This window comes from Pelecanus crispus, chromosome 3 (assembly GCF_030463565.1).
Source record: "Pelecanus crispus isolate bPelCri1 chromosome 3, bPelCri1.pri, whole genome shotgun sequence".
In the NCBI taxonomy this organism is placed as follows: Eukaryota; Metazoa; Chordata; class Aves; order Pelecaniformes; family Pelecanidae; genus Pelecanus; species Pelecanus crispus.
The window spans coordinates 10,086,705-10,158,793 of record NC_134645.1 but is presented as its reverse complement, the minus strand read 5'-3'; the positions used below and the strand labels follow the sequence as shown (position 1 = coordinate 10,158,793).

The window sequence follows — 72,089 nt, the reverse complement described above, 5'->3', positions numbered from 1 at the left end:
AGCTCTACAGAGCATCAGAGCTCAGGATGTGCTGAAAAATCAAACATGCTGATGCTCTGACCAGAGCCCCAAAAGATACACAGTTAAGATCAGTACTCATTTTTTAACTTCTGGGCCATAATCTTGGATTCCCTGGGCACTCCAAGCTCTCAGTCGACTTTGTTGTGGTAACAAGGGAATGCCAGATCCCTGTGTAAGACTGAATAAACAAGAAATATTTCTACCAGAATAGTGCTGAGCAAAGCAAAACTGCAGCTTGATGAGTAATTCTCAGAGGGAAGCCTATCCCAGAAAACAAAAACAAAAATATGTTTTATGTTCCTATAGAGCTTTTCTTATGAAGTTGATCATGCCTGTAAGGAGACCTTTCACAAAAAAAAAAAAAAAAAAAAGAAGCAGGTGTAGAGTTAAGGGCCTTGACTAAAAGCAGGTAAATTGTGAGCAAAAATCAGTAAAAATGTCAGATTCCCAAATGCTAAACAGGGCTAGAAACAACATGCAGGTCCTGGCAATCATTCAGGAGCACTCTGGTCCAGTGGTCTGACCACAAGCTGGGGAACCACACTTGGGACACATTTGCTCTGCAGTCCTCAGATTTCAGCCTGTCAGTTCAGGGCCTGCCCAAACGCATATACTGAGTGTCCTTGTTTTCTAGTGAAATTAGGAGTTCAGGACTTCTACTACTTGGACCATGGCTCGATTTGCCTCATTTTAGGCACCCATATTTTCAAATGTCACTGTTTAACCCCTCTGTGCCTCAGTTTCCACATCTGTAATACTCGATAGCTATGCTTACCTTGCATGGGTGTCAGGAAGATTATTTCAAGTCTCTAAAGAACTTTGAAAAGGAGAAGCAAAACGAACTGAATTTACGTATTATTTGTCATTTTTTTATCCCATAACATGGAAGTCAGATGCAGCCCAGACTGTGAACTATAACAAAATGTTCACCTAAGCCATCCCTATGGCTCTGATGCCAAAACAGCCAGTGAATGCAGCATGGCTTTGCAGGAAGGCGGCAGCTTCCCCACATGCTGACCTGGCAACACCCAGGGTAAGTGGTAGGTTAACGTCTTAAATAACCACAACCTTTACTAACTGATTATTCTATACATTTCCATTATATTCTTCAACTGAACTATCAATGCAGTTTCCTGTGTATTTCTGATGATTAAAAAATCCCTCTTTAACAGAAGAATCCCTGAAAGGGAGCTTACTCTATTGGGAAGAAGAAAAGTTCCCAATAAAAATTTCTCTTTGGGGTTTTCCTTGGTGCAGAATGAACCTCATTAGATTTCAGGCAGACACAATCTTGCCTTGACAGGTTTCAGATCTTCTAGAATTGCCGAGACGAGCCCATTAGAAAAGTCTACACCAGCTTCTCCCTAACTTGTATTTGAAGAGTAATGGGAGACTTTACCTATTATATCCCTTTTTAACGAAGCAGCCACTTGCCTGCCATGCTGGGTACCTTCACAAACTCCTAATGTATCTCCAAGTTTCTTGTCTGAAGCTTTCTTTCCCCTGCTCTAAGTGTGCCATTTTTCTCTGGTCTTTGCAGTCTCACTTTCCTGAACGCTATAGTTCAGTGAAACCCTCTGGTAATGACAGCACTGGAGTGATAATGTACTTTCCCGATTTCCCGTTAATAGTAGCACTTGATCCAGCAATGGGTGCCAGCTCAGTGGCAGAAAGATGCTTTAATATTTTCTAGAGGTAAAAGGACCAGTTCAATTTACAGCCTTGGCTAACTCAGCAGTTTCGCTCTGTCTTGGCACAGAAATGAATGTTTTAGTTAAAACAAAGCCAAAAAAAAAAAAAAAAATCCCCCTTAGTCTGCTCAGTTTCATGCCAAAGAAGCAAAGTACAATTGCTTTTTTCTCCCTGAGGAAATGTGTGAAAACTGCATAATGCAATGAAGGAGTTAAAATAACCAAGGGGAAGGAGGGAAAAGAGAAAGGGGTGAACAGCAGCATTAAAAAGGAAAACAGTTTGTTTTTCCATTTTAATAAGAGACACATCATCACAGACCATCCAGCAATACGTGTATCCTTGCTGAAGAGCTGCTGATATTCTACATTAACCTTTGATAGTGAGAAGTGTATTACCCCTACTGTTTTCCACAATAAATTATGTTATATCTGGCATCCAAAGCGCTAGGAAGTGTTCAGCCAGCTGGAAGCACCAGATTGGCCCAACATCCCTAACGTTCAGATTATAAATAAAGGCTACCTCATACTGCTAGTATAACAAAAACAAGCAACGCGGAGGAAGGGCAACTTCCCCCCTGCCCACAGAAGCAAAGGGCGTCAGTTGGGGAATGGCAGAAGAGGAATTCAAGAGGGCAGGGTTTCTGCAGCGAGATGCAGTCCCCAGCATGCCAAACCTCAGGCAAATGCAGGACTTCAGGCAGAGAAATGAGACTTCTCCAGTTACATCTTTACCGAGGATCTGTGCTTAGAAAATGCGAAGGGGAAGTGTATCTGGCTCTGCTCTTCCCAGATGGTATAACCACACAAACACACACTTACACATACACATACCTTCCCACTCTTTAGGCAGCATCGCCTGTTCTTTTCCAGCCATGAAAATAATTAGCTCAGCCACAACCTCAGTTTCAGAGGATGTGGTCAACTGTGCCATGGTGCACGCTTCTCCCAAGCTCTCTAATCAAAGGACATTATAGCCGTAAGTACATAACGGCGTTGTGATAAAGGTTGAGGAAAACCCTGCCTGTTACGATCTGGAAGGTGAAGATACCAAATAGGAAGAGAACAAAAGATAGTCCCAAGACTCAAAACCCAATGACTGAAAATGGCTATAAATGGGCTTTTCGAAGAGTTTGCAGCAGGTCCAACCGTTCTCAGGGAAACCACTTAATTAGCTTGAGTGGGAGCACAACTGAACCAGTGCTGAGAGCTGCTAAACCAAGTCTACTGCTGGAAAAATTAATCTCATCTATTTATTTTAAGGGCTAGACTATGGTGGTCCCCAGTGAGGATGTAATGGGAAGTCGGATACAAGGAGCTGTTCTCCTCACCACTCCTTTTCGGTAGGGGCTGGCCACAGCTGCAGTCCCTGTGCTCTCCTGAGGGCAAGAATTAGCCCCAAATTGGTATATTCCATCTTCATTACTCCAGCTATTATATAAACATGGCTATATGCTTGCTTACTTAAGCTGAAAAATGGAAAAGAGGAACTAAAATTAAGGTTAATAGAGCCGGACAGAGTATTCCCCATTTACCTTGCCTTCACCATAGCTGCTTCCCCCTTCTGCCTTGAGTAGATGCTTTCCCTGACAACAGCACTGTTTTTCTCTTCTCCTCTCTTCTCCCTTCCCTCCTATTTTTCTTCCCCTGGTGACCTCTTCCCTCCCGTTGTTACGGCTGTTGTGGCTGTTTAACTTTGTCTATTCAACATGCAGCTTGAGATTTCTGAAGAAGACACGAAGACAGGAGCTCGCCCTCTCTGGTCTGTAACACCGTGGGTAAGAGCCCTGAGGAACTGTACTAACCTAAAAAATTTATGAAATTTTCAGCATCTTGTGATGGATCTCATGACTGAAAGGAGCTTGAAACTGGGCAAAGAAATAATGCATGGCCAGCAAGATGTCTTTCAATGTCTGCCCATCTATCTCTCTACAGTTGGTCTGTGCCACATTCTGAAAATTTTCATTTAATTCCCCTTTAGGCAACTGAGGTGCTGCCTGGAAAGCTTCTAATCTGTTGAGTTTTGTGGGCCTGAAAGGGTTGCTGAGGTGAAACATATGCCACGAATAAATCAGATGCCCTGATTTATTTCAGGAGCATGTAAGTATTTGTGCTCCTCAGGGGGGCAGAGGGGAGGCTAGTCTGAATGCAAGAATCACATGTTTGCTACTACCTGTATATCCCACGTTTAGACCTCTCTTTCTTGTTGTAGGAGCTGACGCTTCCACTCAAAAGGTGGTTTGTTCAGATGCAGTTGTTGGCCCCCAAAAGATTGAGGTTTTTTTAAAGAAATGGTGCTCCATCCCAAAGAAATAGCGTAGATTTACTGTTTTTTCTTTAAGACTCATTACACCAGTATGAGATTTTTGGAAGTAAAGAAAAACCCAGAGAGAAAGGTTTGAAGAAAAAGAGGGAGATCTGCAGCACTGCTTCCACGCTTTCTTTTCACTGTCAGGGACAACATACTGCACAGCTTGTTTAAGGATTCTGGATAGTGTAGTCCCAGCAGACATTTCCTGTACAAAGATGTATTCTCATTAGAGTTACCAAAAGGGAGTATTCAAAACATTACTTATCTGCACATAATCACTACATCACGCCATGTATCCTTTATTTTAATTCCTACTTGCTTGCTAATTACCCACCACACTGAAGGTCTCACAACTGCTCTCCTTTCAGCAGCTTTGTTTGCAAAGTGTCTGGCAATAATCTCCCAGCAGTGTATTATCATGCCCTTTTCATCACACTATTTAATCAATAGGGTAATGACCTCATATAAGCTAGTTCCAGGACCTAGCCATGCCATGCTAAATAAATGAAACAAACAAAACTGTGGGCTACACGCCTTCTGTTTTACAAACCTGGATGTGAACCACTTCTGCATTAAAATCTATTAAAATATACAGAAATTGCAAATTCTTCACATCTCTTGCCAGAAAAAAAAGATTCTACAGTACTGTGGGGAAATGGCTGGTTTCTTTAAACAGACATAATTGCAAAACATGTGTGTTCTTGGTCAAGTGTTCATAGGAAGATTTATCCCGATAACACTGGAAACAACCCTTTCCCCCAGTACGTCACGTCATCACTTAGAGGACTGAATGGTGACCATCACAGCTAATGGGATGAAATCACATGCAGCACACTTCCAAAACAGAGGTTGGAATGAACCTTCTTTTCAAAAGGATTTCTGTTCTAGTGAGCAGAAGGAAAGCAGCTTCTCTCCATTTCCTGAGCTGTAAACTTACAAAGTGTGGTTCGCTTTGATTTTGCATCCCATGGCTGGATTATACTCTGCCTAATAAAGTGCATGTGAGATGTGTTTAGTAATGTGTGAACTCTGGAGCATATGTAGCATCACTCTAGTGCGGCGATTCTCTTGTCCAGTGGAATGGGGGTGATAAATTGGGTCTGTCTGCTCTTCTTAACCACCACTTTTCATAATACTACCAGGAATTTAATTTCAGACAGACTTTTTTTTCATCAAATTTTGTTGTAACTGGACAACAGAAAGAGAGGAACACAACTGACTAGCTGGCACACAGAGTGACTGCATAGCCCTTTGTATTCTTGGGGAAACCAGGGCAAAATATCCACAACAGCACAGAAGTTTCACCCCACGCAACCTCTGACAGAATGGTCAGGACAGAAAGAATGCTGTCTTCATGACACCAGCACAGCTGGGGAAGGGAGGTCCAGGGACATCTGAAAAGAGGATGAGTACGCATTAGAAGGAGCGTAAACCATGCAATTTTGTGTTACCATGGCAGTATCACCATGCACTGCTTTCACATGAACAGAGATCCCCCCCAGAAACAGCGTGAAAGAAAAATAATAGGTTTTAATCCTGTCTTATCACAGATATTAACTGATGCCAACCTATTTCTACCAATGTACCTTGAGACAAATTTTTACTGGAAATTTTTCGCTGCACCAATGCTACTTACGTTCTTTTGGCACCTTCCTTTTAGGTGTGTTATGAAAATGACAATGTGCCAGTCATCCAAGCTGTCGGCACCAGCTAAAATCTGTTCTGAGGCAGAGTAATTTACACTTGGATGAACACCTCCCAAGAAGTAATCACATAAATACCTTCACGTTGAGATGCAACTCATTGCTGGTTAGGTAACTCCTATAATGAGTGTAAGTGTGATCTGTCCCAAAGATCTGAAATGGCTTCAGTGCAAATATTCTGTTAAGCTGATGTAGAAGATGCTGGAGTGCTAACTATGCAGTGTGCCTGTGAAGCACTTGCTGTGTTACAAGATATTAGTTCTGGACTATAAAACTGCATTTTGGAAAATATTCTCTCAAAATGTCCCATATGACACTAGTCTAGCAAAATAAGAACTTAAAAAAAATTACATTCCCAGTCCCTTAATGAACTGAAATTCTCCAATTGGCCCATCTGGTGGCCTGGCCACTGCAAAACTATTACCTTTACTTCTGATGCAGAGGCAGAAATAGCAGAGAATAGCAAAACATGAAGGAAGTGATAAGACTAAGAAAAGAGAAGAAAGAAAATGCCACACATTTCCAACTGAGGCAACCTAACCTCCAACAGTGGGTGGTCACACTAGACATTAACAGCTTCCCTGATATTTATTAGGACACTCGGAATTAGTCAGTGTAAAATATCATTGTCAGGTAACACTATCTTGCCTGCCCAGCAAAATCTGTCCTTGGATTACCTGGGAAGAAGGACATGTCATTGAATTATTTCTCTAATCTGTCTTTACAGAAAATAAATTATTCCTATAATCGGTGATATTGCAGTACACCATTGGTTAGGTACAAGAAATCCTTGTGCATCTTGTGAAGGGATCCACTTCTACAATGGCAACACATCCCTCCAACAGATGAACAGGGGTGGCTGGCATGAAATATGAGGCCTTCTGTCCTTTGGGGTGCTACTCAAAATCTAGCAGAAGGATTGCGCTGGACAGGATGGCAATGACTTGCCTTTACAGTTCATCATTTTGGTACCAGTTAGCTTAGCATATTGATACTTAAAATGCCAGCAGTACTTTTCAAGTTAAATGTTGACTTGAATGAACTCTTTTGCAAGAATCTCTTGTCTGTCAGGTGGAGTTTCAAGGTTTTGGGGAGCCTCCTTGTTCAGGAAAACACCATTGTGTACATTTTCCCCTGTCTCTTTTGTTCTGCAAGCATCCTTTTAAGTTGGAGGCAGAAATCCTTATTCCAGAGTATTCTCCTCACGCAAAAATGTTACATGAAAAAAAAAGTTGGTTTTTCATCTCTTACCACATAGGCAGACAAAGTCATAGCTTTCCCAAAAGTCCCATAAGCCTCTCTGCAATCACAGGTCAATGGGACACTATGGTCTCTCTGGTTACTTCTGGACATCTCGCTTTTACAGAGAAAAAGGAATGAGGAAGAAGAACCAAAAAGGTGGTAACTTTTCCTCAGACATTAAAAAAATCTTTTAAAACATGTGAGTTTGGAAAGAGAAACACACAATCTAATATATTTATGAAACTTTTCACTTTAAGTCCTAAAAAAACACCCAAACAAAAAAAAGCCCACTAGCTCACCCTTCACTGTGAAGATTGCAGGACTTAACCATATGGGCAGTCTGCATGGTGAAGACTTCTGAAGACCTTCTTACAAGAGATGGCTCTAAGTCATCCTTAGACCTACCGCTGACTGATCAAGGACTGCAGGAGCACCTCAGAGAAAAGTCTACCTGATATAGATGGGGTGGAAACAAACAAAAAAATCTAAGACATCAGAGCCTCAGATTTTTCACAATTTGGATGTGTGTCAATATTAAAGTGGAAAAAGTAGGAATTTGATAAAAAGATCTGATAGAAAAGCAAAAGAGGCATGTAAGTGATAACTAACTTGATAAAGAACTAAAAGGGATAATCTAATTAAAGCTGATCCACATGGGTTTCTGGAAAACAGATCTTGTCAAGCTAACTTGATATCATTTTCTGATGTGATTACAATGGGACTGCTAAAGGCAACCATCTTGATGGACGCCTGTAAGAGAACTGGCTTTGTACCACACCACAGTTTGACCGAAAAGCTAAAAAGCGTAAGAGATGGGATTCATCCACAGTAATTATAGCTGTCTAAAAGTTTGGCATCTTGTCTTAACTTCTCTGTGTTCCCATTAGAGTCAATGAAAAGAAAAAGGTTCTGTCAAAAAGTGATTTATGACTTTTCAGATAAGTCCACTACATCTTTCTGTGAAGGTCTCCATCTCTCTCCATTGTCTATTAAAAGCTTAGAAAACTACCAACCATGAGAAGCTAATTTTTGGATGGCTAGAATCAGATGTGATGAATCAGAATAGCATCTTAAACTACTTAAAAACTATGTAGTGAATACATCTAAGCCATCGTTACGTGACTGGGGAACAAGCACTGGTATTGGAATTAGTTATTGCCTCCTAGACTATCTTTCATTTTTGTTAAAAAAAAAAAAATCATTTTCACAATATTGGAAGATGACTAGAAAATGGAAAATAATGAAGATGACAGTTGGGTTAGGTGACTATAACCAGACATTATGTACTTCAGTACAGTCAACAGGAAGGCCGTGGGTCAAGGAACGAATATAATGAAACAGCCTTAATGAGGGAGGACTCTACTCTAGGAAAAAGAGATCCTAAAGAGGAGGCAAGGATTTGGGAACAGAGGCCATGACGAATAACCAAATTACTATGAATTTCTAGAGTAGCGCAGTAACAAAAAGCTACTATGCTTGCCAGATGCACAAACAATAACAAAACAGGAGTAGGGAGGTTATGTTGCCTTATTTGGCATCAGTGAAACTACTAGTAGTTCACTGGGTTCATGGTGTTGTTTTAAGAAAGACTATGAAAAATTCCATGGATTATGAGGAAGCCAGGGGAACAATTACAGTATTAGGAAACATGTCTTACTGCAAGAGACTCAAGGCGCTCAATCAATTAACTTATCAAAGAGAAAGTTAAAGAATGGTTTGATCAGTCTACAAGTGCTTACCATAGGGAACAAAAATTTGATAATAGAGGGCTCTTCAATCTAGCAGGCAAAGGCAGAACAAAATCCAAGGGCTAGAAGTTACAGCAAGACTAATTCAGTCTAAAAATAAGGTGCAAATTTTAAACACTCAGGGAATAACTTGAAATAACTTGCCAAGAACTGTGATTTATTTTCCACCACCAGAAAATAAGTTTTAATCAACACCTGGCCTTGTTAGAACTTTATACTTCTATTTCTAAGCTTATTAATACATTCATTCTAAGAATCTCAGAACGTTATTGTGGAGAAGAAGAATAAATGTTGTAAGTTGGGAAGCGTTCACAGCAGTGTTCATACACAGCCAAGAGATTTCATTTCCATTCGATCACAAAGTCACAGACCCTCTATTGTGAAGCTTGCCTAACTGAAACACCTTACTACTCCACACTATGCAAACCTTTTTGATTAATGAGCACTAACTCAAAGTAGATTGCACTAAAATTAGGAAGCAGGAAGAAATCATAATTTGCAATTATCCCTCACAGAAATACCTCAATACAATACTTTAGAGTAATTTTAGGCGTACCATTGTTTTCCAAATGTAAAGGTAAAACACAAATCACAATATGGTAAAGATCTCTCAGTAGGCAATTAAAAATTAATCAGCTAATTAGATCAAATGAATGAGAAAATAAGGCTCAGGAAGACATCCATTCTAATTAACATAATATTAACTTACAAAAGACTTGTTCAGACAAAAAAGAGATCATCTTTATTTCAAATATCAAACCAATCAATAAAAGGAAACAAACAGTTATTTCTTACCTTGTTATCCCCATGACCAAAGCCAAAAGGAAATGACAGTAATAGTGAGTCAACCGCCTGTGCAACTGTATTCATTTCTTATTATTTCTAATCTTGTTAACTATTTGAATCCACAATTTAAACTAACTTGTATCAAATTTATGGGGATTCTACCTATATTGTGCCTACTCTATACTTGCTGTGTCTCTTAAGAATCTTCTAGGTACTTAAAAATAAAACTAATGAGATCCAAAGTCTCACCTAGGTTTCTCCTCAGCTAGGTGATTCCTAACTAAAGCACAGGGCTTTACTGTGGAGGCAGAGGATGTTAAAATAAGAAAAAAGTGGAGGGATTCTTAAGTCTGTGTCAGGGATGATAACATATACTCTCAAGGAAGGAAATAACATTATAGGACACCTTATTGAATAAACCTGACTGGTTAAGCGGAAAGGCTCAGGCAATCAGACAAGGAATTGGGCATGGTTGAACCTAATTAGATAGATTGCATAGATTAGAAATATCTGTAATTATAGGACAGTTCCTAAAATATTTTTTCAAATGTCAGATTACTCCAGCGATGACCAACCACCCCAACCTTCCGGTTGGAGTCACAGGACATATGCCACAGACTTTTGAGTGCTCCAAGGGATTCGGCAGCTATGAGACGACCATGACTCCCAGCACTCCAGTGCGGCAACTGTGTGGACAGTTCCCAGCACAACCCACAAGTACCGCGTTTTGCAGCCCCTCATGGACCTCCTATGTGTTATCCAGACTCATACTATCCAGTGACCCCTTTGCCAGGCCAACACAGCCTCCCTGTCCATCTCGTGGCACAGGACTGGTTTGGGAGCAATCCTTAAACTTCCTGAGAGCTGCACAGGACTCAGTGCTACAGGCCAGGCTGGACACGACTGCATTACTTACTTTTGCAGAGGGAAAAAAGAAATCTAGAAAGAGTATGTAATGGTTTAGAAGCAGACTTTGCAAACCAATTCCACAATGAATGTATTTCACTTTGATCACCCCTTCTAGCCCATAACAGAATTGAGGCAGTATTTTGTTTTGCAGAAATTAGTACCTTCAAGACCTGCAGTGGATTTATTATTTCTGCTAGGGCTTGCACTTCCTTTCTGATCCACTGCTGTAAAATCCAGAGGGACAGAACAGCGCAGAAAATTACTGCAAAGATGTAGTGTGACATAGGAAGAGTCAGACGCATTATGTGTGAACAATACAACAAAAGGAAAAGCCATCTGAAAATAAATGAAAAAATTAATAATCAAAAGGGTGTCTAATTCTTATCTGGGCACTTGTTTGCTCACTCTGTGAATTAGGACCATCAGACCACGGCGTATAAAGCTGGAAGGGACCCTGGGCCCAGAACTCAGTCCTGTTTGAGGAAGCTGCCAGAACCAACCGTTCTGGGGAAAGAAATGGTACCACCAGAAAACAAGTGAGGCATCGGAAACATAATTTTTCTCTTGCTTCATTCCCAAAGCTAGGGCTCAACGACTTGGGGCCAAACCTCCATATCCACTCCAAGCTCGGTCTTGTCACTGAAACAACCAATAATAGCAGTTAAGTCACACAGGGCAACAGTCCTGTAATACGGGCGTCAGGTACTGGTCAGAGACTGTGCAATGATGACAAAACTGCTGTTAGGAGAGAATAACTTCCAATTACCCCAACATTAAAACCAGCAGCAGTATATGCTGCATAATGGGAGTCACACACGCACACGGAACAGACAGACTTCATTGTTATGCATTTCCATGTAAACTGTGGCTTATAGTTAATGGGATACAGGCTCAAAGGATAATGTATAGAATTTATAAAACGAAAGCCTCAAAAAAAGCGCTTTGGTAACAGAAATTGTTTTTTCAACTGCAAGCTATGAACACTTGACATAAAAATAGTCCATCCAGAAATTGCTGAGTATGTTGGAGGAAAACAGAGAATGACTGCACTTGGAGAATTTCATACTAGTTTGATCACTGATTCTTCAGTAAGCTATTTAGGACCGCAGGCTAAACATTCTCCTGGAACAGATGTATCAATCAAAAGCTAAGCCTACTTTAAATAAATAAGCAGTGCCTATTTTCTTCTCCAGAATGCTTGATCAAAAAGCTGACTTCTCTGGCCATCCACTGCTTTGTGTTTGGTAGCTGACAAAATACTTCACTGATTTACACTGCAGCATGTGAGAGTTTTAGCAAGTCTAGATCTCAAATACAGGTCAGCTTTTGTCACTGATGAAATAAATCATCTACAGGATATATAGTAGATTAATATTTGTCAGGCTTTCCAAACAAGCCGGAAACCTATTCTTTCCTGTTCTTTAAAGAACCTTCTAACTTGTTTTCTTATAAGGGATTAAAAAAATTCCAGAAACTAAGAGAGCAGAACAGAAAACCTATTTCTCACTCCTTGATAGCCTGAAGCTGTAATACAGCAGGATCAACAGATTAAAAAAAAAAAAAAAGGAAAAAAAAGGAAAAAAAAGGAAAAGAAAAAAAAGGAAAAGAAAAGAAAAAAAAGGAAAAGAAAAGAAAGGAAAAGAAAGGAAAAGAAAGGAAAAGAAAGGAAAGGAAAAGAAAGGAAAGGAAAAGAAAGGAAAGGAAAGGAAAGGAAAGGAAAGGAAAGGAAAGGAAAGGAAAGGAAAGGAAAGGAAAGGAAAGGAAAGGAAAAGAAAAGAAAAGAAAAGAAAAGAAAAGAAAAGAAAAGAAAAGAAAAGAAAAGAAAAGAAAAGAAAAGAAAAGAAAAGAAAAGAAAAGAAAAGAAAAGAAAAGAAAAGAAAAGAAAGGAAAAGAAAGGAAAAGAAAGGAAAAGAAGAAAAGAAAAGAAAAGAAAAGAAAAGAAAAGAAAAGAAAAGAAAAGAAAAGAAAAGAAAAGAAAAGAAAAGAAAAGAAAAGAAAAGAAAAGAAAAGAAAAGAAAAGAAAAGAAAAGAAAACCTTGCTACTGTAATTTCTGTGAAGAGTTTCTGATCCTGCCTTTATTTGTATCTCCTCTTCATGTATATACAATAAGGTAGCAGAGGGTGCATCTCAGCTGGATCACCCAAGATGCGCGTCCTCCTTGGTACAGCAAACAATGATAGCACAGACATGAGTGAAAAATAGTGAAAAGCTCTGAAAGCTCCTTGGCAGCAGGGCCAGATGCCGCAAAGAAGTGAGTGGATGGGGATGGCTGCCTCAAGACTCCTCCTGGTCATTCCGCAGCGCCACCCTACCCAGTGTGAGCCAGCGCAACACAGAGATGCCCAGATCATTGTACCTGTTGAGAAGAGAAGCTGTTGAGCTGCCTCCAGGCAGCAGTACACTGAAGCTAACCGGCCCAGCTAAGATTTAAGGGAGAAGTTCTGCTAACAGCGGTCTGCGCAGTCTTGCACAACCATGATTCATCTCCTCAATGCAGTTCACCCTGAGCACTGGAGAACAGCTGTGGAATTAAGCCTACATTATAACATATACCCGTGCCGGTGGCTATCTCCAGCTTTCTGCAAGGGGCCGGAACCTCCAGGGCTCCCTACAGGCCTCTGTGACTTGTAGCCTGTTCATTGCCTGACCTAATTCTTCTAAATGGCTCACCCATTTTGGCTGACAATTTCCTCTAAATGCCCAGACACCAAGCAATGGAAATTTTCCTTTAAATGCCAGTTAATGAGCAATGGAAAATGTCATCACGATGAAGTTATGCAGGTACTTAAGTGCTCTGCTGGATCAGGCCTTTGTGAGCTACATTACAGCCTCACATTTGATGAGATTTTCTGAGTGTGATAAATAAAATAAGATGAACCTCTATGATAAGGAAAAAAAAAAAGAGATATATGTAAAATATTTTTAAAGCTTCTATGGTTCTCGGATGGCATGGTGGAGAGAAAGAGGGAAAGAGAATGCAAAAGCATAAACTAGGCTATGCTTGTGTAAATTACTCTGACATTTAATAACTCTCTACTAAAAATTCTCAAGCAAGGCTACTTCAGATATTTTTAAGGTCATGTATCATTTACTGTCTAGGTCAATTTATGCATCAGCAAAAATTGCTGCAAACCCTTCTGGACAGCACTTTAAAAATAAAGGTATATGTAACTGTTTTGGCCGTATTTTCCTCACCAGTTTCTGCTCTGCGAACATTTCACCTTGGAAAATTAAAGTAACATTCTGTAGTAAGTGAAGTCAGTATGATATTTCAAGGCAAGCCAAGGACAAGCTTTATAACTGTGCTATCAAAATGCTATTAATAAAAGCAAAAATACGCACACGATGCCTGTGTTCCCCTATGGATGGAAAAAATTATTGTCCATTAAGTTAACATTTCAGATACCCTCTCAGTTTTGCCTAGGGTCCCAAAGAAGGCAACAAAACACATATCTCTTGCAGTTAACTTGCATAAACTATCTGCTATCATGTAGTGCTCTATTTTAGTAAACACTCCAAGGCTTCTTAAGAGAATATATGGATGAGTAGGACTTCTGGGCGGGGGGGAAAGGCGGAAAACTGTGGCTAGAATATTCTACTTTCATAGTTAAGTTTTATACCGGTGTCTTAGTTTATTTTTGTTTGGGTCCACAGGGTTGTATTTATAAATGTATCTTACATTAAGCATCTAAATTCACTCCTCTGTTTATACAGTTCCCCTCACTGCCATATCCAACGGCTCCGTGGTTATCCCCAAGACAACCCATGCTGCAGCAAGTGCTATTATCTCCTTTTGACAGACGTGAAGCCAGACATAGCAGGGCATGCCTATGCGGCACGAGGCAGCGCTGCTCGCAAACATCCAAGCCAACTCTGAATGGGCAAAGCTGCCTAGAAGATACCAGGCACATTAAGTTACCTCACTTGGTGCCCCTTTGCACATCCCTGAGCATCGCTGAGCCACACTCTGCAGAAATACACGACGAGGCCGAGGGCAGTCTGCACCATGCAAGGAAGCATGGCCAGAGACTTGTTCTCTGGACCACTCCAGGTCCCGAAATTTCCCGAGGACTTCTGCAGAACTGTAGACTTAACGCAGTACTGCTATAAACTGAGATATATTTTGCTTTTGTTAACAGTTGCTTTTGTGTTTTGCTTTGGTACACAACCAAAGAAACAGGCAGGTTCTCACAGGTTTAGAAAGCCTATGGCTTTTCTTGATACCTGTCTTGCCAGAAGCCTAACTGCAGAAGAAGAGAGACTGTGATCTGTTTATCATATTTCCTTAGGTACATAGGACAGGTGGCTACCCAGCTACATACACTCTTTATTTAACTTTTCCTTCCCTAGGAGAAAACATGTTTATGTTTAAAGTACCATACAATTGTACTGACTTGTAGAGTTTGTACCCACACCGTTTTTTAAAACAAATGATCCAAGGAACATATGGCTTGGAGAATTTGTCTTTTCACCTGGTGAATCTCAGGTGATCAAAATGTACGCACACACATTTCCATTGGAGACAAATTATGAGCGCGTGTGTGTGTTTTGTTTATTTCTTTTTCAGTGCCTAAAAATAAATCAATTTTGAAATGAAAATGTAGTTTGGGAACAAAAAAATACAAGATAGCTCACTTTGAAAATGTCACAGAGCATTTTAAAACATTCTGGAAAAAGGCAGTATTTGTCAAATTAATTTCATTATTTATAATAACTTCTGTCCTCTCACAAATCTTGATATTTTCATTGAAATCACCATTATTGATTTTCCCTTTTTTCCAGCCCTAACAAGAATGAAAGATGAACTATAACATAAAGTCACTTCTCTTTTTTAGTTACATTGATGCAATGTTAGATATTTTCAAAAACCTCACTAATGATACATACTCTTTCCAAGATAAAAACGCTCACTTTAAACCTCTGTGCTCAAAGGACTAAAAAGGAGCCTTTTCTCACTCTTATTTTCAATGCTTTCATTACACCGACGGGAAATTCTTAGGCAACTTCTCAGATCTTCCACATTTATTTCATTTCATTTTAGATCCTTGTCTCATAAAATACAGTGAAAAGTTCTCAGGCAGTTTATAGTACTATTAAAAACTAAACTAACTTTATTATTCATTCAATCTCCTCCATTATTTATCCCTCTTGATTTGAAAGTAGGACTCACAACTGCAGCACTAGGAGTTTGCTGCAAGTCCCTGGAACACAGCCTCCCCACAATTAGCCATTGATCCAGCTGCTCATACCATGACAAGGGAACGCAAACTCCCTCCTCCTTGAGGCTACAGCTCCACAGAGAAACCCTTCAACATCACAGACTTCTACCACTGCATTTCTTAACTTAATAAACAGCATCGGCTCAGAGCTAAGTTGTTAAGCTGCAATAAGATACACACACTTTAATTCATTAGGGAAGTAGAGGGTTTTTTCCCATCATGAACCTGTTCAGCTTTTCTGTACGTGCAGATTTTTTTTGTTGGGGCCAACTTTTGGTAACACAACTTTGCATACGCTTAAATTGATGTAACAAGATCTCTCATGCAGAACTAGATACATGTTAAATATGCTTTTTTTTTTTTTCCAAAATGCTTTTACTGTATGAGTAAAACCTCAGTAATGTGTGAAAGACCTGTGGCAAATATTCACATTTTATGAATGAGGCTAGTAAACAATGAGCTCGGAGAAAGGAATAAATCAAAGAAGGCACTGCAAAATTCATAGCACTCAGTGAATATGACAGATGTCACTTAATTTTAATTATTGATGACAGTACTTCAGACTATGCTTGTTAACATGCAGGAGTATGAAAGCAGACCACTTTACAGTACTCAGCTGCTAAGAGGTCGCTAGGAAGTGGTAGGAAACATCAAGATTTTAGTAGCACTTTCTAGTAAGTGTGTTGATTTCAGTATTTTGTTATCCCTCAACTTTTATCTACCACTACTGCAAAAAGACAGTTTCTTCTCAGTATCCATTTTAACTGGAAACAATGAGCAAGTAATCTACATTGCCCCTATGGCACAGTGTCCAGGTAAGCCATTTCTGTACCTGCGTGATGCATTACAGCTTTTAATTACTGTATTGCAAACCAGTGGTCAAAAATATCACGCATATCTTCACCACACTTTGTACTAATGCAAAAATCTACCCATGTTAGTATGATTACAACGCAGTAGCCATGTTCAGATATCTATGATGGATTTTGGAGCCTAACTCTTGACCCATTTTTTCAGTCTTGTCTCCGATTTGTATTTGATAGGTATGACATAAACAAGTTGATTATTCAAATGTGAATACTTCCTGCGATTAACTGTGATGCTTTGACCATGTATCTAACATGGTTTCTCTGTTTAATACATAGTACTTATTTTTTTCCTTGTTAAAAAACACTCCTATTGGCTTTAATTACACTCACGAGCATGGAGAAGTGAAAAAACATATTGTCTGCCTGAGGCCTCGGGTGGAAAGAGAAGGTTTCATGACTCAGGGAATCACTCTTCGGTGACTTTAAAACTTCTCATACTCCCAATCCTAGACTGAAATCCACTGCTCATGTCTTACAAATGAAGTGTGATACCAAAGTACTCCAAATTGATTAAACAAAAACCAGGCAGGCAACCAATATACAAGTAGTTCACTCCTTGACCCTATATGCTTGGTAGATATGTTTCTACATTTACATTTGGTGGCTCAGGGAGGAAATATCCACCTTATGATGTAATACATACATGTGTTTGCATTTATATTGTTTTAAATAATGATGTAGTACCGCAGTCCCTCAGGAACCGCATGTTAATTTCTTACCTACCAAATCTGGCTTCTGTAAGTCTCTCTTTGCCAGCCCCAATTCCCATGCTGGGCTGAAACAGTTTATGCCTGTCTGGGTTTGTCTCCTCTCTAAGGACACTCACCGCACACCCTCTTCTGGGCCCTGAGGACCTCAGCAGAGACCCGGACCGCCACGGGGCTGGCAGGACGGCGGCAGCCAGGGCGGGGCAGGAGCCACCGGCGAATCGAGAGCGTGAGGCCGCCTCGGAGGCGAAGCCGCCTCAAAGACGGGGCGCCTCGGAGGAACACGAGGCGCCTCAGGGACTCGAGGCCACCTCAAGCCCCGCCGACGGCCGGGGCCCGCCGGAGCGTTCATCCAGCCCCTCCGGCGGCGGCGGACTTGGGTTTTCGTTCACTGGGCTACCGGACTGAAGGTTTTGAACGCGTAACTGCGAGGGCAGCCCGCGGAGGGAGGGCGGGCAGCTGCAGACCCAAAGCGGGCGGGGGGGGAGGGGGGGCGAGGGAGGGAGAGGGAGGGAAGGCGCCTCACGGCAAAAGGGGGCGGGGCCAGGGGCGCGCGGCGCGAGCGGCGCGAGCTCCCTGCCCGCTGCAGTTCCCTGCCGCGTCCGGCGCCCCGCCCCCGCCGCGCGGGGGCCAATGGCCGCTCGAGGCGGCGCGGCGGCGGCCAATCGGCGGCGGCGCGGCGGGCTCCCCGGCAAAATGGCGGTGCCGGCGGCGGGGTGGATGCGGCGCCGCCGCAGCGCGCGCTATGCCCGGTAGCCGGCGGAAGGGGCCCTGCCTCAGGCCCGCCGCCCTGAGAAGGCGGGGCGGCAGCGGCGGCGGCGGCGAGGAGCAGCTCACCTGGCGGCGGCCGGCGGAGCCCCCCGCGGAGGAGGCGGTGGTGGCGGCGGCGGCCGGCGGCGCGGACCGAGGCCTGCCCGCGGGGGAGGCGCCGCGCGGGCCCCGGCCGTCGCCGTCGCGGGAGGCGGCGGTGCGCGGCGCTGCAGGTACGGCGGGAGCGGCCCCTGGGGGCCCCGCGCCGGCGGGGGCCCGGCCCGGCCCGGCCCTGCCCGCCACCCCTGGAGACGCGGGGGAGGCGCGGCCTGCCCGTGAGGAGCGGGCCGGTGCGGTGAATGCCCCGCTCTCCCCTGTCCGTGTGCGTTGGGAAGGGGCTGTTCTCGTCAAGGAGCGATGAAGAGCATCTTCCTGCGGCACATCCCTAGAACTGACTGAGGACGCTAATCCCCTCGAGGAGAGGCTAAAGCCTGGCCGTGCCAAGCACTTAAGTGCAAAGTGTCTCCTAAGATGCTCCTCACGTAGTAATTGCATCTTTTAAAATAATTTCTGTAGGCGTCCACATCTGCGATGTCATTTCTAAAGGGCAGGGGTGACTAGTTGAGCTTCACATGGTGTGTTGAGTTCACTTACCAATCCGGGACAGCTGCAAGCTGGTTTTGAATAGCTATATTCCTGCCTTTAATAGTCCTAGCTGAAAAGGCCCAGTGGAGGAAGTACAGACAAAGGTAGGTTGTGACCCAGAACAGTTTGGGGGCCCATTAAAGCTGTGACCCAAATCAGCGTCTGGGTGAAAGACAGAATACAAAATATTCTCCCTTATAGGTATACATATTTTTTTCTCTCAACATAAGCTGAAGTCAATGTTCCCTCAAGTAGAAGGATTGACAGTTCTCATCGTTACCATCAGATGCTGAGCGTATAGCTGTCAGTGTCATGTAATGCACTGTTATCTCTGTGGTGATGTAACTGACAAAGATAAGAGACATACTCTGCATTAAATGTATAGTTGTGAACAATATTCCTGTTGTAAGTAAAGGAATGTTGATGAGTGTGAACTTGATTTTTATTCTTAAAAGTTCCTAAAGCATCTTTGTGCCTTGTCCTGTTGTATGTTCTAAGTTATTTTGGCCTTTTAGTTGTTGTTTTTTAATAAGGATCATCTTTCTGTTTACACAGAGACATGTTTACATAAAACACCAAAGAGATCGTTGAGTAGGAAATCCCGAATACCTACTTTCAGCTCTCCTGTTAATGACACCGATATACAGCAAGAAATCTTTTGGGATCCTCATTCACCAATTGCACACAGACTAGGTAATATTAACAAAATCCAGACATCAGGGCACCTATTTGAGGCATGCAGTGGGAGTGTACTAAAAGTTATCAAATTTCTTGAAAAAAGGTCCCTTTCTGTTACCATGCTTAGGTTGTTTGGGTTTATTTTTATTAAAAACACATAAATTCTTCAATATAGTGCTGAATCAAGCTCTGATTTTACCACATGTATTTGAATTATTTGAGATATACTGCACTTTATAAATTGAATTGTTTTGTGGTTTTTTTAAGAAGGTTTTTTTTGTTTGTTTTTGTAGGCAGTGGAAAAACCAAACAGTCTACCAGTACATGCGCAGTAGAAATTGCAGAAATTGTTAATCGTATTGCTCCTCAGGTAATTGTTACTTTCTAAAACAATGCTCTGCATATGCAGTAATCGAACAGGATAGTGCTACAGCCTTACTGAAGGCTCGATTTTAGTTACAGTAGCCTCATGGTAAGAATTGGGTGTGTAGAAAACTAGTAACATTTCGTAAAACTGGACTGAATTAAAATCGTAAGCATAGCATTTGACTGGTTGTTCTTACGAGTCACAGATGCTGTAAAAAAGGGCATATTAAGAAAGTGGACTTGCAGCAGCTCCATTTTAGAAAGTTTTACTTTCAGAATACAAGTTACTGCCCCTGGTCTTAGGAATACTGTTGTGTTTATTTATCCTGAGTCACTCATCTGTTAAAAGGTAAGAGTTTCTTCACATACTGGATTTACTTGGCAGTTGTTTCTTAAGCACTTTGAACAGTCTTGAATGACTGCTGAAGTACAAGAACAAGACTCAGATGAGAGAGAGACTCCACAACAGTATAAACATAATAATGTTGCTTCATTATTTGCCTTTTTATTATTTGCCTTTTTACCCTAAGGTCTATGCTTTTGGTGTCTCCCTCTTGCTGTGAACCTCGTGTCCACAGCCTGGAAAGTGAAAATGTGTGAAAACACAGAGAGTGTTGGTTTATTGTTTGCTTTTTAGTAAGTACAAGAAGAGAACATGTCATTCCTAAAACAGTTCTGTAGTATTTAGCTTGCAAAATATGCCTGCTTATTTGACAGGGCTATTTAAAATGTATTCACTATTTGGCGTATTTGTGAGAAATTATACTTAAGCATTGGAAAATCATCATTGATATGGGATGCCACTTCCCTCCTTTTAAATGATTACAGCCCTATCATAAACGTAAATAATATCAGGATTTGCAACTATCTGTTGCTTGTGTTCTTTTTGCTTAAAATAGTAATAATTTTTAAAAAATTAAATTTACAAAGAAAAAGAAAACCTACCCAAAACTACCCTGGTAGTTACTAAAGTTCAAATTATTGGCTTACATGCAGTAATTTCTCACATCCCATGGCTCTGGCCCTCTAGACATTTACCACTGCAGTGGTAAAGAAAGAAAGAAAAAAGAAAGAAAAAAGGTAAAGAAAGTAAGAAATCTCTTAGATTTCAGAATTCGTATCTAAGCCTCAACTTTGAAGCTCTGAAACAGCTTAATTTAGTTGCTAAACTTCACTTATTTCTGTTTAAAGGCTGCTTGTATAAATGAGTTGTAATGGAAGAAGTCAGAATTTTTTCCTGGAAGTGTACAGAATATGATTTCTTTCGAATTCTCTGATCTGTTAATGCTGTTTTAAGTGGATAAAGACAGTGCATCTCAACTAGCTCCTTAGTAGTATACTAAAGTAAACTAGATCACAGCTTGTAACGTGAATATTGCAGATTATATGTAAACCTGGAGTAAACAGAGTATTACATTTCAGCATCAACGTAAATTTCAGTTATTTTAATTGAAGTTCCTGTTTTAAATGGATATAATTAAAGTGATACAACTGTCAGTAGACAATCTTGCAGTAATCTCGCTTAGCTTGTATTGGTTTAGCTCCTACCTGTGGCTTTCAACAGATTTGATCCAGTTTAATTGGTTTAGCAACTTTAACTAATGCAGGGTGTGTGTCTAGTCCAATCTTTATCTGAAATCAAATTGCTAAGCATTATAAATCTAATCACTCAGGATGAAAAAGCAGCCTGTAATGAAGGCTCCCTTTTAGGGACATGGATTGGTGAGGATGCTATTCCCTGTACACCTGGAGTAGTAAAAGTGCGAGCTAGGACAAAGTTAAGTTGTACAAGGTAAGTTACAGTTTTGTCCTGCCCATCACAGCTGGGCTTTCATGAAAAAGGGTATATGGTGTTCCTTTATGTATAGTGAACCTTGTAACTGTACATGAGCATACAGAATGCTTTCAACTTTGGGCTTGTTATTTCTTCTTAATGGGGTATTTCTTGGGAATTATCAGAAAGATTGCATGCTGGCTGTGCATTGAAAGCAGTGGGATTCAGTCATATTCTCTGTAGTTAAACTAGAGAATGAACAGCTCATATAGTAGTGTTATTGAGCTTGACTAAACTTTCTTGGTAGGTCTGACTTTCTTTTCTGTATTTTTTTTTTTTTCAATCTAGAGACCTTAAAATAAAAAATCCTGAAGAGGAACTCATGAAATTGGCTAGGGAATTTGATAAAAATCTAGTAGAGCTAGATACTGTTCAGGAGCAAGAGAAGCTTGGTCATGACTTGATCCAGACTGCCTCAGAGTCTTTAAATAATTCTAAAGATGAAGTAAATATGAAGAACCTGAAATCACTCCTTGGTGAAGTTTCTGAAACGGATACTGCTCTGTCCCTGAAACCAGTTGGACAGAGCACTGGCATCCCTGCTGCAGAGCCCTGTCAATCTAGCAGTCAAAAGTCTATAGACCTTGAGGCTGAAATAGCCCTTCATGCTCTTTTTGACTGCTCTACGCAGAAGTGTAGTGGACAGTTGAGCCAAGGACTATTAGGTATTTCTTTAAATAATAGTTTCCATGAAAATAAAAGTACCTTGGAAGAGGAACACCTTCCTGAGCAAATTAAAGACATGCAACATGGTAATTCAGAGGCATATCAAAAAGATACTCCGTGCGCACCAGGAAGCATGAACCAGACTGTTCCAAAACCTGATATTCACACGGTGACAAAAAAAAATCCGTGTTCTTTGAAGACACAATTGGTCGTCTCCAGTAAGGTTGCTGGAGTAATTAATGACGATTTTGATGACTGGGATACAGATTTTTTGGCAGATGACTCTTTCGTGATGCAAATAACCCAAAATCCTGAATTGATAAGTACTGAAGAAGCAGCACCTATTCCTACAAATCCATCTGTACATGGCTTCAGCGATGGTAGCAGAACAAAGGAAAGAAGTAGTTGCAATTCAGTAACTTGTTTGGGGAGCGTACACAAATCTAACAGTTTGCAGTTTTCACCTTTGAAACATTCTGTTAAAAATACACAAAATGTTGCCAAATCTCTTTCTTTACAAAAGCCATATAATAAGACAGAAAACTCAAAGACAGAGACCATAGCCTTTCATGGCAAAGGTGACATTAAGCCAGATAAAATAAATTCTATTTGGAAAAGTGCCCAAAACAGGGATTTGAACTATATTCCTGTGTCAAAGCAATCTGAAGTGAAGAATGGACATGAAACTGTTCAGCCTAAAAGTGACCCTCCTCCTTTTTTTCCTTCAAGATCTAATCCTCATAGACAACGGACTGAAAAACCTGGGAATAACACACGCAATATTTACCGTCAATCATCCAGTGTTTCTACCAATACAAAACCTAATGATCTAACTAAAGTGGTTAACCAAGCTAATACAGGTCACTTACATCAAGTTGAAATACCAAAGAAATGTCCTCTGTCGTTTGATGACTGGAATGAACCGAAATTCTCTGATGAGATATTAGATATGTTTTGTGAATCTGATAGTCTTTGGGATGCAAACTGTGAGGATGATGAATTGTTGTATCAGGTGTGTGATAATATAGAAAAGCAGACTCAGAGCCAAGATGTTAAACAAGGAAATGAAAGAGCTAAAACTGTACAAGGAACCGGTATGAATTCCAGATCAAATGCTGATAACAGCTTCCCAGCATCTAAACAAGGACTACCTGATCTCTTCTTGGCACAAAAACCAAATGTAAAACAGGATGCTTTCTCACTAAACAATTCTTGTAGAAATTCATCAAAGGTTACACATGGGCTGGCCATAACAGGTCACATAGTGAACTGTAAAAACTTCTCAAGTCCTCTAACTGTGATCTCGGGTACTTCTACAGAGTGTAAATACACACTGTCTAAAAACTGTCATCAAGCTGCTTCTGAAGATACTACAAAGACTGTTTTGGGAAAATGTTACAGGTCAAATTCTGTGCCAGCAGGAGGGACTGGTTCTGAAGTAAGTCCTGTTAATGCAGTAAACACTTTTAGTAGCAAAACATTAGACAGCCCAGACCATTTGAGTAATACGGGAAAGATACCAAGTAACAGTTCTGGTAACAAAACATCACTTATGCCTTCAAAGTTTAAGTTCCGAAAGACTAACAATTCTCAGGGTGTTCTTCATGTAGGGCCTGAAAATCCAGGGAGTCATTCTGGCGTTGGAATTACTCTGCAGGGTTTGGAAGGAAGCAAGAATCAGGTGAATATGACTTTGCACAGCAAGCTTGACAATAAGAAACCACCTTTCAAGAGGCACCTCTCAGAGTCTTTTGCACTGGGTACATCAGGTATTTGTCTTTATTGTATCACTTTTAGACCGGTTTTGTTTGTTTTCTTACTGTAATCAGGATGCCAAAGGATAAATTTATACTGTATTGCAACTCACAATATTCAATATTCATCCATTCAGTTTACGCGTTAAATGTTCTAACAAGAATCTGGAGGTTATTTTCTCCAAAATAAAATTGTCCTGATGCATCTCTGGAACTCCTGTAGTTAAGGACTTCTGTTTCCCTTTTTCATTCCACTTCTCTGAATACTTCACTCTCTCTCTCCACAGACATTCAGAGTCAGTGGGATTGAGTATAGGCTGATGGCAGCACTCAGCATACCATATTCTTAAATTGTTACTTAATACTACTACTTTGATACATAGTAAATATCGTAGTGTGAATCTGTGCTTTAATTTACAATTCCATTTTGGAAAACATTAAAAATTACTTATCTCAGCCATAACTCATAAAATCTCAGTTAATGGTGGGGCAGGGAAAGAAGGTAGCAGGTGATACAGAGTGCCAATTTCTTTTTATTATTGTACACCTGGAAATTGGAACCTCGAATCATTTGATGCTTCTGAAACCTTGGCCTGTATTGTTGTTTGCTCTGTGGCTAAAATTGCCAGTGAAATATTCTTGTGTTATCGGTCTAAACATTAATATTTCATCTAGAGGGGAGGTCAGTCACTTTTCCATCATCAAGTGACAGTCTGTAATATTCCATGCACTGGTGTTACTTGCTAGGGAAATGCAGAACCAGTCAAGTGCCAGTCAGTCCTGTTTTCACTTGATCTCATTGCTTGGTGAAGTTTTAATCAATATTAAATTTGATAAAATGTGCCTTTACAGTGTACTTTATCAACCTCAATTTTCAGGAAGCACTGTTACAAAAACAAAACAAAAAAAAATTAATTCCTGCAAACTATCAGCCAGCATTATTTGAAGAATCAGTATTTTTATCTGTGTTTCTTCCCCAGCAAAGAAGCAGATAAATGGAAAGTAGCAATTTCAGATATTAAGGGGGAAGGGAGCGGAGAAATAACTAGCCATTCTGTGGAATGTTCTGGAGAATAAAGGAATGAAAAAGAATAGCACAGACTTTCTTTACAGCTAAACAACAACCGTCTTCATCTTAAATTTTTCATGAAAAGAACATTGCTGTGACAAAAAGATGAACGTTAAGTGATCCTTTCAAAAACTGATACGTAGTTTTTCATGGGCACCTTTTTCTATTTTAAGAAGCAGAGAGACCCTTTATCCATTTTGAAAGACTACTCATTAAAATACATTAATTGGAAATTGGTGTATAAAACCGGTAAAATTCTTGACATGTTTAGAGAGTGTTCTTGTTGGTTCCAGTGAGGTCAGGATTTTATTGTATGGGAATTTATAGTTCTGTAACACAACATATAAAATATTACACTTAGCTATCATGTTCTTGTCTCCTTTGCCAATTTTTATTGCTACTTTTGACCTTTTTTCAACCTTTCTGGTTTTATTTGTGTGACACCTGTACTGTATCTGACCCCTGTGTCTATACCATCTCCATGCCCATATCTCTGCCTTACTCACTAAATTGTAGAGCCCTTTTCACTCTGATAGCCTTAATTTTCTTAACCCATTGCCATCTCCTATGTTGACTCCTGATGTCACAAGGTTCACTTGAAGGGCAGCCAAGTAAAATTTCCTTGAAGCAAATGTCTGCATCCCAGTATTTTCATTGGGAGGTAGTAATCAGTAGCACTACAAAGGTCATGCATCTTATCCCCCTTCCTGCCTTGGGGACAGGATAGATGAGCCATTTTTAACTTGAGTGCCAGGTATGTCAGAATAGTGTGCTTTTGCCATAGATCTTCAAACACTGAAAACAGATAAGTTAAAATACATATTGAACAAACTTGAAGGCTCCTAATGCATTTTTTTTTTTATTTACAGTGTCTATGGTGGAACAAAAAAATAGAAAATGTTCTCAAGAAGAGATTGAAAGAAAAAAACAAGAAGCTCTTGCACGAAGAAAATCCAGAATGCAGGCATTCTTTAAAGATACTTAAATTTGGAGTTTGTTTTGTCTATGGAGTAAGTTTTTGGGAGGGAAATACTGTAATGCTGGGAGACACTTTTTTAAACTGTTCACAGCTACTGATGGCAAGCTTTTTCTATTTCTCAATTTAAAAAAATCTTGACCTGAATCATAAGTAATACTCTGGTGGTATTTAGTCTTAATTAAAAACTACCAGTTATAAATGTGTAGTTGCAAACTCTTTTCAGCACAATGAAGATTCTATTGAGTTCACATACTATTATGTGTTGAAATTGCATAGTCTGAAAAGCATCAGAGCATGAAAGCGTTTGTATACACATGTAAGTAGAAGATGTCAAAACCAGACTCTATGTGTTTTGGCTGTATTTCTCTTATTGCAAGTATTTTCATCTATAAGAAGACTCTCAAGTACACACAGACTAAGAAATACTAATGTTTGCTCTCAGGTAGAAGAAAGTTTTTAAGTTTTAAAGAAAGTATAATCTAGAAAACATCCAACATCAGAATAACTAATGGAAATGAACAGGATTTGCAAAGCGCGCTCAGTTTGTCTCCGTTACCTTAGGTAAGAATTGTACATAGTGAAGGAAGAATTTAATATAAAAGTTTCATAAGGTGAAAAAGCATCCTGGAAAGGACTACTTTTTTTTTTTTTTTCTTTTTAATTCCCTTCATGAAGATTTGGAAATACCCTAGCTAACAAAATTGGACCACCTTTTTCTGAACATGCGTTACCGAGCTAATTAAAAAGGGCAGCCTTTGTCATTTTACCAAACCATGAGCAACATAAACCACACTGGGTGAAATCTCAACAACTATGAATCATTTTAGCCTTATGGGTTGTACATATTTTTCAAACTAAAGGCTGTTAAAACATAAAAATGCTATGTCATGTCAGCTTAACAGGGGCTGATAGAATTTTTGATGTGATATATGGGTGCAGAGCTCAAACTGCAAAAACTGCCTGTGGGTAAGCTGCAAGATATTTTTCAACTGAGAAATGCTTATATGTAAACATGTGACACTATGAAAAGTGACTGTAATTTCTCTTTGTAAATAAATAACTTTGAAATATACCAAAGGTTAGAGGAAGCTTTTGGTTTCTGTAGTATGTGCGATTTTTGTAACTCCTAAAAATGTAAGTATTGTATATTTGTAAATCATCATTAAACTTTTTTACATTTTTCTAGTCTGTTCTGGAAAATACTATACTGCAGAAACTGGTAAAAGGGAGTGAAATGGGAATTCCATATGGACTTTAGCTGAACTTTCTCTCTTGGTTATTTACTCAGTTATTCCATGCCTCAATTTTCTACCTATAGTGGTGACGAAGTGCTTCCTTTGATACATTTAAACTAGAAATCCTCAGTGGAGGAGCTGGTTCTATGCACAGCCATCTGCAGTGGAGTCCTGAAATACTGAACTGTAGTGGTTTTCAAACTAGTGAATTTGCTTTTGTATTAACCACCATTCTTGGTAATAGCTAGTTGATTATGAAATCAAATCCCCAAGTCCTCCAAAGACCGTGCTGGTGCCCAATAAATGTTACTTACAGTCTGTGGCTGCAGCTCCCTGTCCTTCTGCCAGCTCCAGCCGTTGTGCAACATCTATGATGAGTTGGGTCAGCTTACTGATCTGACTGAAAATTAACCCAGAAAAAATGTTTTCAGCTTTTCAAAGAACTTCATCATAATAATACCTTTAACAGGTAATAAAACATGAAATAGCAAGACTCTTTGTTGTGTTGTCAAGCCTCTGCTGGCTGGCAGTGTTCAAGCAGTTTATAAGACAGAAGATTTGCATGTCATATGACAAATAAATGTAAACCCCAAATAGTGGCTGTTGCAAAAATTGTATTTATCCCAAGAATGTAGTTTGATCTGTGTATCTGAGGGATATGCTTGTCTTTGTGGTGTTCTAGGAAAATGTAAACTATCGGGTAACTTGCCAGATGCACTATTAGCCAAGAAAGTGGCAATGAAAAAAGGCTTCTACTATCAGTATTAAATATGAGAGTTATAAAACTGGCTTTTAAGGTACTGATACACAAGAATGTCGAATCTTACTGAGAAAGAAGTTAGGCTTTTGCTAGAACAGTGTTCAGCTTATCAACCCTTCCCTCCCCAGGATATTTCTCTAGAAATAATTCTGTAAAGGAACCAGGATAATTTTTGTTTTCAAAGATAATATGGTTAAATGTACTTCTGATTTGAGAAGATGAGCTGACTGGAAAGGAAGGAACTGTTGTGGGAGCTGGAGAGTATTCTTTTAGGAAGGTTTCATTCTCTGCGGCAAAAGGACTAACTTTTATTCAGGTAAGCTCCGCATACAAACGATACATCCTGAATGCCTACCACTGTATCCTTGAGCACGCTCAAAATTTAAAACCAGCCTACTGCCCTTCCAGGTGATGTTGACTTTCTCAGGATAGAAAGGCTCTGGAACCACCCACCTAAAATGCCACCACTGGTCTCCCCCTGAGAGCAGGGTAAGAATCCTTTAACATGAGTGTCTTACCAACCCTCATGTCTCCTGAGCTGTAAAATAAGAGCTCAGCGTATGACAAGGGGAATTCTGTTGCCACGAGGGGTGTGGAAAGGACCCTTTGGAAACTTTCCAATTGGAGGAAGACAAAAAATATTTTTTGACCAATTACTGTCACTTACCCAAGTACTTCCTATGTGCCCCTTAACCATATTTAAAGAATCTGTTTGCTGATCAGTGTGAAACACATTAATTTGCACAGTTTACAGCAAATGAATCCATTGCCCTCCCCTATCAAACTAATCATAAGAGAGGGGCTTTGATTTTTATTTTACTTTTCATAAATACCTATTTTTAGCATGGATATTATGCTTCAAGGTCTGTAATTGTTTTTTCTTAAACACTACTTTCCAAATAGAAACCACAAGTTCTTGGGATCATGGTTTCTTAACTGATGTTAAGACAGACTACTAAGATTTTTTTGGTCACACCCTGACTATCCCCAAATGCCCTACCATACTATCTCTCAATTAACAAATTGAATAGAGTTACTTCTTTTTGTGACTTGACACTATTAGAAACAGAGAAATCATATAATTTCTTGCATTAAAATTAAACCACTCCTATACCATTTTTATTAGGCAAATTTGGTAAAAGTGAAAAGCTTAAAGAAATACTTTCGCTCCATGTAGTTTCATTGGTGGAGTCAATGCAGGCAGAAGTAAGATTCATTAGGCCTTAGAAAGAGTTACAAACAAGAACAACCTCTACACTATCAAAAATAAAATTCCACCAGCTAGGAATTTTTGTCTTTAAAAAAATATATTCATATTGATTGGTCGGAAACATCCAAAAGATTTAGAAGAAATCTAATGAAAAATAAACTGTCTAGCTATATATCTATGGAAAAAGTGCACACCACTAGTTTTTTTCTTGGGAGTGCCCTTGCTCTTAAGTGCCAGCCTTGCCGTTCGCTTCTTCTCACTACGCTGGCATCAGCAGGATGCTGGCTGGACATGGACCTACCCCGGCAGACCAGGGCAGCAAACTGATGTTGACAGGGGTGCGGACATGAGGAGTTTAACCTTTGCCCGATTCTCAAACATCTGGGTATTCAAGCAAGCAACATGGCAGGGGTGTAGCTAGAGGTGGCTCTGTGCCTCCTAACCTGAGGGGCATAGGTTAGGCGTACAGACATCTCAGGTGCTCTTACAGCAGTCAATGACGCAGACATGGCAGTTCGGACGTTAGGTGCCTGAACTATGTTTCTCATGTGCTTAGCTCTATGTCAACAAAAGCAGCCCAACAGATATTTTGGGGATGCGGTACTGGGCCTAGACAGCTGCTCTGCTGCGCGTGGGCAGCCAACAGCTTTGGAGAGCAGATGAGAAGTGCAAAAGCTGCAGCCCTACTGCTTGCTCTCATGTTACGTCCCCTCCTCGCCAGCGAGGAAGGAAGTTGAGTGGCAGCCTCATGACCCCACAGATTTTATAGATTATGCTCAGCACCCCTCATGCTTACTCTAAGTTCTTGGTGACCCACTGATACTGCATGTGCCTCAATCGTGCAAGCTTTTGTCTGACTGCTTGCAGTAGACAACAGATCTTCATTAGGAAAGTATCTACATCATTTTAATTAATTAATACACACGTACGTGTAAGAAGTTTGGTATTTCAACAGCTGACATTTCACTGTGAAGCCACGTCTTCCTCCAGGCAAAAAAGACCTATACAAATCGTAACAACAATCTTAAATACATTCTAAATTAAATTATGACTGTCATGTTTCATTATAAATTAATTTATGAGTGTTTGCTTAAGCACTCATCTTCGTTTCATTCAGAGCATAGTAATTTTTTACATGAGCAGAGCAATCAGTGAGCTTAAGTTTAAATGTAAATGGAATTCCTGTCTGTCCCCATACCTAAGCATAATTTTTATTCCACAGGTATTGACATATTTCACTATGAGTGATGTCACTCGCTAAAATCCAAGGATTATCTTTTTCAAGTGAAACCTGTGGTGGATTTTTTCTCTTTTTAGGAAAGGCAGATATTATCAGGTAAAGGATCCATTCATCATCATTCTCCTTATCTGTATCTAAAATTACATGTTGTGGAATATATATACATACATACATTCATACCCTTCCAGTTCATGCTGGTGAGTGATCATGTTTAAAGCATTTGAGAAATTTAGTAATACTGGTTTTTTTTATAGTGTTACTTGTATCAGATTTTCAGAGATGCCAGCATCCAGCAGCTCTTCAAATTTTGGCCTATAAGGCACAATTAATCTTGGGGCTGCAGTTCAGGAATACCAATGTAATCTCATACTATGTGTACCACTTATTACATCTAGACCTTTATACCCAGAGGAATAACATAGATGAATTCATTGATTATATCTTTTTAAGCCTAAAAAGAGCTACAATTTGTCAGGAAAGAATAGCTGGAAGCAACAGATAGTGACCTAAATAGTAGAATTCCAAAGATAAAATAGAAGAAAATGAACACAAATGCTTCATTGTTTGAGAGCTGTATTGTCTGCAACACACTCCAGTGAATCCAGTGTTTGTGGAAGAGGCCAAGGCAGATATAATCTGTGGAGCTAAAAATGACAGCCTGAGTAAGTAGCCATCAAAGATGAAGCTAGGAAGACTCTGGCAATTGTGCTGTAAATCATAACTGCGATATTTGTTCAAAGCTCCGGTTACCACACATACTGGTGTTTTTGTCAGAATAGTCAGAAAAGTCCTGCCTCATAAAACACTTAAGGATATCTAATGTACTGTTCTTGTGGAACTAAATATACATTTCTGTGACTATTGTCTGGGTGTAATGTCAGTATGGTAGCTGGCAAACCATTAAGGGCCTGATTCTACTGTTGCAGCAATTTCCTTAAAGCACTGGAGGTAATGGAGTGACTCAGGCGAATAAAGAATCAAGCCCGTGAATTTCATTATTGTAAGTAGTTCTTGTCTTTAGCACATAAATCTAGTAAAACAGCATTGCATTTATCAGAAATTGTTATTGTTTATGCGCATTTTCAAAGTTTTTTGGGGAAAAAGGTTGCATTTACGCATACCTTTTAAAAGCCGCAGTTAACAGCTTTCACCTCAAACAATGTAGTTAACAGAGGTGAGGAGAGGACTACAGGATTTATAGATTTCCTTTTTAATGAGGCTGTCTGCACTTTGCAGCTTGTCCTCCTTGCTAAAGGAAAAACTTCATTCAGGTTTTAACCCTGGAAAATTAGGACCCATGTAGACATGGGAATGAAGCTCTGCATGCGCTGCCACACTCCGTGAACAGAAGATGTCCAAATAAAATATTATATTCTAACTGAGCATAGCAATTTAGGGTTTGGGTATTATTTTTTTTTTGGCTGAGCAGGGTGGGATTTCTTCATACCTAAAGCTGAGCACATGCTGAGCATGTTTTGCACAATCGTGGCTGTAGGGCCAAGTCACTATGGCTATTTAAGCACCTGGGGAAGTTACTCATGGCAACTCAGATTGGTGATTCACAGTGGTATGAAAAAGAGCTTGATAAATAGTTGGTTTTGAATATCCCATTGGATACTTAGCTGCACCTTTGGGTGTTAAGAGACCTGCAGAAAGTGGAACCTCAATGACAAAAAAATGGACATAATGAAAGAAAAACACGTTCTTCAAGGCTTGCATAACAGTTTGGAAACATTTTAGTAGATGAAGTGTTAACACTTCTTTCACCAATAATGACCTGCAAAGGAGTTGGGTTTTTTAATTAGCTCTCATGTTCTACAGCAAAAACCTGAAATATATGCTTAGAAATATGACAAATTTGAATTCCTGTCTTCCTGGTTGCTTCTTACAGACTCCACTGTACCTGGATAGGGCCAGGTGTTTTTGTAAGCTCTAATGCTGTAAATGAAGATGACATTAACCCTAATAACTATTTTGTTGTTGAACTTGAATAGGTGTTAGTGATGAAAAAATGAAACTGAATTTTATAGAATTACTACGTTTTTCGTATCACTTGCTCAGTTTTCAGCATGCTGACTTGTGTGACTTCCATGTAAGCCACTCATCAGAGAGGGCAGTCAAACCAGCAAAGACCTCAGTTTCCAAGAGATAGCATCAGAAGATCCCAGAAGCTTTTCTGGGTTTTTTTTAATGCCAGATTTCCAACCAATAGTAAGAAAGGAAAAGAAAGCTATGCTTGTTTATGGGCTGGGGGCAGTGTCTCACAGACTCATTTTCTCTACAATTTTCTCCCAGGTCACAAAGGCTGGCCTGGGCCCTTGGCAGAAGACACTGCCATCCAAATCTCGTACAGGCTTTTTTGAAACTCCTTAGGGCTTTTTTCTCTCCATCCCTTGGTAACTGTAATCCCTCAATGTCTGATGTGGTCGTTAAGCATTCTCTGTAGATCAAACTAGGAATCATGTCCTATTAAGGCTTCCACAACAACCAGACTCCTGCTCCTTTATGGGAGACTGGAGCTATCTACTATGTTTCAAATTTACTCTCAGTTAGATCTTTAACTCAGATATTTTCTAAGGCGTAAGTCATCCACTCCTGACATTTATGGATCCCAAGTTTGATGTGTTAAAGCTGTGCAATCTGTAATCTGTGGATGTGGAGGAGAATAGTTGGACTGCTTCTAAAGGAGGCATGCGGGGTGAGTGAGAACAGCAAGTTCATATATGCTATACAGCAATCTATGCATTTGAAATGTCTGAAAGGCTCCACATCACCGATGAAAAATTTCTAGAGATCAGAAAAGTTTGAATACACTGCATGAGTGTCAAGTCTTGACAATATAACACATTAGAAAAAGTCTGCCCAGCTGACAGTTTTCTAATAGATAACCATAGAGATATGAAGAAAAGTTGGAGGACAGCCTGTAGAAAGAGTGATGGAGGTGAATAGAAAGAAATTTGAAGATGGTTTAAGATAATGTCAATCAGTGCAGACCAGATAAAGACAGACCCTTTTTCATTTTCTTGAGAAAGTTTGAGGCACCAACAAAACTACATAGAACACCTGTTAGTTATAAAAATGTCAAACAAGCATACATTTGGGAAATGGAGAGATTCAAACATTCAAGGATGAGAGAGATTCTTGGAAGACATGTTGGATATATTTGTCATCTCAGCAATTTCCCTGTCCATGTTCCAGAAAAAACACAAGTAGTTTTGTGAGCACTGAAAGTAATCAAGCCTGATTTCTTACAGACTAATTAATGGTGTTTCTAAAATATGCAAGTTCCAATTGAAGCTTTTTTAGTTGAGCCCCATAGCATGAGAATCCAGCGTGGATTCTCTAGGGACTAATAAGCATGAATGCACACCTGAGCTCTTATGCAGATATGGGGATTTTTTGAGACTTTCTCCTCCATCATCCCACTCAGTTTCATCAAACTTTTGAAAAATACCATTATTTTTTAGACTCTCTAAAGAGCTGACCCTTCTCTTCCCCCACTCTACTCAGTGAAATTTCCCCATCCTTTTCATTTAATGGTAGTGTTGTACCCATGATGGCTTGAGCACATATGAGAAAAGACTACTTCCACCCTCCAAACCTGCCTAATTTTTGTTGTTCACAGGAAGTCTTGCAGTTCACTAATTAAAAAGTAATTTGACGTTATTACTGACCTAGGAATGAGAGAAGATGGGAGAGGGCCTGGGACTTTCGTTCCCTGACAAGCCTTGTGTGGGACCCTGTGCTTTTCTCCATGTCGTTGTTGGTCAGGTACCTTGCTGCTGATAGAGGCCACTGCCAGTCTGCTTGCTTGTAACAGCTAAAACCACTGGTCCTGCCCTGTTTTATATATATGTATGAATATTTTAATTAATTTTCTATACAAGAATATTTATCAGCTAAAACCAAGAAGTAAATCTATTTTAAAATGAAGCTAGCTTCAATATTTACTGCAACTTAATGACAACTTTAGACAAGAATTTAATTACGTGGAGTCAGCATACCATATATATTGTAGGGATGTACCATGGGACTTATTTTAAAGTGCAATTTAGAGTATAACTTTTAGACTGCTCCTCAATATGAACTTAAATCAAAATATTTCCACTGATGGAGCACATTCTTTAAAACTGATTACAAAAGTAGCCACAGTACTAATGGAGGCTTACTGTAATTTTATGTGTTATGGTATAAATGACTTGCAAGAACACTCTTGGGAAGTTGTACTGTAATTTAATATCTTTAAAAATAAAAACTGCTAGGGAAATATTTTTTCATGGGGACCTACTTTTTCCCCTTAGTGTTACCTAGAAATACATCTTTCTGTAGGACAGGTTTGTATCCCTTGCAATTCACATACCATGTCCAGAAAACACATTGAAATGTCGTGCTGTGCTTTGCAGAACCAGCCTCCCCTGAGGAGTGGACAACAGACGAGGACTGAGGAGAACGAGCTTTTCCTTCCTCCCACTCACTTCTGGCTTTGTGCATGCTGATCTCAAGGTGGTTTACAAAAGCCGGTAATCGTTTTCTTGTTCACCATTACCATATTTTTTGCTGGCACTACTCATGGTGTTGTGGGGAGAGGGAGACATTCTGAAATGTCTCTATTTCAGAGCCTTGCTGTGAAAATGCCACACAACTTTTGTGGCACAGCTGCATCCCACCACAGAGAGATGTGAATTACCTCTGTGAATACACAAAAAGTAGCTGTGATTAACAGTCTAGCCATACAACTAAATTCTTATTTACACTGACCTTATTTTACTGCAATGAGTAAGAACTGTTGCTCTGTGATGGTGCCTTAGGCCTTGCCTACATAAGGCTGCTGTTTAACAAACTTACTTCAATAAAAGAGTGGCCGACACCATTCCCTGACTAAACAATTTCTAGAACAAAAAGTAGGTAAATCAGCACAACGCTCTTGGGCAGATGGCAGCTAGGCTTATTCTAGGACATAACTGCTTAAAGACGCAGGCACGAATGAAATTGGCTATGCCAAAACTCAAAGGGCTTTTTCACTGCCTAATTATCCTGTGTGGCAACTTTTTAGTGGACATTATTTGTAGATCTTCATTTAGGTAAAAATAGCTATATTGCAGATCGCTGTGGCACCATTTTATTGTAAAGTTATGCCAGGCATATGCTCAAAGATGTTTCTACTTTATAGACAGGCATGCTATCTCCTAACTGCTCCAAAGGCATCTAAAGAAAGATTTACACCCACACAGTGCCGTAACAGCTCCACAGGAACTCTAACTAGCCATGAGTAAATAAGGCCCATAACCAAAAATGCTGAGCAGCACCTCAGCTGGTGTAAATTGTCACAGCTCCTCTGTGGAGCTGGGGACACTTTACACAACCGGAGGATTTGTTCCTCTGAATGCGCAGAAAGTTGACCTCCAATACATAAAATGTCCTTGCACAGCAGGAACGCGCAAATGTTCTTTTGAGCTCAGTAGGAAACTTGTGATTTCTCACTCCAGCCCCACAGGTGTGCTTCACCTTTTATTGGTCAAGATGGGTATTTGCAATGGTCCACTGGGTAACGGAGAGATGTCTTTTTAAGTTCCTTTCTAAGGTATATTCTAAATGTGTCTGGAAAAATTTACTTGCAGCTGCAACTGCACTGGGTAAGCCACACAGATTTGCAGTGTTCTTAGGTAAATACAGTACTGTACGGCCATCCACTGCTGCGCTGAAGGGGTCATGAGGCTTGATTAGCCCTGATGGGTTCAGAGGCCAGGAATGAGCGTAATTAACTTGCATTTAAGCAGAGTCATATGAAGGTATCCAAATCAATTTTGTGATGGAGAGGGCAGGACTACGCCCTGGCACTTGGCGAAGTGACAGCCAGCTGCACCTGTCGTCGGCACACAGACAGCTGTGGGAAAGGAGAAGACAAGACTCTGTGCCACAGACAGTGGTCAGTCACCTTCCGATTTTCTAGACTGCGGAACAGTCTTGAACTGAGTCAGAGGTCAAAGCTGGCTCAGAACTGAAGGGTTTCCAAAGTAAAACTTTTCTTATCACACTCTGTAAGAAAAATGGATCAGCACAATACATGGGTTACAGGACAAGAAAGGTGAGACAGGGAGGCGTAATTTAATCTGGTTTCCTGTAGTGGGGAACTTTTGGTCACCATAAAGGTTGTGGCATGTGGAAACATGAAAGCAGGCTGGAGATCTAGATCTGGATCCTTCTGTTCATTTTTCTGTAGCTCTCACCACTTAAAACCTTCAGCTCTAGACGTTGTTCAAACTATATCATGGTCCTGACACAAAAAGAGAGTCATTCACTGAACACAGGATATATTGGTCTGACCTGAAGTTCACAAAATCAAGGGCAGTCCTGCATGAACTGGAAAATGACTCACTTGTCTGCCGCATATCCGGACTCTTGAGTCAAGGCCTATGCAGCCTCTAGAACATGATACTAAAGACTGCAACATTTTGTGGTAAGAGCACTGTGTGGTGTGTGGCATTTACCCTCCATGTATCAGAGGGAATATTTACAATAATTTCGCTTAATGGTCCACGCACAGAAGTATTCCGTTATTTCTGTCCTATGGAGTTTAGCTGTCACAAAGCCTCCAGCACTCCTTTTAGCTTGGCTGGGGGAACTTTGCAGAATAAAAGTAAAACCTATGCAAAAAATTCACCCTGGTCTGTAAAACTCACTAAGATAACCCCATTCTAACTCCCACATAGCCTTAGCCATAAAAACTCACCCAGTAAAACTTGAAGTTTTGTGTAGCAATGCTTTCCGAGTCACAACAAGTAATTGTGTATACCAAGAACTCCCTACCTAACTTCTATTGGAAATCTTTCAAAACAGTAGCCTGTGTTTCAATGCAACGTAATAGGAGTTGTACAGTTAGCGACTCCTGCTTTCAGCTTTGCTCCAGGCTTCAAGATATTCACTGTTTTCTTCTTTTTTTTCCCCTAAATGCAATTATTTTATTTCTCAGTATAGCGATTATCCTACATTCTTAACAACAGTGTATTGTAGCACACTGAGCACCTTCCATGCATTGCAAATGCAAGTCCCAATCACTGCTCTCTACTATCTCCACAGGCTCCAGGTAACATGGTGGACATTAATTGACTTCACTAGGGCTGTGCCTGGGCATGATAGAACAGCCTGCATTAATGGGGCTCTGGCCAGTATCACAGTTTTGGTCTTCTAGTGCTTTAAAGCCTCTGCTTGCCTGAGAGAAAGGGACAGCTGAAAAGTTTAGACGTGAGTTTTAATGAAAGATTTCAGGAAGCAGAAGAAAAAATTTACTCATGGATGACAACAAAAAAATGCTTCCTTGTCTACGGAGCAGAACAGCAGAAAGTACAGAGAGGAAAAAGGGGACGGAGGAAATCTGTAAAAGAGAAGAATGGAAGAAGCAGTTGGCTAAATGGAGTGGAAGATAAATGGTAATAGAACTTCAAGCAATAGATTTCACAGGGTTTTTTAATGGCTTGAATTTCTTATAGCAGGTAGTAGAAAATCAGGGAAGCTGCTGACTGGTGGAGACAAGGTGGTATTGGCAAGCAGCATTTTAGATGGGAGGAAGCAGGGAGACCTTGCAGACATCGTCCATCAAGAACAGACGATCATTACATTTTTAGCTTGTGTTGATGAAAAAAATCATGATCGTCATCATGACAGGGAACACAACCAATGGCAGGAGAAAGGGCAACAAGATGGGAGAAAAGATGGTCTAGGAGACAGCCCAGGAGACAGCAAGTGTAACAGACCTGACAGAGGAGATGAGGATCTGAAAATCAGGAATAAGTGGTAAATAACTGACCTTAAGAAGTCAAGCCAAACTGAAACGGCAGCTGGATGTGCAGAAGCAGATGGTTATGAAAGTCTGGACAAGAGCATTACTGGCAGAGAAGGAGAGTAACTGGCAAAGAAGGGCAAGTGCACTGAAGATTCTCACACAGATACCTCTGCAAGGCAACTGGGTGACCAGATGGCAAAGGCAGACACAAAAAAATAAAGGAGCTGTCAGCAAGGGTGCATCTCCAAAGCAAATCAGGAATGAGAGAAAGGGAATTACAGAAGCGAAGTGTTGGGAGGGAGAGATCAGGAAAGAGAAGGGCAAAGATTGTCCTCAGATGGAGCCAAGTACAGGAACTGGAGAAGCTTGTCTATTAAAAATCAGAGACAACAGAGAAAAGAGAAGCTACTTAAGATAGTGGGAACAAACAGCAACTTCTGAAAATGTAGAGACAAGTGGCATGAGGAAATCAGAGGGCTGTTAAAAAGGCAGACTAAATCAAAGGAATTTCATTTTTTTCAAGACAGCAAAAGCGTGCCTGAAGGCAGAAGGTCTACGAAACAGAGAGTGGTTAAAAATAGGCAAGAACGGAAGAAGAATCAAGAGCTAACAGAAGACAGAGAACCTGCACTGGGCCTAGAAAGACATTATGATCAAGTATAAAGAGAAGTAAGGGAGCTAGGGTTTGGGAAGGACAGTACGAGAGGAAGCTGGAGGTCTTATCTGGGCTTATTCACTCTGTCCTTCAAGAAGAGGACTAGATCCTGGCAGGGAAAGGATGAAGGTTAGCAGAAAAACACATTTTATTAGTCACAAGCAAACACAGAGGGTTTGAAGCTCCCAGTCCAGGATGAGCATCTGTATGAGAGGCAGTTCAGTCTCTGGAAGAAGTCCTGACCCTATTAAAGTCAATGACAAAACTCCTGTTGCCTTCAACAGAGCCAAAATTTCACCTTGTGTCTGTGGTCATTCCACTGAGACTTCCAACATGAATGCCAATTAGTGCCAGTTTCAAAGGTGACATTCGTGACACAGATACGCGCTCCACTGGGAGATGAGCTAAGATTATCAAATTGAGTTTGCATAGACCAGTAAAGGTAAGTGTGACATTCCCTGTCCTAACAATCGACTGAGGCAAATAGATACACACAGAAATAGCTGAGATTTTGAATACTTCCAAAGCACGCTAAAAATGGCATCGTTACTGATTTAAAGAAAAATAAATAAATAAAAGGAATTAGTGTGTGTGGCAGGTCTAAATGAATCAATTAGTATGTTAAAAGCCATGCATAAAATAATGTTTAATTAAAAAAAGGGGAGGGGGCACCTTTAAAGGGTAAATTGTCTCTTATTTTAAATTGAATGAATACAAGAAAATGACCTGAGGATAGTAGATTACTGCTTAGAGGCTTTCAGATGCTGGTCTTACGCGACAGCCACTATTACCACATTCAGATTAATAGTTCAACAGTAATTGGAATATTAAACAGAACATGTCATTTTGCTGTCGTAAAATATGCATCCGAGTATTTTACTTAATACTGGGTTGATCTGAGGTGTAAGTAGACTGGATACCCCAGTACTCAAGACAGTTACTTTTTTTTTTAATTTGATGTTCTACATGCCTAGATCAAAACCCATGCAGTCACTGTACGATTTAATACACAGTATCAATTCAATCTCTTGATAACAGTGAACCTCTCCCACTTCATAAGCCTCTGCAATACACCAATTTTACAAGTAACTCTACAGTAAATCAGACCTGTGGTTTCCAATACTACTGTTCCATTTATGAGTGTAAATCTGGGCTAATCCAGTGCAGATAGCCTCGCTGTTGTGTTTTCCCTGAGTTTTACGTAGATCAGAATCTCTCCTAATGTGACTGATTGCAATTCTCCACTCTGCTCTATTATTTTCATATAAACATCTACACTGTTTAGACCAGTACAATAATGGCTTAAAGGAGTAAGGGAAAACCGCAATAATATACAAACTGCAATAATATATGCTGGGTAGCAGGTAAGCCACATTTCAGCCCCTAAGAGACTCCTGCTTCAAGGCAAATCTGTATCTCATTCTAAGCCAGGTTCTGAATAAATACATGATCATATCAGGAAGTCACCACATCACTTATCATATGCGCATGTACAGACGCAGACATCGCTTCTGAGCAGCTGACAGTATGCTCAGAGGAGACCGCGGCTGGCAGAGCAGAAGGGTTGCAAATCCAGCCTGAAAGTGCACTGGCAGCTCGGCATGTGGAAGCGTGCACATCACCTGCTCGCATTGTACCTAGCCCTAGGAAATGCACTAAATCTTTTCATGTTACACATGCCAAATTCATCAACAGCTTTAAAACAGAGAAAGACAGACATAGATCATTTTTTAACTGTTCCGATTATGTATGATAAAAGAAAAATTAGAATGAATAATACAGTGTAAACTCACTGCTCTTCTGCCACTGTGTGGAATAAGGCTTGCTCAACACCTCAGTACCTTTAAAGCGTGAGCCTGTTAGATGAGCAATCCCAACTGAAACAAAATGAGCAATCAGGCTTTCTCAACCTGCATCACACTGCCCAGATTGGCTCTGCTTTCGCTCAGTGTGCGGCTCTCCCCTGATTTCAACCACAGTCTTGTGCGAAGATCACAGGTAGAATAAACTTGGCTTGATATCATACCAGTGTCAAAGACAAGGGGCGCAATCCCAAGATGCTGAACGTGACCCACGCCAGTGCTCAAAGCCAGGCTCTGAATGGTCAGACCAATGGTGGAGGAAGAAAGCTGAGAAACGTAATAGTTTTTCATCCTAAAGCTGTGGAGTAGACAGGTGTTTCTTATGGAGACACCGATTTGTCCATTCCGGGGGCGGGGGGAGGGGGGCGGCGGGGGGGACTATGTCTGTATGTGTCAAGTGAAGAGGAGATAGGTTTAATTAATCTTAAATGCCTTTCCAATTCAAGAGTTGTAGCCCTGGATCAGTTCCTGTACTAACATGATTAGCAAATATTGACTTTTGAGTACAATAATAATGTGTCATCTGAAACCCTTGATAAGTAACTTAAGTACTTCCTTAGCTTGCATCTTATTAAATTAGATGAGGTACGGTTGAGACACATTACACAAAGCCATTGAAATGAGAAATCAGACCTAAAGATTTTAGCATTGATTAAGGAAAGTCAAAAGTTATAATAAAGATGAAACTCTGTGGCCCATATTCTGATCTCCATCCATCGCTGTGAGTACAATTGCCTCACTCTAGGATTTATACTGATGCTAGTGAGCTAATCAAAATTTGTTTCAGTATTTACTAATATGGATGGGTTTTCTTTGGAGTTCTTCGGTGTGGGGTGAAGTCACTTTTTTCCATTTTTGCAATACCTTAATTCTTATAGTTGTAACGGGTAAACATTCGCTACTTGTGACTTTTCGACATGCAATCCATCATTTGATTATGTATGATGACCATATAATGTCAGCTTTATGGAAGGTTAACTGGCATAGGCTTTCAGCTTTTGAAGTTAATATAAGGGAGAAAAAGAAAGGCGTCACACTTGTGTGCCTGTGAATATGGTAAGTATAACATACTCAAATCTGTTCATAAGGTTTAGTTTAAAAATGTGTACAGCAACTCAACCAAGAAAGGAGTTAAAAGATGTGATACTCCTCAGATGCAACCTGACAAATCTTACTTTATTGATTAGTTTTCAAAGGCAGTGCAGTGAGAGCACTACACTTACAATAGACTTTGGAATGAGGAGGGGGGGGGAGAAAAAAGCTCCAAATGTCATCAAAGCAAATGGTCTGTGAATGTTGCTTCAAAGCTAGTCATTAGTTGCCAGGGTATTTTGCCACAATGCTTGTAAAGAGGTTTTCCTGGAGGGGAAGGTATGACAAAATGCACTTCTTGGCAAGATGACTTCTGCTTAAATAGCAGGACACATTAATTCTTGCTTGATACATAAAATTAATTAGAGGATTAACATCCTTTATGAAATTTTGCCAGTGATTTTTTCCTTTTTACCAGGAATAGACCCCAGGCCTTTTCTGTACTCTAATGAAATTGCAAATTGACTTGTGTTCAAATGATGCTTGACTAAAATGAATAATTAAAAATGTATTGCTAACAATGAGATGGGTCAGCTGATCTTTTCAAGCATTAATTAGTTTCAAGAACCATCTTTCTTATGTAACACAGCAAAGGCCAATGCCAGCACACCTTTTTTTCATGCAGTAGTTCCCCTTGAAGTCAATGGACCCATTCTACTCCCAATTATCCAAGGTTTTATTCCAGATTCAACCTGTTTTGAGTGGGTTTTCCTCTACGGCAATTCAGAGAGGAGCTACACCTCAAGGAGTTGAGCTGTTATTCTATCTACAGTTCAATGAGCCCAGTTCCTCTCTTTATTAGGGTCTGATCCAAAACCAGTCTGAACTGGCAGGAGTCTCCTGTTTGTCTTCATTAGGCTTTGCATCAAGGCCAGAAAAGTGCATTGCTATAAAATGCAAATACCTCTGGAGAGATGAACGATGTACCGTCGGTGTAAGATCTCTGTGACTGCGAAAGGAATCGGGATTAAATTTTCCGTAGGTCAACAAGTGGATAAATGGAGAAGAGCTTAGACTAACGGGAATAAGGAAGCCCATGTGTGTATGTGTGCATGCTTGTCCATGAAACGTGTTGGGATGTGCCACTCTCCAAGATGAACAAGGAGGCTCAGCATCTAGGAAAAATGACTCAACATAAATTTTTCAGAAGCAGGTCAGGAATCTAATTCTCAGATTTTTCAAAAGTGTAAAGTATTTAATTTCCAAAAGCACCTATGCACAATTACTTAGGTTCCATTTTCACAGGTGTCTTGAAAAATCCCACTGAATGCCTGTCCGTTTCTTTATGCGCCTTTGAAAATTGGCTCCAAGTCCCCATTTTCAAAAGTGACTTGCATACTGTGGCATCTAACTCTGGCTGGATGCCACACAAAGCAACATTTGGAGGTTAAAAGCAAAAAGCTGGAAAAACTGCCCTACTACTGCGATTCTATCCCTTTCGGTATTTGAGTTAGTTCCTTTAGGGCTGATGTGGGTATATTTGCACAGTGCTGCCCTATGCTATGTAGAAATTTTCTTGGGTACTTCAAAAACTTAACCTTTAGCTTCCCGTAAGGTGAGATTTACAGAGGCATAAAGGTGCAAAGGGAGCTGGTGATTAGAGTCGAGGACCCAACTGGTAACTTGCTGCTGAAAATCTCTTTCACTGATCTTTCACTTTTAAAATATGAAATGTCTGAGTTACTTCCCTAGTGTGTGCAAATAAGCGTGTTTCACTTTTTAAATTCCTTAATCACCTCCTGTGTTTGTAAAAGGTCCCTTTCTGCAATGAGAATTTTAAAAAAGGAAACCTAACATTCAATTTCAGTGTTTTCTCAAAACACTTTCTAATTCTCAGAACGCTTATTTCTACTTGCATGTTTCTGAGTTCCTGTCTCCGATGGATTTTTCAGATGTGTTTTATGTTGTGTTATGATGTTTCTAATTTGGGTGATGAAAGGTTAAAAGATACGCCTGTATGAAATTACCCAGTGGCTCTTGTGAACTAACATCATATCTTATTGAGTATGATCACTCTGTCATTTGCTTTGGCTACAGCAAAGCTTTCAGATACAGTAGGAGTAAGCTGGGATCCCCAGAGCCTAGTGTAGAATTTGAAGGGGGCAAAAAGACATAGTTTCCTTGCCTCAGACTTGCTAGCCATGTGTAAAGAGACGATGCTCTGGAAAATGTTGTTTTTCTTTGGCTGCCCTTTAGTCAGATCTTCTCACTGCTGGCATTGTGCAGAGTCAGCTTAAAAGGTGTATTTAGCATTGAGGGATTTGGTAAATACTGCTTTATTGTGCTTCATACTCCCTACAGGGCATTCTGAAGAGATGAATAATAAGTGTGAACAGGAAGAGCAAGTTTCCAGTCCTGTCAAATTAATTAGAGCAGTGCAGAATGAAGCGACGTTTGCCGTTAGGTAGGTTGAAAACAGGCAAAGGGAATCACTCAGGCATATACAAAAATGTTACCCCACTTCTATTATTATTATTTTCTTTTGAATCAGATATAAAATGTAGCTATGTTTTGTTATCCGCAACAAAACCTCTCTCAAATACTGGGAATATAAATAAAATAAGCTGGATATGTAGAGCTATCCCCCTGCTGTGGCAAAAGCAAAACTTGCCAAGTGATGACGCTGCCCTTATAGCTGCTGTTTGAGAAGTGTTTCCGTACGGTTTTAAGGGAATTAGCGACACCCAAGCTCAATGCCATTTAATTCTGTAAAGACGTTTTAGAGCTTGACTCAGCTCCCAGCTGTAAAACAGTCCCTCTGATTTGCCAGCCGCCTGCTTCATCATTTTCTGAGCCTTGCATTTTTCCTTATAGCAGCCCAAAAAAGCCATTCTTGGTGTCATACTTGGGCTTTAGTTTGTTTCCTTTCCTAAGTCTTTTCAGACAGCCATCAACATAGGAGGTAAAAAAGGGTCTGATCCAAGTCCCGCTTGAGTCAGTGGAAAAGATTCCTGCTGAATGAAGTGAGGGCTGGATAAGATCAGTAGACCCTATTTTTTCATTCCCTGCCTAGACAGGAGTGATCTCTATTGTGCATTTCCAAGCTCTGGTATGAAATGACTCAAACTCTGAGGCTACTGCTTCTCCTGAAAACTACTCCCCAGACTAAACAGATCATCTGATAAGAAAATTGTTCCCCCCTTTATCACAACCCACCCTCTTTACTTCATTCCCCTGGAAAGCCTTAATTTTTATTCTCCCTCAGTTGTGTTTTCACATTTCAAATGATAATTAAGCATGTAACATATTCCTCCCGCACTTTGCATTTGTACGTATTTAGGTGCTTTCATACTTCCTTCTAACTAAACCCTTCCAATTTTTTGAGCATTTTATTACTCTTCTGTGACTTCACTCCAATACATAAACCTTCTTTCTCTCACTTGCCTGCATATTGTGTCTAGAGATGTGAACTGCTTTACTACAGTATACTACAGCAGCTATCCCCACGGACAAGAATATTTGGGTGGGATTCATTTCATCCTTGGCGTTAGTCACCCTAGACTACCTTTCAGCTCACAGGGGGGAAAAAAGACAGTTCCAGGGCCTAATTTACGTCATCCTAAACCAGAGGTTTAAAACAGGTCAGGCTGTGTCCTAAAGTGCCTGTTTCTCTACTGGGAGACTATAAGGGAGCCTAGAAGGACTGGTGTGGCTGTGAAGACATCTCCTATAGACATCTCCCATCACATGATGTGAGTCATGCCCTTGGAAATGTGCAACTGGAAGCGTTGTTCAGAATGGCTTTGAAAGGGAACAAACGCCATGTCTAATAACATAAAGCTGTTCTGAAAAACTTAATTTGCTAACTTCTTATCCAGGGAGGCTAACAAAAATTAAGCATTTTTATAACCTTGGAAGCTCCCGCTTTGATGTTTTTAGAATGGAAAGTTGTGGTTGTTGCTGCTGTTTGTGTTGAAAAGTGTTACAATGAAGATGCATCAGATTTCTAAAATGAATTAACAAAAAATTATGCTGAAACATGAATGAAATGTTTCAGCGTTCCCTGTATCCCATTTTCAGTTTAGCCTTAGGTTTCTTTTTCTAATTTTGGTTCACAGAGAATTTCAAACTTCTTACGATCAGCCTGCTTCAGAACAAAATCACACTTTAAATTTGGGATTTCCAGCTAAATGGAGATAAGAGAGTTTGCTCCTGCTCATTTCTGTTCTTCATACACAGCCTTCCTCAATCTGATTTGTTTGGTTTTTTTTTTTCCTCTCTTTTACTCTTAATAGAATATGGGAATACTCACTTCCAGTTTTGCTCCACTTGTCCTCTTTTTCTGAAGCTGCAATTCAGATGTCACTGTTGGCCTCTGATAAGCACAGCTTGTTCTCCAGCTCTCCATGTACCGTACTTGACCGTGAGGTTGTGGGGAGGAACACAGAAGGTCAGGGAGAAAATGTCATCCTTACACTTTTCAGTCCAAAATTCATCTGATGTGAATCAGCACTGCTCAGCTGACTATTGCTTTGTGCCTCTGAAGGGCTCAAATCTCACTGGGGTACGTACCTGTGCCATATCTTTTTATACACACACACACCCCCCACGGAGAAGGTGTATCACTGAATGCTCTCTCCCCCTTTAGGGTGGGTGCAGTGGCATGGGAGTCCAAAATGTCAGTTCATTGAAAGAAAACATGAAGAGTAGTTCAAACACCATGACATTCCTGCAAGCAGGCTGTTACCACTGATTTTCTTTCAGCTCCCTAACTTCAATTTTTGGCAGCTGCTTTAGAGCAGCCGAGGAACTCCTGCTCTAGGGTCTACAGAGGGAAGATGGTCCACAAAGGGAATAGTTTCAGCACTGGGGACAATAAGAGGTCTGGGGCCTGAGACTTAGAGGCAGACACTCCCTTCTCTTTTTGAGAGAATTTCAAAATGCTTTGGTTTGCATTCCAAATTGGAAAAAAACAGACATTTTGGAATTGCAACACTCTCCATAAAACTGAATGATCTTTCTCCCCACAGCTCCATCTGAAACAGATGGAAATTTCTTTAGTGAAATGAGCACTTAATTAAAAATATGTGATACCAAATTAATACCATTTCAGCAGGTACTGGGAAGACAAGTGAAGATTGTCCAACCTTCTCCAGGTGTCTGAGACAACTATCTATTGCTTTTTAAGGTGTCTGGCAGCTGGTAAGTAATTTAAACGATGCTTGTCGGCTCCCAAATAGAAGAAATAAATGAACACAAAAGAGCAAGATTTCAATTAAAGTTCATCATGTAAAACAGGCCTCATGCCTTCCCTGACCACAGAGATTAGCTTTTGTGTCTGGAATTGCATTTCATAAACCTCCTCCCTCGACATGGAACATCTGCTCCCTTTAGGACTATTGTTTTACACCCATAAATAAAACATAAAATTACATTTTTGTCACTCTTCAGGCCAGATCTTCAGCTGGCATAAATCAATGGCAAGCAGTCAACCTCAGCAGAGCTCTGCTGACTTAAACCAAATGAGGATCTGGCCCTTGACGCTTTGGTACTGAAGAAAATAATGGGTCTGGGCAGAGTGTGTGGGACATTGTTTATCAGAGAATGTGTGTGAAACTACGTGGAGCAAGTAACCATAAAGCATGATTGATCTCTCCAGCATATTTTAACACTTTTTTTTCAGTGTTTACTGAAACCTTTCAGGTAGTGCAGTCTTCTCAGATATCATTTTATGTTTGAAAAGCTTTCTAATTCATAATGAAAAGTTACACGTCGCTCCAATGAACCTCTAGCTTCAATTACTTGCTGTGCAAATGGTTGGCCTGCATTTTGACCAATGTTTATGGTGCTTGGCAATTTTTCAGTAGCTACTTTACCCTTATATGATTAATTTCTTGCATAATATGAGGTTTTGCATGTGTGGAGCTGAAATAATCCTACTAGGCAGAAGAGAAATAAAAGAGCTTGTGTGTTTCAGCTTTAAAAACATTCGAAACATAACATCACAATTTTAAGCGTGCCAATGATAATACAAGTTAGCCATGGATGAAGACGACCACAAGAGACATGAAGTTCCTGATGGGATTCAGCAGCATGAAAGTCATTACTTGGCTAGTAAGGTCAGCACACTAGATCATAGCTGGGCAGCCCCAGAAGCAGGGAAGCAAGAGACAGGCTTGGAGCTCATCGTACGTGACTGCAGCAGTAGAAGTAAGAATGGCTACCTGTACTCGTTTGCTTTCTTGAACGCCAAATCCTTCTCTACATGCTAGTCTCCCTTTGCACCAGAAGTGTTAACATGTATTAACTACCCTGAAGTAAATGGAGGTAAAGCTTGAACAAACAAATCTTTATTTAAAAATATGTTTAGCTTTAAGCAAGCACCTGAGATCTCACTGGTGTCATGCTGGAAAGCTAGGTTCGTGCTTTAGCTTCTTTAGCTGGATCAGACTTTACAGTAGGTGACTAGATAGCGACATTTGGATCTACGCAACCCTAAAAAGTCAAATACTGCTGACAGCTTCTTTTTGAAAGGACTGGAGGAGAATGAGGTACCCAAGCCCTATAGCATTCTAAAGCAGAAAGACATTTCCCTGGGACCTGGCACCCAATTCTCTTTGGGCTCTGTAAAATGAGCAATATGGAGCATTATCACCCAAGCTGTCTGTCTGCTTCTGCCATACCAATAGATACCTCTGCTCTGACTCAGTTCATCATTTAGTGTCTTAATGCAAACACATCCTCTTCGGCAATTTAAGCTAAAATATTGTGCTGTAAACTCAAGAGGCCCTTAGGTGGGCACATGATCCCACATGCTGATTCATGGGGAAAGTTATCTTCAGCAGAAGTTGCAAAGTAGATCACTGGAGGTGGTAACGTCTTAAACCACCTTTGAAAGAAGCCCTTAGGTACCTTCAAAATCCCAGCCTCTGTATTTTTACTCAATACAATCACACACTTGTCACCTTAATAGAAAGTACGTCTACATTGCAAATTCCAGTATAGCAAAGAGGTACTCAGACTAGCTATAAATGAGCTAGCCATAAATGAGCCGCTTTCTGGCAGGATAAATTAGCCCATATGGAGCTACCACTGCCAAAAAGCAGGGTAAATTAGTCCTCTTGGTGTTCTCTGCTGTCTCATCTTGACTGCGTCCAGTATCCACAATAGTTCATTTACAGCTAGCTTGGGCATTTCTACATTGCCATGTGGACGTACTCAGAGCAATATTGTTATGATTGCTGAAACATCTACAAGAGCACAGGAACTGAGCCTAATGGGGGTTTGTTACCTTTTACCTTCGCCTTTTAGCTGAGTGCAGAGGGGCCGAGTCAGAGGTGATAGCACTGCAACATGACCTCACTGAATTCAACAGTTATTTCTGCTTACATGAATGTACACAAATTAGATGGTCATCTTGGGTAATAATGAATACTGAGTCATCCGGAACCCAAGAAATTACTTTATGGCCACAAAGATATGCTACAGAGAAGCATCTGATGCAGAGACTTTTGTGAAATTTTTGTTTTTAGCTTTAAGCCAGCCTTTTGTAACACCTTCTGTTTAAAATAAACAGGTCATATATCTGGCATTAGTTGACCTTCCTTGGGTAACTTGGCCTGTTTGGTCCTTCAAGTTCTAAAGATGCCGAATCAGCAGCATTACATTTCAACATTCTTTTTTAACATCTAAAGACTATGTTTTTGTGGCTCTCAAACGCTTTGAATGGTTTTGAACGAAAAAAATGCATTCAAAAACTTAAGAACATGTTAGAAAATTACCTGAATTAGCTGAATTCAAAACAGGTACTGGGTATCTGAAGCAACATCTATCCCTGAAATCTGAAGCGATGTGGAACTTCATGAGGCACCTACATGGACAAAAGAAATGAAAAATTGAGCAAAGATCAATCTATACTTAAAATTTTCAGATATATTGATAGGTAGGAAACTGCTCAGTATAGGTACACTTCCACTTTCAGGGAAGTGCTTAACGCAGGATGGCTTATTTCAGGCAGGATGGCTTATTTCAATTAGGTGAAGTAAAATAAGCTATGTTAATAAAAGCTGCACCAGTATACCTGCATCTGACAATTAGCACTTATACCAGCATAGCTATCTGGCAAAAAATCACATCCAATTTAATGCACACGTGCCAGCAAGGCCTCTAACACTAACTCCAAATCTATCATGTTAACAGAATTCTATAGGTTTCAGAAATTAATTTCATCCAATAGTGCGTAATTTTACAACCAGACAGTACGATACATGAAAATGCACTTCAAATCGCTGGTTGACTTACGTGATCTTCCTCGGTACCATGAAAAGTGAAGACGACAACTAACATGCCCCAGTGCTATCCAGTTTCCCACTCAGTGGTCTGCCTTGTCTAGACTTTGCAGCAAAATGGGTAGAGCAATCAGTGTGTGATGAAATCTCCTCGAAAATGTGAATGCAGCCCTTTCTTTTTCTGTATTTGCTTATAGATCAGTGTACCCCTGAAGAACTATAAACAGCTGAGAGCAAAAAATAAAGGGACCTCTGAAAAGTTTTATGTCCTCCAAACTATAAATGTCAGGTGGCAATACTAGGCAGTTTATTTTTCTGTAGAAATATATAAATTTTTTTCCACAAAAATATTTTCTCTGAAAAAAAAAAAAAAGCTAGCTCGTCACTGGCAATTTTATGAAATACATATATAAATTTGCAGTGGGTACTGATGAATGCCTTTAATAAGTTGAGTTGACAATTTTTTTTTCCTCCTGCCCAAAAGAAAATAATGTGTATATTAAAAAGTGCTTGCATTTTTAGTTTTTGGTGTTTTCTGAGGTTTTTTTCAGATTAAAAGTATCAGCCAGGAGTAATAGGCCCAGAAATCTATATAAAAATCCAGATAAGGCAAAATTTTGGTATAGTGGTGAAGAACCACAATAGGCTGGGTAACTTCAGGAATGTTATTTGCCAGACCAAGCATTACATTTTTACCCAGCTAAGGGCCAGTGTGCAATGTGAAGCGATGGAGCTGAGCACATGCACATGGCTGGGGGGCAAGGGGCACACACAACGTTTTCCAAAGGTGGGATTCCTCACTACTGTGCTTTCCCTCCCCAATTAAGGGTTGAAACGAGCCACTGGAATCTACTGTATATCCTGGGGAAATGAACGCCCTGGCTGCTTTCCAACTCGTATTTCTCTCTTTCTACAGCAAACAAACAATAGGCCAAGTAGGATGTTGTATGTCGCCCTGGGAAAAAAAAAAAAAGTGAAGTATTGATAAACTGAGATTAATTTTTACAAAAATGTTTATATCAAGTGCATATGCTTTGCCTCTTGGCCATTATGGAAATGTCAGGGGTTTAATTGGCAGCTGTGAATAGCAGCACCTGCAAACAGCTCAGGGCTTGTTCCTGTGGTCTGGCAACATTCTTACTTTATGCTTTAAATAAAGGCTTACTCACTGAGACAGAAATAACTGACAGTGGATGATTGATGATTGCCCATCACGCAATGGCTGACATCTACCATTCACTGAATCCATTTACAATTTCACTTCCAGATTTCATTAACAGGGCCGTGACATCTAGGAACGGGATTGATACAGATGGCAGCTCAGTTACAGAGTTCAGCTGATGCTGAGCGTATGTTAAGCATGGAAAACAGATTACTATGAGCTCCAATCTATCTCATGTGGTACATTTTGGAAACCCTATCTGTTTACTCCAGGTAACCTTTTATAGTTCTATTTATCCTGCCTAGTTTCAAACCAGATAGCAATTTTCCATAGTGGAGAATTTATAGTGCCATTTGCAACGTGCGTTTATAAAATACTTACTTCCGTGAAATATTAAGACAAGATTTTGGCATCCTACAGGTTCCCTTTTTGCTTAAGAAGGAAACAAAAAATGTGAGCACATAAAATCCGTGATTTCCCTCATCACAAATATCCTCTTCTGAGCAAAACAAATGGCTCACTCCCCACTGCACACCTGCGTAGGTCTCAAACCCCAGCGGCCATGGAGCTCAGAGGCAAATAAAGAAGTTTCCAGCTATAGGGGCCAGTCCCACTTTGCTCAAAACTCCCACTGACCTCTGCCTGAGATGGGACACAGCGTCCTGCAAATCCTTGTTTTTATCTCGAGCTCATCGGGCTTGGCACAGGCTGTTCTTCAGGAAGGCTGAGGCTCAAAATGCAATTTTCCATTTTCATTAAGAAGCCGGGCCAAATATCAGATCTGAAGTTAGTTTTCAAACCCCAGAAAGTCTGGAGCCGCTCAGACACAGGATTTCAAGTTGGCTCGCGGTTAGGGTGGGGGACGCTTCTAAAATTCAGAGCCACCTTCAGATCGAGGGCTTAGGCTGGGACACATTTCCTTTGGTATTTGTGTGGACATCAGTACAGGAGCAGCAGAAAGTGGTGATACTCACCCTGTGCAGCTCTTGACTCTTTAAAGAGTACCAAGAAATCTGAAGGGCCATCCCTGAACTAAAATACGACTCTGGAAAAGCAAACACACACAACTTAAACACTCATAACCACCTATTCCATGCAAACAACCATAACTGAGCCTCAAAGGAGGAGAGAAGAAATGAGGAGGGTAAAAACTAGGTATAACATCTCATCCAAGTGAGTACGGGTGACACTAAGCGGGTCAATGCAACTGCTCTGTACAGCGCAGCTGCTGAAAAAGTGCACAGTGTGCAACAGGTTTTTTCCAGAATTATTAGATCTTGCTCTTGCTTTTCTAGCTCAGTTTGTGGTTTTCAGGCCTTCACACAGAGCCCTCTCTGGAAGTGCACCTCTTTTGGGTAGGTTCTGGAGCAAAGTCTGAAAGCAGGTGAGCAAGCAGGGGTCTCAGGGCAGCTGCCAGAAGCTTCAAGGAGACCGTCTTAATTTTCACACGAGCCCACGACCTTTTGAAAGCAAGCTTTCAAAACCATGCAGTGGGCCCTTTCTCAGCTGCTTTGACCCCTTTTTCCCTTCTTGAAGTCCATGTAGCTTCACCCTCTCCTACTTTGCTGTCGGTAGGGTTTTCTGAAACCCAGATTTGTTACTTCTAATCTTATAGCCAAAAGATCATGCGGTGGAAACCGGTGTTCATGCAGTTCTTTAGCAGGTGCAGAGATAGCCAGTTTCCAGACTGACACTCGTAATGGCTTTCCAGAAACAGCTCTGTTTCATCTCAAACTTGCTGAGCCAAATCCATTCCTTCCGTATTTCAACCAACTTTGTACACTTAAGCCACTACTTCAATCTCCATACATAATTGCATGCAGTCTTTCTTGTAAAAATTTCAGTGGTTCTTTTCTTTATTATGATTATTTAAAGCAATTAAAGATGATCACACACAAACTCTAGAATTAACATTGTGCAAATATTTATACAGAAGCTAAAGCTAAGGCTTTTCTAGGTGAAATGTGGAAGATTCGTTCCAGAAAAAACAAATACATTCTCCAGTTTAACTAAAGACAGCATGAAAAGTCTTCCTTTCTACCTCATTTAAAAAAACCTGTGATGCTCTCTGTAAAGAAAACACCCTTCTTCTCTGTGTACCTTCTCATATGTGTGCCATCACTGATGGTAATAGATGACAGTACAGAGGTTTCCCAAGAAATTCTCCTAAAGTTGCAAAAAGTACCTTTCTGTAATATGGTTAAATTCAATGATGCAAGAAGGATTTTTAAAACTTGTCAAAGATACATGAAAAATGCAGCAACTGTAACAGAAACAGCTACTCCCTGCTTTGGAAATGAGGACCTGTATGCCTGGGTTTAAACAGGGCTTTAAAAAGCTAACTTTAGGCACCCCTTTTTTATTCCTGGTTCTGTAATTTTGATCCAGCTGAATGGATCTGCACTGAATTTTCTGCTCTCTAGCACAGAGCTGGAGGTAGTGGAATATTTTTTGCTATTCTTTGTCAATAATCTGTAAAAAGCACACTAAGGAGCTACTTCAGCCTGGCACTCAGGCAGGTGGTCTATGCCACCTCCCCGCAGCAAAGCCTGGAAGCAGCACTTCAAAGCAGGTGCCCTGGTGCTCTGTTGAGCAGGGGTCCAGAAATATGACAGATGCACCGTAAAGTCAAGAGGAATAGGATTCCACCTCAATTTTAGATGTTCAAGTGCAGGCAGCCAGCTCTGAGCTAGTCATCATGGTGCTCTCTATAGTAAGTGGACAGAAATAAGTACTCTTAGGTTGTGAATCATCTCCTGCTCTGGTAGGCATCTAAAACCGGTCAAGTTAGTCGTGAGCTCCAAGTGCCTGTTCTGTTTCCTATCCTACCGTTAATGTTCAAACAACTGGCTTAGACACAGACATCTACTTCACTGCCATCTAAAATGACATGAGACACATCCCATCCATAATAAAACAGAATCTCTAGAGAGACCTTACTCATGCCCCAGGAGTGGAGAAGTTACAAGTCTACATATCTGTCTTTTTTTTCTTTTTAACTCCTTGCATGATCCTGCTTCATCAGTTTTCAGACAGGGAGGAGCTGAAACAGGAGAGTCAATATGTTAAAAAGTATTGGGAGGATCTCTGCTTCTGCCTTGTAGTTACGTGTAGCCTAAGGATGCTGCGGTGTGGCTTGTAAAGACAGAGAATGGTATGTCCAGCGAGAAAAAGTTCAACTTGTGGGTGCAGTGAAGTACTATCCCAGCATTTTGCCATTCAACAAGACACGGATAGCCTTCGATGTGGTTTGAAGCTTTGAGGCAGACCAGCAATGAAGGCAGCTAGAGCTAACGTGCTGGCTTGGCACCGAGGCAGAGCAGGGAGCACACACTGCCTCTCTGCTGCTGATGGAGCTCTTGAGTACAATAATCTCCAGGACATGAGTGATGAAGAACAGCTTGGGACAGTAATATTTGCTACTAGCCTAGCTAGTTCCCTGAAAAAATGTCTTAGCAGACTCTTCTGCATTTTGGTTCTTTGTGACTCCAGTGTATTCTTGTCCCCAAACGTCCCTTACAAGCCTAGGATAACAGGGGAGAGACAGATGCCTTCACCAGCACATGCCAAGGACTCCACTTACACATTTAATTATTGCCTATGTTGACTTTCTCTCCAGAGGCATCAACTTTCCTGTACTGAATACAAGCTAGCCAGAGGAGATTTTTGTGCTTAAAATTAAGTGCCTAAATCCATGCATGTGAATTTGGGACAAACATACTCCCAGGGCTGCTTCTGAAGGTAATACCTTCAATGATTTTGATACACTCAGATCATGCAAAAAACAGCACCATGGGGAAGCCTATTAAGAAAAAAAAAAAAAAGAAAGCCCAAACTTATTTTACACCGAGATGAATGATATGTAATAAATTAAAACTGTACTCAATGGCAAGTATGCAAAAGGACTGTTCAACAAACTGCTTTCTTGGCTACACATCATCCATCTGGTGCTCTCAATTAGGCAGGATGTAAAAGCGGTATACTGTTAGGTAATAAAAGATCAAATCAAAATGCGTACATAGAAGGGAGAGGTGTAAAGGTCAGGCCTGCCACGCTCACCACGTCACTTCTTGGTTTCTGAGCTCTTCGTTTTGCAATCAGTACTTTCCTGCAGCATAATGGGGAATCTGGCACAAAGCTCTACACAATACGTTTCTTTATGATTACCTAGGAAAATATAAATGCTGTGTTTCCAGAGCTGAAGAGCACCTGTAATTTCCAGTGAAGTCAGTAGAAGCTTCAGGTATTACTTTGAAACCCTGACAGTAGGCTCTTTTTAAACATTTAATTTTAATTGTTTCAAAACTTTAAGAACTAATTGAAAAAGGTATAAAACCATGTAAAATAAATGGCAGTGTAAATTGTGCAAAAAAAATGTATGAATAGCTATTAGCTAAGGTGCTACTTTTCAGACAGTGTCTCCAGTTGCATCAACAGTTCCAACTGGCAATTACAATTGTTTTCAGCTCTGTGCCTTATTTTCTTTTAAATAACAATGCATCCCTATATAACATAACAAAACACAATGTGATCCAAGGTAACCCTGTAGAAATAAAAATGTGCTTTGGATCAGATCCTTGTTATTATATGGATGGTGAACATTTGATCTGTATTTATTGCACTTGGACTGAAGTGCGCAGCCGAGTAAGTGTCCTCAGTTGGGCAGTTAGCAGATCTTTACTTATAATTTATAAATAAAGACTATGTTCCCATGAACAATGGCTCAGTACAGCCTACTAACCATCGCCCTTATGTCACTCCACTCAGATAACCCCCTTTCCTTTTCTGCATGGCTGTGGTTGAATTCTTAACAGGGTTCCTCTGTCTCATATCTCAAAGGCACATGGTGTGGCACTCAATTGTTATTTTGAAATGAAGGAGAAAATTGTTTTCACAGATACCGGAAAATATCAGGGATATATAGGGATATATCAGCTCTGTTTGGGATGTCCCGGGAAAAAACCCAGCTCCCCTAAGAGGGGGAAAAAAAAAGACAGAGAAGAGCGGAGAAATTTGTATTTACACTACTCAGCCTTGTAAAATAAGGGGAATCTTCCCCAATTCAGAAAATTTAACCCGTTTGTTTCTAGAATAACATTTTTCTTGAAAGGAAAGGAAGCTATTCCGCCTCGTCACGTCCCAGCTTCTGTTTACACAGACTTATTGTGCAACTCATCCATGCTGTTGATCCTCTTACACTCTGAATCATGACATTTGCTTGGACCATTACGATAAAACCTCATTCATTTCTGGCAGATAAAATCTCTGTTTTCCATGCATGAGGGCAGACCACACAGTAACGAAAATACAGGTCCAAGAGCAAAACACTCACAAGTTCTTCAGGGCAACACGTTGAAAAGGCAAAAAGGTGCATCAGAAGTGAAAAAGGGTCCACCAAACCAGCGTAAATAAAATTCTGCTGCAAGGCCATATTTCACTGCCAAGAAGGTGTAAAGAGGCCTCAGTATTAATGAGAATCAAGCCCTGAGGCACAGAAGACAGATGTTGGCTCATAGCCCACAGATAAATTAATGGCAGATAGCGAAGTAGAGCCTACGATTCACCCCAATGGCATAACTCAACTGATTTTAACACAACCACGTACCCTGAGAATTTGATCCCAAAGGCAGCAGCCCTTTACACCACACAGACAAAGTGTGGGTGGAGAACAAATCCCCACGGGACGATGGTATCTGCTGCAATCTCCTGCCAGGTCAGCCCAGATAACCCACCAACCACTCAAGTTGAAAGCATCCTCACAATGGGATCCTGATAGTTTTCTCTGGATGAGAACATTATTTTGCTTTTCAGCTGCTCAGAAAAGTTTTGAGATGACTTATCTGTGCCTTTACTCAACTCTCTAAGAATGATCCTGCTGCATAAATTCACGCTGAGGAGAAATTAATGGCCCTTCAGGTGAACTGGAGGCAGCCTTGAAATCTGGAAAGATGGGTTGATCATGACTTTTTAAAGTTACAGACAATCCGTCCTGGTCATTCGTATGTGGTCATATGCAAGAGTTCCGTATTTTTACTTTTTCATTAAGAAAGAGACAGCTAAAACAGGTAACTAACAAATGTTACTGACAGAGAAGACAGAAAATTTATCACCTCTCCCACTGAAGGCATTTAGAGAACTTTCCCTATGCAGAACATCAGCACGAGACCTCTCCTCCCCATGCCTCTGCTATAATTGTGAGTCTCAGCATCTGCACTGCAAACAATTATTTTTTTCCAGGGGTTCATAACTCAAGTTTAACAGATTGCTCTAGGCTGACACATGGTTTCAACTTGGGAGCAAGCATTTCTTTTATAAACGGCTTTTTCTTTTCTTTTACATGGTGATTTCTTTTTGGTTTTGCTTGTAATGTATGTAAAATGATTTGGGATGCTTTTTGCACTTGTGTACAGTAACTCACAAGCAGCTTTCATTGGAACAGTGGAATTTGGCAAGTGAACAGTCAATATTGCCCTCTAATTGCTTTTAGCATCTTTGCAAAAATAAAAACGTCATTTAAAATGGCTGAGATATTTCAATTTGAAAAGTGGCTACTGAACAGGCACAATAATGGCATGGATTTTTACTTTGCGTATGTAATGCACATATTCAGCATAATGCGATCCCTAAAATATACATCTCCAGATTAGGGCTGTACTAATCACTGATGGTTTTTTTATTCACTTCAGTGGCTGAAATGGAAAAATAAAGTCTGTTTGGGTTGATCACTGAACATTTTTCCTTCGTCCTCTTTCTCCATCAAAATCCAAAGCATTTTCCTATAGGGGTAACAGAAGGTTCCTTCTGACCCAAAACATAATGTAACATCTCCAGTAGGGGGTCCAAAATAAAGAGTAACCGAAAAATATACATTAAAAAAAGACTACACTAAACACCCTGTACAAAAAAAGATAAGGACATGATCATGTCCTTCCCCTTCCTATCCACCCCCCACATCACACTCTGAGGACATATACCCCGCAGTTTAAGCCCCTCTTCCTTTAGAAACCTTAAACATCCTATTGACTTGGGAATGCCTTTACTACCAGGCTACCAGGTACCTTAGGATGATATGGTCCATTCACAGTCACTCTCATAGGTTTCTTATGGCTGGTAGGAGTCCATTAGCTAAAGAAGTATTTACTTAAAAAGTGGACTTTTGAGTTTGCTCCCAAGATCTGAAGATGTCCTTCCTCCACTCTGGATTACAGTCATATTGACTCTCTTTGCAGGCCAATGGATATTTAACAAATCCTTGCATCTCCACCAGCTTTAACACCACAGCCTTGTACCTAAGAGTATGTGGTTACCTGCCTGGGAGAACAGTTATAGGACAGAAGGGAGATAGGAGCACAGATATCCCCAGGTAGAGGGAGGAGGATCTCTCACCACCCAGGTATCTGCTCCAAGAGCAGGGTAATAGGAAGCGAGAAGCGCTACCTCCTTTCTCTGCTGACGTTTTGGGTGGCCTTGAACAAGCCCAGGCTTTGCCAGTGAGTGGCAGGGGAATGCCTGTTTTGTGAGATCTGCCAGGTTGTGTGGATGCTCACGGTCCTACATGTTAACAGGAGCCTAAATACCCACAGGTGACTGGACCAGTAGATACTTAGATACCACAAGCCTCCCTACAGCATGATGTGGCTTTACAGTGCTTTGAACGTCTCAAATGACCACACCAGCCTCTTCTCTCCATCATGAGATGAGTTTTAAGATTGTGGAGTTGCTATAAATACATTGTTTATTTTCATTTCCCATGCATTGTTTTTAACAGGCAAATTGGCACTGCACTTTTGTCCTTTTCTTCTGCGCTCCTGAAGATCAAAGCTCTTGTTTATTGTTGGGTTTTGGGTTTTTTTACAAGAAGCTAGAGATGAGTCTATATTCATGTGACTCCAGAGCCTGAGGCTTTAGAAATCATCACAGGAATCTCACTAAATATCATGTGTTGACAGCGGTGCAAATAGCGAACATTCACTTGTCTAGCGAGATTGTATATTAATTCAAGCCCATCAAGAACCACAACCATACTTCTCTGAAAGGCAACAAGAAGTCGGGGCAGACTAGCTGGAAGAGAGGGCTGAACAAACAGGCGTTGTTCAGACCTTTTCATCCCGATGCTAGTGTGCTTCAGCATGAGGAGTCCTTGCTGTACCTCGCCCGTCCACCCCCCTTGTCTGACCGGGTCTGCCACAGTCACTAAGAGGCTTTTAAAACATGGCACTAAGTTACAATATGCCATTCTAGGTCTTTTTCTGACAGGTAATCCTCAGCTCCATCTATCCAGATGGAGTTAATTTGGCTGAACTATGCTGACCTGGGTGAAGGATTTTCAAATATAAATGGTACAAATGCAACTTTCTCTGGCAACAAAGTCGTCCTATGTTACGTTTTCCACCATCTCTCCCCCAAGCCTGCCTTATAAGGAGCGCGTTCCTTCTACTGGGATTCATTCTGTCATTAATCTACGTCTTCTTTCAACAATAAAAGAAATATGGAATGAGATTACCAGAATGGATGGCCTGGTGCAGACTAGAGAACACTTCTTTTTAATAGGGATTTAAATCTGACATCAGTTAAATGTCTTGTGCCATCATGTTTCAGCTCTGTTATGTGGATTCTGGACCATGCTACCTACTTGGATGTGAATGCACTGCACTGATTTAAGGCTTCTCCCCCAGCTATTCAGAAGAACTGAAATCCTATATCCTGCTCCAGAGCTCGCTCACTTGGCCAAGGCAGTGGCATGGGGTGGTGGAAACTCTTCCCAAGAGGGACAGGCAGCCGCTCTTCACAGTTTGGCTACGCTGCCTGCCCAAGTCAGCTGGGAAAGGAGGAATAACAGGCAGGAAAGGAGGAATAACAGGCGGGAAAGGAAAGGGGCTGCCTCCAGTACCTGGGCTAGCTTCTACGCAGCAGACCCTGGGCCCGCCTGGACTTCTTGTCTCCTTGACCATCCCGGGAAACAGGAATATCTGCTTGAGTTACCCTGCTGTGAGAGGAAAATAGGGCCAATGGAGCAAATGTTTCTTATCCCTACAGTGACTGTTCTAATTTTCCATTACCTAGGTTTAATTAAAAGGCTAATAATATGATCTACCCTATGAATCCAATTGCAAGAGAAATAGCCTCCATCCAGCAGCATCCACGCAAGACCTGAAGCCGTGAAGTGGAAAGCTCCTTCGCCTCCTTACACTAAAACTGATATGAATTGTTTTCTTTCAAAAACCTCAAACCTCTACTCTGAGGCAAGTTTGTTGGTACTGGGACTATTTCTACTAACTCCGAGATACTGTGCATTACATTTTGGCTGCTGTGCTTATCTCCAAAAAATCACTCTGGGTAGTGGGAAACTAAATGCAGATTTAAAAATAATAAACTCCTCCCTAGCGAGAAGCGTATGTGTTAATTTTCACTGCTAACTATCTGCCTAATATTGTTGATCAAATCTTTGATTAAAATAACATTAGCAGCTGAGCCTGTGTCACAGGGAAGGAACTGAGCGAGTTTGGTTCAGACTGTTATAATAATTTGGATTTCTTAGGCGCTTTGTGATAATACAGTACCCTGAAGAGCTAATATTTGTTCAGTAAGGGCATGCAACATGATTCTTTTATTTCCTGCCTCTCTCTCTCTCACATGCAGTGATTGCTAGATACTAAGACATGTTTTTATTGTTTCTCAATAATATTGAGGCAGTACCTAGAGTTTTCACTCATTGTGTGCTTCATAAAGAAAGTAAGATTCTGCTCTTATTCAGAGAAAGCAATCACTGAATAGACAAAGGAAAAGAAATCAGGGAAAAAAAGGCTGGCAAGGAAATAAATACTGTAGTCCTTAAAAATGCTAAATCATCTTCCAGTTATTTATAATATGCATTGCAGTAATGTCTAGCAACTGTTACACTAGGTGCTGTGTATTCACAGAGTAACAGATATTCCCTGTTCTAAAGAATTATTGTACAAAAAGAAGATGGGAGAGAAAACAAAAAGAGGAAATTACCTGCCCAGCTTGCTGGCAGGGCTGGGATTTTTACCAGCTCACTCACCAGCTGATTCCCAAGCCAAGCTACTGGGCCATACAGCGCAATTCACTGGCAACCACAGTATCTTGGTCTTGGTTTTGACACATAAGAGGATAAGCTGTCTGCACAACAAACGTCCTCAGCTGATATACAGAGATGTAAGATAAATGACGTAAGGGAAAGAGCATATAGGATTTTCTATCTCTGGTTATAAGATTCACCAAAGGCTGCACAGTAGGAACAGAATTTGAAGTGGGGCTTGAAAGGAAGGAGGGACAGGGCTTTGCTGCTAAACCTGGAGAAGATAAACTAGGCATGAGAGCTAATGGCAAAACATCTTATCCTTTGGCCTGTATTTTCTCTTAGAGAGAAAGGGCAGGACCTTGCACTGAGCCTTTCTTACTCCACAGAATCCCTCACTCTTACCCTAAACTAGGAAGGACTCCTCTCGCAACACGTTTTTGTCAGCCTTTGTGATCCTCTCTTCTTTACTGGCTTTGATGAGAAGAGGCTTGTTCAAGTAAAGACCAAATAAAAGGATTGAAGACCAGGTGTTACATAGTCAAAGACCAATGTAAAAACAATACACACTGGTAAATCAGGGCCAGACAACTGAACTTTTCTGCCAGTCTTCGTAAGTTATTTATTCCCTCCTCCCCTCATACCCTGCTCTCAGGCCACATCCAATTTAAGCTCACAGCCACAAGAAGCTACAGGAGATGCGTTTCCACAAAATGCTTGGACAGCTCTCTCAGAGTGAGCTCTCTCTAAGGTGCCTTGGACTGGGCATCCAAGATTGAATGTCCCAGGTCATATATACTGTTTTGGGTGACTTCCCCAGTTTTCTTCCCCAGCTTCACTCATTAGCATTGCTTTGTCAAGAATGAAGAGCATTTCTCAGCCCAAAGATGGCCAAAGGGAAAATTACAGACACACAAATACCATTGTGGAAAACTGACCGTGTTGGCCCAATGTCCCTTAGCAGCTGCTAACGTATCCAAAGAAACTTCCACTTTGTAATAATAAAGCTGCTTTGGTACCAGGAAATACTTTAGATGTCTAAATATCTGGTCTGCAGGTCTGGGTGGAGTCACATGAAAAGATAGGGCCATGTCTAATGCTATAAGAAGAAACTGGCTCAGCAAAAAGAAAAATAATATTATGACTCTGGGAAAAAAAAGACAGAACAGCCTGAGGCTTTAACATGGCCCTGACTTGTATTAAATCTAGAAATTGATATTGTATACATACAGAACACATGTATATAAATTCTTGCTGCTACTTTCTCTGTTCTGTAATTCAGTGTTGCATTTTGGGGATAATCCCGAGCTGCCAACATTTGAAGACCCTAGAACCAAGTCATGCCGGGCCACCAACAGACAGGAGATACAGAGCTGATCTGTGTGCCTGTGGCAGTGGCCAACTGTCCAGACATCCTGCAGCCAGCACTGATAGTAGCCAGTAGCAGCCGAGTGGGCTGCCAGATAACTGAAAATCCCAGGCATACAGACAGAAGGGACAATAAGACGACAGATAACTAGCAAAAGATATGCCTTATCGTTAAAAATGATAGAATTTGCAGGTATGAGATAATAATCCTTGAGTTGCTTGCTTGCATGGGCAATGGATCTACAGAGGTAAAATCCACAGGGTTTCAAAAAGACTACCTGAGGGAAAGCTGGAAAAGTATCTCAAGCTCTTACAGTGTTCCTGTAGAGCTGGAAATTCTGGTCCCAATGACATTAGCAGGTAAGGGACTCATCAGATACAGCAACCGTCCCTGGGCAACCCCCTAAACCCATATCCAATTCAGTGGCAGCTCTGAAAGATGAGGTGGTAATTAGAGCTTGAAGACCGAACACAGAACGATGCTCTTTGAAAATATTCCATCTACTTGCCTTCTCATGCACTTGCACTACTTATTAGTTACATTGGTAGCTTAATTCCGTGAGCTGTTAGAGAAACTGGTTGATCTGATGAAATTTAATGGTGTTCAAGAGGAAACCAAGATCTCAGCGAAGAGAACTGCATTCTGCAGCAATGTTTCACCTTCTGCTTTTGAAGTCCATGGTGGCAATATACCCATTATATGAAATGTATGATTTTATTCTCCATATCAATGACTAAAACTGTTCCTCTAAATCCAGCCCTTTTTAACTGCTGAAGGTGGTAACCAATGCAACGTGCCATGGTCTAGTCCTGCATTTATGGTGGGTGTCTACACCCTTGGGCATTCAGAGGGATTTCTTCTTCAGATATAAATATATATATACACAGACACACACATTATACACACACACACATTTATAAATACATTTAGGCATAGGACTGTATTTATGATATAAAACGATTACTTCCCTTTTAATACCCAGCTCATGAATAATTTGGGAAGACTGAGGTATTTTCTCCTGCATTACAAGACTTAATTGTTTGGCTTTCTCATTTATCTTTGGCTCTGATTTGCAATTTATGCCTTTACACAGCTTTCAGATATCTAACATTTCTTTTGTCCCTTGCCCATAACATTTAATTCCTCTCCCACTGATTATTTATCTCTGTAATTTAAAGCTATATTATTTAATGCTACAAGCTATAAAGTGTTTGGGGATGCCATTTGTATGAAAGATGCTGCACGAAATGGAACTGTATTGTCCTATGACTCCAAGTTTTTCATACATACAGTACATACCACTCCACAATCGTAGCACAACCATCCGTTCTATATCAATATATTGTTTATTTTTTCAGGATATCAAACTGTACATGCTTTGAAATATATAGAAACACAAGTACTTTTTTTCTGCTGAAATGTTTGATCTTTAGTGTCTTAAACGAAAAGGAAGCTGAAGAAGCTTTTGCTCAAGTAGCAACAGTGACCTCTAGTGTGTTTTTTAAATTTCTTCCATTGCATTTACACCCATTGTTCCTTTAACCTTTAGGGCATTATTTAAGAACAATTTTCCGGATAGTATTTGGACTAATTTTCTTATTGACTCTAGTCTATACCAGAACATGATTCTTGGGCGATCTTCTTTTATCCTCATAATCTATGGTAAAGTAAGTGTGTCTTCATTAATGACTGTAATTATCATATATAAAGTTGTCATTTAAATGAGCAATCATCTCTCTCTCACACACACATACACACACACAAATTGAGCTTTATTTGTAGCAGGAATTGAAATTTGGCTAAATATCCTATTTAGCTTCAAGCAGTAAACATCAGGAGCACAGATTGCATTGGTTGACAGAGTTTGTCAGCCAAGACCACAGTTGGGGGTTCCCCCCCCATTTCTTTTTTTTTAACCATACTAGTCTATACCACGCACAGATTGTCTTTCAAATGAGGAATGTTGCAAGAACACTCCATAGTGCATACAACTGTTAAATTGGCACTGCTGTCACTAAGCCTATGTCAGCACTTCCAATCTAAGCTGCTATTTTCAGGAGTTTAAAATTCAGTTACATGAGCCGTTATGTACTGGCACTTTATGCACGTGGCCCTTCAGGGAAGAAGGTTATTCTGAACTAGAGAAGCATGTGTTGGCATTATGGGTGAATTTTTGTGCGTGCATGTGTGCGTGCGGGTGTGTGGGTATTCACATGTTTTGGGCGCGTTACAAATTTTCAGGCCTGACCACTGAGTCCTGTTAAACTTTTAGAAAGGCAAATAAAAGATCTACTTACGAGAGCTACTCTCCCCCTCCTTCCACAGATGTCAAAGCCAGCCTTTCCTTTTAATAAAATGGTTCTCTAAGCTCTTGATTTTTAAAAGGAAAAGTGAATTGTTGATGAAGCTGGTTAAGCCCGGTAGTCATGAGACAGAACTCCTTGCAGGTTAAAAAAGAACAGATCCGAGGATACATTTTAAAAGCAAAGCATCTGCAGACTGCATGTGTACTAGTGAACAAAACTACAGACACAAAGAACAGCTGAGCCTGCTTACATGCTAACAGAAACCTATATTCTGCACCCTAAATTATGTTTGTCACATGGGCACCAATATTTTAAAGTATGACTCTGATTTGATTCATCCTTCTGTGTTCTCATGGAAACACCTTCCCTGTAATGCTTTGTCTGAGCCCCAGTTTAGCCAGCATTCATCCTTAACCTTAAGCAAGTGATCTCAGTGCAACTATTTATGTGCCTAATGGAGGATGCATCCTCAAGTGGCTTGCTGTGGCTCCTGTTTTACATCACCAGCGAAAGAGCATCTCCCATTTCTTTGTCTCAGAGGCAGGGATCCCTGCGATCTATCAAATCACTAAGATGTATTTTTTTTAAGAAGAGAAGATGACAAACTGGGACTCCATCTTTCAGTCATGGTGCTGAACTTTCAATTTTCCTTCCCACAAATGTGTGAATTAGGGATGGTGATGGCCTTAATTTGATTCCTCTGGCTTTTCTCAAGTAGTGACAGCACCCCAATGCCATTTTTTATTTTAATTTAAGGGTGTCTGGATCCATTCAAGGCAAGGGAGGAAAAGCTTTGCTCACGTATTTAGATGAACAAACGAGTTTAAGAAATCCAGTAAAAAGATGCAAAGGGATTATAATGTGTAGACCTTCAATGTGCTGACTGCACGGCTGTGGAGGAAAGTCAGGTTTCTGCTTGGCTAATGGAAAGAAAAAAGAGCAATAAGGAAAAAAATGAAATTGCAGAGGTCCCAGGCAGGTCTCACGAAGGGCTTGGACCTACACTCCTTGACTCCCACTGACGAAAATCAGGGTTTGGTATTGAAAAATGAAAATCAGGGACTACAGCAGCGCAGAGCAGATGATGACAGTGGTGCTGTACCTGCAGTCTCACAGCAGGGCAAGAGCGAAACACTACCCTGCTTCCAGGTACTGGCTGGCATGCACCTGAAGGAGACAAAACACTTCCTGACATCTGCGAAACACAAGTGGGACATCACGGCTCTAGTTATCTGGGGAAATGGGGGCGTTCTGCGCCTGGCCAACCTCGGGTTGGTCCAAGGAAGGACAGGGGAAGAAGGAGGCCGAAGCTAAGAACACAAGACTTGCCCAAATTCGGGGTGAATCCAGCATCTCCATGAGCCCTGGCCACAGACTCATCCTCACGTCACGTCTTGTTCAGCGCATATTCCCCAAACCCAGCATCATTACTGCTCCTGCCCCCTGTTCATTTGCAGAGAACCCGCTTTGCTGAACTGGGCTCTACCTCAGCAGAGAACATCCTGCTTTCAGGCTGGTCCTTCCTCACCAGCTAAACAAAATCCTCTATCAAGCTGAACAACATTGTCTGATGAATGCTGGTTTCTCCTAAGAGCAAAGCACAGCTCCTAGAGTTTTCAGAGCTTTTCTTCTTTTCCCCTTACCCAGTCTGTAAACAGCATAAATTAGTAATCAAAAAGATACAGCCCTCTGAATCTTTTATGATGGTGTGAGCGAGAGAGAAATTTGCAGACCAAAGGCTCTAATACACACATATTTGTAAAGGTCGTCTTTGTTTAAGAAGAGTGAAAAGGCTGGAGGCTTCTCCCTCCCCTCACCTGCTCTTTGTGAGTTAATTACAATCTGAATGAGCCGCCTATCTCAAGGTCTTTCTTCAGGGCACTTTCTTGCACAATACCACAGATCTACATCAATTACCTCCAAAATCCCTTTTATAACTCAGTTTTAAAATACCCACTTGTAAAAAAGTTATGCTGCAGCCCCAAATAACTTGAAATGCTGCTGAAGCACAGACTGAGCACATGATTCTTGATTCTTCTTTCCTTTTGCTCATCTCCCAGAGTCAGCTTATATACGTGCATGTGTACATATAGTGTACATTTATCATGTATATTGGTGTAGGCAGATCACACAAGGCCTCTTGCAGCAACAGAGTGGAGGGAGCCCACACTGCACATTAATAACCATGTGTCCGGCCTTTATTCCCCCAGTGTAAGAAGTTTGGAGCAACCGCTGAGACTTTGCTGAGAGCAAAGGCTCTCTGCAGACATATGCCAAATCCTGAAATACAACCTCCTGTTCTGTCCTCTGTGCAGATGGCAACCTCCCTCTCAGAGCAGAGACCTGTGGGTTTCAGCTGGACTGCATCAAGCTCATCGTTTCAGACCATTTCCAGCAGAACGGCTGCTCTGCTTCAGCCTGAGGTCCCTCTGCCTGGTAACTGCCTCTGGCGTGCCTCAGTAACACAAACCCAGGGAAAAAAATGGGGTCAGGGAAGCACAGTCCTTTCCTGGTTACAGTGTCCTGCTACCTAAAATCAATGGCTCCAGGATTTCCCGACCTGGAGGTTCCACCTACTTCATTAATAACCACCAATGGACCGTTTCTAATAAAGTTTCCTAATCCCATTATTTTATTTATTTCAAATCAATTTATTCTTCAGGTCTCCTCAGCGTCCTGTGTCGATGAGTAGCACAATTTCACTATGTGCTGTGTGAAAAAGCACCTCCTTTTGGTCTTGTTTTTTTAAACTCCCTGCTTTGACCATTTCTGGGTGCCTTCTCAGTTTTGTATTTATTTCTTTCGAGTCTGAATAAGCCACGGGGGTCTGTGGGACCAGCAAAGCCCACACACATCAGTCAGACAGGAGAAACCTCAGGTCTTCCCCAACGCAAACTACAGAAGGCGTTGGTGTGAGAGAGATGCTCTAACCACTAAGCACAGGTACTGCAATCCCTGCCAGCTTCCACAATTACGATAGGACCCTGATTTGTAAAAACTTCCATCATAACCCTATGCACAAGAGCGTTGCAGCAGTTAAAGAGGGCAACAGCGCTGACCTACCATAGCCCCTGTTACAGAAAAGCATGAGCTTTGTGGAAGAGGGGAAAAATGAAACAGAGAAGTGGAAGGTAAAATAGCCTAATTTGCACAGATGTTTGAGCCCTGGTTCACAAAGAGTTGAAGAGGTGCTTCCCTAGCTTAAAAGAAATGAAGCCACCGTTCCCGGGGTCAGGTCCACAAGCACAAACACTAGCTTTATGTCAAAATACCGGCAAATGTGGATGCACGTTACTGGTTTGGAGTTAAGTAACAGTGTTCATGTCAGTGCTGAACAAAGCCATGCTCTCAGATATACATGTGCAGAGAAGAGACACATTCTCCCTGCTAAGCACATGCAAGTCCACTGCAGAGGGAGTGATGCTTTTCCCAAGAATCTCTGAGAGAAGGTCTGGCAACGATGGCATTTGACCTGGGAGAGCTTCCCCGAACATCAGTCTTTTCACACTTTTTAAAGGTGGGATGAAGTTTACATCCTTTAGTTCATCTTCTAAAAAGGACTGACTTACTATTTTTTTTTTTTAATTGGATTCTTTCTCCAAGAAAGAGGAAAGAGTTGGGGATGGGGTGAGTGAGGTTCAGGAATAATGGCAGACTTGGAAGTCTTCCTGTTCTAACTTATAAACTAAACACTGATGTACTGAAGACTAACTGTATTATTTTTCCTTGGTTTCTTCCCCCCCCCACCAGATAATTTGCTCCCATCTGATTGCTTTGCTTTGCTCAAGTTAAGTGTGATTTTTCAGAAAACCAGACTTCAGTCACTTTCCAAGTAAGAAGAAATTGTACTGGCTGCAAAGGTATCAATATTTCATCAGGTCTTTGTTCAGCACTGGTTTTAGCTTTTCTTAATTGTGCACTTTACCAGGCAGCTTTTTCATACATCATTAAACAGCAGCTATAGCACTTGTGCCCTGTTTCTGATTTACCGTAGATAGTAATGTTTAAGATCACATTAAACACCACACATGCTCTCAGCTATTTGAGCAACATCAGAGTAATGAACAGTCAATAGTCTTACTAAATTAGTACCCTTTGGAGCTCTCGTTACTGAATCAAATAAGTATCCTTGGTCCTCTGGTGAAGGCAATTCTAATGTGAAATAATGAATTTAGTGTCTAATCAAAACTTAGGGGTTCCTTTTCCCTTCTGACTTTCAAGAGTAAATTATATAAATTATGTAGAATAGATCTAGTACTTCCAGCACCCAAATCCTGCAAGACGCTGCTGAATAATTACCATGAGTGATTGGGACACCAAGGTCCAGCTGCATGCTAATAAAATCTGTGAGGGAGACAAAGGTAGAAGAGCTGTTCTGGGGTTACGCACATTCCAACAAGAAAATAGGGTCTGAGTTCACCTTCCAGTTCTGCCAGAGGCTCCAGACAAAACGCCACGTAACCTATTTGTACCTGTGCCTCCTCTCTGCAATATAAGAATACCACCGCTGCCTAATCCTAACCTACTTTTTACAGTATCTGTATAGTAACATGGGAAAAGTTTTTTTACAGTTAAGGGCCCAGCACCACTAAATCCTCATCACTGATGTCTAAAAATGTTGCTGTGATTAATTGCAAGAGTCCTCTTAACTAGAAGGAAATAGGAGGCAGGAATCAAGATAAAATACAACTAATCAGTAAATAACTTGCAGACCCTGGCCAAGATTGTCTAAACACAGAAGCCTGGCACTCACCTCCCTGAATCTAAACATGGAACACATTTTCGCAGTTGCTGATCTACCAGCAGATTCCAAGATACTGGTACCTAAGCATGTATGTAGATGCCCAACTTCACATTCCTTTTTTATTTTTTAACTCATAATCCCTACACAGGCGTGAAGAGCTAAGCGTTTGCACTGATCTCCATAGAAACAATACAAGACTCTGAAAGAACAAACTGTACCATATACTCTAGGAAGAAGATGCTTTAGGAAAGCTGTGCCATTGGCCTATGGGACAATAACAGAGGTAATAGAATTTATGCTAAATTTAGAGGAAATTATGTTTTCTCTTCCTTGTCCTCCATTTGCAAAATGTATCACCTACCAATAATGCCATTAGCCTTTTAAAGCGCTCTACGATTCCTTGCAAAGAAAGCACTGTATTTTTTTAATGAAAATTTATGTTTCAGAAGAACACCTCTGTGATGCAGCCTCAATATTCTTTAGAAGTCACTGTTCTTATTCTTAATACTATGACTCTCTTAATCAGGATGGCCCAGTCTTACATAAATAACAACGTGGCGTGAGGGTTGTAGTTAAAGGCTAACCGTGCCTGAGCAGCATTTGAATTCATCATAAAATATTTTTAGAAGTTTTGTGGGAAGTGCTTTCTGTTCTAGAGAAAGAATTAAAAATCTCCGAGTTAGGTCCTCTACCTGTTTTGAAAATCCCCTTTATTTGCTTTCTACCTGGTCCCAGCAGATAATAAATGGGACGGGACTACAACTAGGGCCTCTGTGCTTAAAGCCAATCTCTCGAATATTGGACCCCAAAATAGCATGAAGCTTGAGATACTTCATTCATGCTTTGGGGGTTCTCTACAAAGGTTTAGGGCAAAGCTCATAATGTATCCTTCCATCAAAGACACTGGCTGCTGAAGTTTTCTTTTTGTGTAATACTTCAAGGTATCACAGCTACCTTTAATTGTGCGCTGTCATTAGGGCCACAGATGCAGCCCTGCTTTGACCCTCATTATCACCCACCTCCCCCATAGTTTTCAAAGGGAATTTTCATTGAGGTTGGGCACCAGCAAACCTGGGCTTCACTGGAAAGCCCAGCCTAGTTATTTGTTTTTAAACACACAAGATGACTATCTACAGTGTAAGAGCCTAAACATTCCAGTTTCATATTTCACCTAAACATTTAGGAGAAAGTCCAAAATCTTGATTCTTAGAAGCCTTGACAACTGCTTTGTTCTATGCATAGGCATAATGTCTGTCCCACCAGTTTTTGCTCCCTAAAAGTCATGTGTTTTCTCCAAGCCTATCCAGTGACTTAAAAGAGATCTCTGTTCCACATGTACTTACATAAAATCAGCTGGATTAACCACCGTGCAGAGTCGCCCACCTCCCCTTCCAATAGCTTGAGATACAGCAAAATACAGCAAGGAAATGCAGCCGAAATTTTTTCCCCAAAAGGTTTACACTTCCTTTTGCAAAATACTTGTATTTTTATTCACATTTTAACCTCTCCGTCCCTTTCTAAAAGAGTCTCTTTTCTGCAGTAATTTAAAACTGCAGCATTTCCATATGAAACTGAACAACATGCATCTACCAAAAGCAATCACATTTTTCCTTGCCTTTCCCACAGTAGGGTCAAAACATTGTCATGACCAATTGTGTGTGCTTGTGCATGGTGGGGTGGCGATGGGGAGCTTTTTAAAAGAAAAGAGGGAAAACAAATCATTTCCCAAACAGCTTGGCTAGGCTGTTTAGCCAAAACCACACCATCATGTGGGTGAGCTCACTTCTTTACAGTACTCCCCTTTAAGTTGTAGCTTATTAAGGGGCTGGTATTCAGGCTTCCTGGGATGCCCTTCATTGTACATTTTCCCTTTGAACCAGAAGCGGTACCAGGCACTGGAAGATATTTCTGCAGAACGGCGCATGCAGCAGAAGAATGAAAGCTCTTTCAGAAACCTGCACGAAGCAAAGCCACACAGCTTTGGCAGCACACTGTGACCACACTAGGATTACTGCAGGACACTGCGTGCAGCACGAGGTCCAGGACCGCTGTACCACAGCCCGGTGCACAGTACAGCTGTGCTGACAGACTCACAGCTGAAGACAGCCCTGTGCTGCAACAGGCTTTCACCCAAAGCGCTTTGAAGTCAAGAGAAAGGTATTATTGATTCCAGCGGGCTTTGGATGAAGCCAACGCAGAGGAAACAGAACTGATACTTATCATAAACAAGGAGGTTGTTTTTCTTTCCTGCCTTTGATTGATTTTGTCATTAACTTGTGATTCCTTGCTATCCTGTACAAGGCTTCGCTAGAGAGCCTCAAAGACAGCAATTGATCAGGAATCATGTTTGAATGAAGAGAATTACTTTTATGTTTTCCACCAGCCCTTGTTTTGTTTGGACTCTTAAAACAACCATGACCCCAAACCTGTTCTCATGCCCAAAGCCTGCAAAGACACGTACC

At 40.7% G+C, this 72,089-nt stretch overlaps 1 protein-coding gene across 1 annotated transcript; it reads left to right on the top strand.

Annotated features, from left to right (window-relative positions):
• The first annotated feature begins 17,949 nt into the window (after nt 1-17,949).
• On the top strand, nt 17,950-26,060 carry ETAA1 (ETAA1 activator of ATR kinase). The gene is made up of 6 exons (XM_075708175.1): nt 17,950-18,187; nt 19,155-19,292; nt 19,571-19,647; nt 21,317-21,435; nt 21,766-23,912; nt 25,836-26,060. Exons 1-6 carry the CDS (start codon nt 17,950-17,952, stop codon nt 25,949-25,951), a joined length of 2,835 nt encoding a protein of 944 aa, XP_075564290.1. The 3' UTR covers nt 25,952-26,060.
• The last annotated feature ends 46,029 nt before the right edge of the window (nt 26,061-72,089 follow it).

Excerpts from the sequence above, each read along its gene's own strand:
- ETAA1 (XM_075708175.1), top strand. The coding sequence starts at position 17,950 with ATGCCCGGTAGCCGGCGGAAGGGGCCCTGCCTCAGGCCCGCCGCCCTG. Across the intron at positions 18,188-19,154 it reads GGCGGTGCGCGGCGCTGCAG|AGACATGTTTACATAAAACA; the intron begins GTACGGCGGGAG and ends CTGTTTACACAG. Across the intron at positions 19,648-21,316 it reads TTAATCGTATTGCTCCTCAG|GATGAAAAAGCAGCCTGTAA; the intron begins GTAATTGTTACT and ends CTAATCACTCAG.